This window comes from Arachis hypogaea, chromosome 17, assembly GCF_003086295.3.
Source record: "Arachis hypogaea cultivar Tifrunner chromosome 17, arahy.Tifrunner.gnm2.J5K5, whole genome shotgun sequence".
NCBI classification, from domain to species: Eukaryota; Viridiplantae; Streptophyta; class Magnoliopsida; order Fabales; family Fabaceae; genus Arachis; species Arachis hypogaea.
Genome location: NC_092052.1, coordinates 46,093,841 through 46,150,281, shown reverse-complemented (window position 1 = coordinate 46,150,281; position 56,441 = coordinate 46,093,841). Strand labels below are relative to the sequence as shown.

The 56,441-nt window shown below is 38.7% G+C and overlaps 2 non-coding genes across 2 annotated transcripts; both read right to left on the bottom strand.

Moving 5' to 3' along the window:
• Positions 1 to 24,002: 24,002 nt before the first annotated feature.
• Positions 24,003 to 24,110, bottom strand: LOC112768669 (small nucleolar RNA R71). Its single transcript, XR_003186071.1, has one exon. It is a non-coding gene; the product is annotated as a small nucleolar RNA R71 (small nucleolar RNA).
• A 12,931-nt stretch (positions 24,111 to 37,041) lies between these two features.
• On the bottom strand, positions 37,042 to 37,148 carry LOC112767767 (small nucleolar RNA R71). Its single transcript, XR_003185207.1, has one exon. It is a non-coding gene; the product is annotated as a small nucleolar RNA R71 (small nucleolar RNA).
• Positions 37,149 to 56,441: the final 19,293 nt, after the last annotated feature.

Here is a 56,441-nt window from a genome sequence, read left to right as displayed (position 1 = left end):
GCCCACTTGGTGTGTGCTGGGGCTGAGATTTAAGTAAGTCACGTGCAGAGGCCATTTGTGGAGTTGAACGCCAGTTTTTGTGCCAGTTTGGGCATTCAACTCCAGCTTTTGATCCTTTTCTGGCGCTGGACACCAGAATTGGGCAGAGAACTGGCGTTGAACACCAGTTTACATCATCTATCCTTGTGCAAAGTATGGACTATTATATATTGCTGGAAAGCCCTGGATGTCTACCTTCCAACGCAATTGGAAGCATGCCATTTCGAGTTCTGTAGCTCCAGAAAATCCACTTTGAGTGCAGGGAGGTCAGAATCCAACAGCATCAGCAGTCCTTTTTCAGCCTGAATCAGATTTTTGCTCAGCTCCTTCAATTTCAGCCAGAAAAATACCTGAAATTACAGAAAAACACAAAACTCATAGTAAAGTCCAGAAATATAAATTTTTCCTAAAAACTAATGAAAATAGACTAAAAACTAACTAGAACATACCCAAAACTATATGAAATTAACCCCAAAAAGCGTATAAAATATCCGCTCATCACAACACCAAACTTAAACTGTTGCTTGTCCTCAAGCAACTAGACAAATAAAATAGAAGACTAATAGGTTGAGAAGCAATAATATCTCAGAGTTTTTGAGTGAATCTCAGATTCTAATTAGATGAGCGGGACTAGTAGCTTTTTGCTTCTGAACAGTTTTGGCATCTCACTTTATCCATTAAAGCTCAGAGTGATTGGCATCTATAGGAACTCAGAATTCAGATAGTGTTATTGATTCTCTTAGTTCAGTGTGATGATTCTTGAACACAGCTTTTTTTATGAGTCTTGGCTGTGGCCCTAAGCACTTTGTTTTCCAGTATTACCACCGGATACATAAATGCCACAGACACATAACTGGGTGAACCTTTTCAGATTGTGACTCAGCTTTGCTAAAGTCCCCAATTAGAGGTGTCCAGAGTTCTTAAGCACACTCTTCTTTTTGCCTTGGACCTTGACTTTAACCGCTCAGTCTTAAGTTTTCACTTGACACCTACACGCCACAAGCACATGGTTAGGGACAGCTTGGTTTAGCCGCTTAGACCAGGATTTTATTCCTTTAGGCCCTCCTATCCACTAATGCTCAAAGCCTTGGGATCCTTTTTATTTGCCCTTGCCTTTTGGTTTTAAGGGTTATTGGCTTTTTGCTCTTGCCTCTTGGTTTTAAGAGCTTTTGGCTTTTTCTGCTTGCTTTTTCTTGTTCTTTCTATTTATTATTTTTTTTTCGTCTATATATTTTTTCTGCAAGCTTTGTCCTTTGCTGCTTTTTCTTGCTTCAAGAATCATTTTTATGATTTTTCAGATTATCAATAACATGTCTCATGTTCATCATTCTTTCAAGAGCCAACATATTTAACAGTCTTAAACAACAAATTCAAAAGACATATGCACTGTTCAAGCATTCATTCAGAAGACAGAAAGCATTGCCACCACATTTAACTAATTAGAATTTTTCTTATTAAAACTCGAAATTTTATTGCCTCTTATTCAAAAGATCTACTACTTTATTCATGTTTGCTGATGATGAGAAAAATAAACTATATCTTAATTGGAGATAAAATCAAAATAGATACTAATTACTACTATATGACTCCTAAGGTAAACTTCTATAAGGACACTGTCACAGAGTTAAGGCAGAAATTGGAAATTAACAACCTTTATTCTGGGGGAACGGGGGTTCCTCTGATCCTTGGGGTGCTTGGTCCTACAAGAGAAGACTTTTGGCGCTTCAATTCCCTTAAGTCACGCCCCTGCTCCTCTTGTTCTTTAAACATATAGGTCAGCATTTGACTGTGTTCCTTCTGTTCTTTTATTATTTGCTCCATAGCTTCCCGTATCTTGGTAACGGACGTCTCAAGATACTCCCAGTATTCAGATTGAGGGATCTCTGGGAGGAATTCCTGTGCTCTCTTCTTGATGGGATCCTCCTGTGCTTGTTGTTTTTCTTTTAGGAGCCATGATCTTAGTGATCTCGGATAAACACACCAAACTTAGAGGTTTGCTTGTCCTCAAGCAAAAGAAAAGAAAGGAGAGGGATAGAAGGAGAGCTAGGTGCAATTGTTGATGGAGGAGGAGGGAGGCCGAACCCAAATTTAAAGGGATGGGGGGTGGGTTTTCAAAAAATTGGAAAAGATAAGATAAAAAGATTGAGTTGAAAAAGATAAGATAGAAGATATAGTTTAATTTTGAAAAGATATGATAGATTTTTGAAAAAGATAAATCTGAATTTTGAAAAAGATAATATGGAGATTTGAAAAAGATATGGATTAGTTGAAAAGATTTTTGAGTGAAAAAGATATATTTGTTTTCAGAAAAGTTTTGAAAAGAGTTTGGATTGAATTTGGAAAGAGGGATTTTTAGAAATTAAGGATTTTAGAAATCAGGGTTCTTAACATGTTCATGTAAAAAATCATGCATTGAAACATAAAATTTGAAATTAAAATGGAAGTACGTGTGGAAAAATGAATTTGGCTCCTCCCTGCTGTCCTAGCGTTTGAACGCCCAAACACTGCCTGTTTTGGGCGTTCAGCGCCCAAATGCTGCTCTCCTGGGTGTTCAACGCCCAGCTGCTGCCATTACTGGTGTTCAACGCCCAGTGGGTGCCCCTTTCTGGCGTTGAACGCCCAGATTGCTACCATCACTGACGTTCAACGCCCAGTGGATGCCCATTTTGGGCGTTGAACGCCCAAAATATACTTTTACTGGCGTTTTCTTGCCAGTGAGCTCTTTTTCTCTGTTTTGTGTGCCGAGGTCTTCTGTAAATGATTATTTACCTTGTTGCCAATGAACTCTATATAAACAAATAAGAATAAAAATAGAAATATGGCAAAATGCTTAGAGGATTGTTGCCCCATGGCTGGGTTGCCTCCCAGCAAGTGCTTCTTTATTGTCTTTAGCTGGACCTTGCTGAGCTTTTAATCTAGCTTCAGCCTTGAGCATTCTTGCTCAATGTTGCCTTCAAGATAATGCTTGATTCTCTGTCCATTGACAATGAACTTCTTATCAGAATCAATATCTTGAAGCTCCACATAAATATATGGTGACACACTTGTAATCACGTATGGTCCCCTCCACCGGGATTTCAGTTTCCCGGGGAATAGCCTGAGTCTAGAGTTAAACAATAGGACCTTCTGTCCTGGTTCAAAGATTCTAGATGACAGCTTTCTGTCATGCCATTTTTTTTATTTTTCTTTATAAAGCTTGGCATTTTCGAAAGCTGTGAATCTGAATTCCTCTAGCTCATTTAGCTGGAGCAATCGTTTTTCTCCTGCTAATTTGGCATCAAAGTTTAGGAATCTGGTTGCCCAGTAGGCCTTATGTTCCAGTTCCACGGGCAGGTGACATGCCTTACCATACACGAGTTGGTATGGAGAGGTCCCTATAGGGGTCTTGAATGCTGTCCTGTAAGCCCACAGAGCATCATCCAGGCTCCGTGCCCAATCCTTTCTACGGGTATTTACTGTCCGTTCTAGGATTCTCTTTAATTCTCTGTTAGAGACTTCAGCTTGCCCATTGGTTTGTGGGTGATATGGAGTGGCCACCTTGTGGCGAATTCCATACCGAACCATGGCAGAGTAAAGCTGTTTATTGCAGAAGTGAGTGCCCCCATCACTGATTAGTACTCTAGGGACACCAAACCTGCTAAAGATATGTTTCTGGAGGAACTTCAGCACTGTTTTAGTATCATTGGTGGGTGTGGCAATAGCCTCAACCCATTTTGATACATAGTCAACTGCCACCAGAATATAAGTGTTTGAGTATGATGGTGGGAAAGGTCCCATGAAGTCAATTCCCCATACGTCAAACAACTCAATTTCCAAGATTCCTTGTTGAGGCATGGCGTAACCATGAGGCAGGTTACCAGCTCTTTGGCAACTGTCACAATTACGTACAAACTATCGGGAATCTTTATAGAGTGTGGGCCAATAGAAGCCACATTCGAGGACCTTGGTGGCTGTTCGCTCACCTCCGAAATGGCCTCCATATTGAGATCCGTGGCAATGCCATAGGATCCTCTGTGCTTCTTCTCTAGGCACACACCTACGGATAATTCCGTCTGCACATCTCTTAAAGAGATAAGGTTCATCCCACAAGTAGTACTTTGCATCAGTAATTAATTTCTTCTTTTGTATCCTGTTGTACTCCTTGGGTATGAACCTTGCAGCTTTATAGTTTGCAATATCGACAAACCATGGTGCTTCCTAAATGGAGAATAAATGCTCATCAGGAAACGTCTCAGAGATCTCAAGAGAAGGGAGGGATGTCCCTTCCACTGGCTCTATCCGGGACAGATGATCAGCCACTTGGTTCTCTGTCCCTTTTCTGTCTCTTATTTCTATATCAAACTCTTGCAGAAGCAATACCCATCTGATGAGCGTGGGTTTTGAATCCTGCTTTGTGAGTAGATATTTAAGAGCAGCATGATCAGTATACACAATCACTTTTGATCCTACTAAGTATGATCTGAACTTGTCAATGGTGTAAACCACTGCAAGTAGTTCTTTTTCTGTGGTTGTGTAATTTTTCTGAGCATCATTTAGAGCGCGACTGGCATAATAAATGACATGCAGAAGCTTGTCATGCCTCTGTCCCAATACTGCACCAATGGCATGATCACTGGCATCACACATTAGCTCAAATGGTAATGTCCAGTCTGGTGCAGAAATGACTGGTGCTGTGACCAGCTTAGCTTTCAGCATTTCAAACGCCTGCAGGCACTTTGTGTCAAACACAAATGGCGTGTCAGCAGCTAGCAGATTGCTTAGAGGTTTTGCGATTTTTGAAAAATCCTTTATAAACCTCCTATAGAATCCTGCATGCCCCAGAAAGCTTCTGATTGCCTTAACATTGGCAGGTGGTGGTAATTTTTCAATTACCTCTATTTTTGCTTGATCCACCTCTATTCCCTTGTTTGAGATTTTATGCCTAAGAACAATTCCTTCAGTCACCATGAAGTGACACTTTTCCCAGTTTAAAACTAGGTTGGTTTCTTGGCATCTTTTAAGAACAAGTTTTAGGTGATCAAGACAGGAGCTGAATGAGTCTCCATATACTGAGAAGTCATCTATGAAGACTTCCGGAAATTTTTCCACCATGTCAGAGAAAATAGAGAGCATGCATCTCTGGAAGGTTGCAGGCGCATTACACAGCCCAAATGGCATCCTTCTATAAGCAAACACTCCGGATGGACATGTGAATGCTGTTTTCTCTTGATCCTGGGGATCTACTACAATCTGGTTATAACCTGAGTAGCCATCCAAAAAGCAGTAATAATCATGACCTGCTAGTCTTTCTAGCATCTGGTCTATGAATGGTAAAGGAAAATGATCCTTTCTGGTGGCTGTATTGAGCCTTCTGTAGTCAATACACATGCGCCACCCTGTAACTGTTCTTGTAGGAACCAGTTCATTTTTTTCATTATGAATCACTGTCATGCCTCCCTTTTTTGGGACGACTTGAACAGGGCTCACCCAGGGGCTATCAGAAATAGGATAAACAATCCCAGCCTCTAGTAACTTGGTGACCTCTTTCTGCACCACTTCCTTCATGGCTGGATTTAGCCGCCTCTGTGGTTAAACCACTGGTTTGGCATTATCCTCCAATAGGATTTTGTGCATGCATCTAGCTGGGCTTATGCCCTTAAGGTCACCTATGGACCACCCAAGAGCTGTCTTGTGTGTCCTTAGCACTTGAATAAGTGCTTCCTCTTCCTGTGAATTTAAAGCAGAGCTTATGATCACTGGAAAATTGTCACCTTCTCCCAGAAATGCATATTTCAAGGATGGTGGTAGTGGCTTGAGCTCGGGTTTAGGAGGTTTTTCCTCTTTCAGAAGAATGTTCAGAGGCTCTTTCATGTCCCCTGAATCCTCCAAATCAGGCTGAACATCTTTAAAGATGTCTTCCAACTCTGATTCGAGACTCTCAGCCATGTTGATCTCTTCTACCAAAGAGTCAATAAGATCAACTTTCATGCAGTCTGTTGATGTGTCTGGATGCTGCATGGCTTTGACAGCGTTCAACTTGAACTCATCATTGTTGACTCTCAGGGTTATTTCCCCCTGTTGGACGTCAATGAGGGATCGTCCAGTTGCTAGGAAGGGTCTTCCTAGAATGAGAGTAGCACTCTTATGCTCCTCCATTTCCAGCACAACAAAGTCAGTGGGAAAGGCGAATGGCCCAACTCTGACAATCATGTCCTCAATCACGCCTGATGGGTATTTAGTGGAACCATCAGCAAGTTGGAGACATATCCGGGTTGGTTTAACTTCTTCAGTTAAGCCAAGCTTCCTGATAGTGGATGCAGGTATTAGGTTGATGCTTGCCCCAAGATCGCATAAAGCTGTCTTGGGGCAATTATCTTCTAATATGCATGGTATCAGAAAGCTCCCAGGGTCTTTAAGCTTTTCAGGAAAGCTCTTCAGAATGACTGCATTGCATTCTTCAATGAGGAGAACTCTTTCTGTTTCTCTCCAATCCTTCTTATGACTCAAGATCTCTTTCATGAACTTGGCATAAGAAGGTATTTGCTCAAGTGCTTCTGCAAATGGAATCTTTATTTCAAGAGTCCTGAGGTAATCTGCAAAGCGAGCAAATTGCTTATCCTGCTCCTCTTTCCGGAGTTTTTGAGGATAAGGTATCATGGCTTTATATTCTTCAACCTTAGTTGCTGCAGGTTTATTGCCTACAGAAGTGGTTGAAGAAGCCTTTTTAGAGGGGTTGTTATCAGCATTTGTGTGTGTCTGATCCCTCACTGGCACTTGAGTGCCAGAGTTAGAAGCTGGAGTGAAACTGAACGCCAGCTCCTTGTCTGCTCCTGGCGTCTGAACGCCAGAACTGTGCCCTTTTTGGGCGTTCAGCGCCAGATCCTGCCCATTTTGGGCGTTCAACGCCAGATCCTTCCCCATTTCTAGCGTTGAACGCCAGTCCTGCTGTATCTCTGGCGTTGAACGCCAGTTTTGGCCATGGTCTGGGCGTTCAGCGCCAGCCTTCCACCAATTTTCTGGCGTTTTAGCGCCAGAATTATTTTCCCTGGGCTCTTACTGTCCTCAGGTGAATTTTGGGTGGTTTGCTCATTTCTTAGCTTTTTGCTGCCTTGAGGTGGGTATTTAATGTTTTCCCACTTCTTAGTTGAACTGCTTGGCATTCCTCTGCTATTTGCTTTGACAGCTGCTGCTTTGTTTGCTTAAACTGTTCGTCCATATGTATATTAGCCATCCTTGTCTCTTGTAACCTGTCTTTAAATTCGGCTAGCTGCTTTGTTAGAAAGTCCAATTGCTGATTGAATTCAGCAGCTTGTTTTACAGGACTGAGTTCAACAGTTACTGTTTTAACCTCTTCATTCATGGAAGGGTTGCTGCTTAGGTACAGATGCTGATTCCTGGCAACTGTATCAATGAGCTCTTGAGCCTCTTCAATTGTCTTTCTCATGTGGATAGATCCACCAGCTGAGTAATCTAGAGACATCTGAGCTCCTTCTGCAAGCCCATAGTAGAAGATGTCTAACTGAACCCACTCTGAAAACATTTCAGAGGGGCATTTTCGTAGCATCTCTCTGTATCTCTCCCAGGCATCATAAAGAGATTCATTATCTCCTTGTTTAAAGCCTTGGATGTCCAGCCTTAGCTGTGTCATCCTTTTTGGAGGGAAATATTGATTCAGGAATTTTTCTGTCAGCTGTTTCCATGTCCTTATGCTGGCCTTAGGTTGGTTATTTAACCACCTCTTAGCTTGATCTTTTACAGCAAATGGAAACAGTAATAGTCTGTAGACATCCTGATCTATTTCCTTATCATGTACTGTGTCAGCAATTTGTAAAAACTGTGCCAGAAACTCTGTAGGTTCTTCCTGTGGAAGATCGGAATACTGGCAACTTTGCTGCACCATGATAATGAGCTGAGGATTCAACTCAAAGCTATTGACTCCAATGGAGGGTATGCAGATACTACTCCCATATGAAGCAGTAGAGGGGTTAGAATATGACCCTAGAGTCCTCCTGGACTGTTCATTTCCACTTAGATCCATGATGGAGAAAGGGAGATGATGTAAAATAGGAAAAATATTTTTATTTATTTATTTATATATTTATTTTGAAAATGAAATAAATTAAAATAGAATAAATAAAAATTGAGTGAAGATTTTCGAAAAACTGAGGAGAGAGAAAGTGGTTAGGAAGTTTTGAAAAGGATATGATGATTTTGAAAAAAAGTTTTAAATTTTGAAATAAAAAATCTGAATTTTAGAAATATATTTCGAAAATTTGTTTTTTAAAAAAGAGAGAAAATATATTTTTTATTTTTAAGAGGAAAGAGAAAAACAATAAGATAGCACAAGATTTTAAAATTTTTAGATCTAATGCTCCCTATTTTTGAAACTTTTGGAGGGAAAACACCAAGGAACACCAAACTTAAAAATTTTAAGATCAAGTCACAAGGAAAACTCAAGAACACGAAGAAAGAACACCAAACTTAAAATTTTTAGAAAACCAAACCAAAATTTTCGAAAATTTTAAGGAAAATCAACAAGAAAACACCAAACTTAAAGTTTGGCACAGGATCTAATAGAGAAATTATTTTTGAAAACTATATTTTTTTAAAAAGAAAATAAGGATTCTAAAATTTTAACACGACAATAATAAGAGACTCTAAAAAAAAAAAAATTTTCCTAATCTAAGCAACAAAATAATCCGTCAGACAACGGCGCCAAAAACTTGGTGCACGAATTGTGAATCACACTTTTCACAACGCGTACCACTAACCAGCAAGTGCACTGAGTCGTCCAAGTAATACCTTACGTGAGTAAGGGTCGAATCCCACGGAGATTGTTGGTTTGAAGCAATCTATGGTTATCTTGTAAATCTTAGTCAGGAAGTCAATTATGTTTATCAGTTGAATTGCGAATAACCAAGAGAGCATAAATTAAAGGTTACTTGTTGTGCAGTAATGGAGAATATGTTGGAGTTTTGGAGATGCTTTGTCTTCTGAATCTCTGCTTTCCTCTGTCTTCTGATTCACGCACGCACGTCCTCCTATGGCAAGCTGTGTGTTGGTGGATCACCGTTGTCAATGGCTACCTTCCATCCTTCCAGTGAAAACTACGCTCACGCGCTCTGTCACAGCACGGCTAATCACCGGTCGGTTCTCGATCCGGTTGGAATAGGATTTACTATCCTTTTGCGTCTGTCACTAACGCCCAGCCTTCAGAAGTTTGAAGCTCGTCACAATCATTCAATCCTTGAATCCTACTCGGAATACCACAGACAAGGTTTAGACTTTCCGGATTCTCATGAATGCCGCCATCAGTTCTAGCTTATACCACGGAGATTCTGATTAAGAGATCTTAGAGATACTCATTCAATCGGATATAGAATGGAGGTGGTTGTCAGGCACACGTTCATGGTTTGAGGAAGGTGATGAATGTCACAGATCATCACCTTCATCACAGTTAAGCGCGAATGAACATCTTAGATAGGAACAAGCGTGTTTGAATGGAAAACAGAAATACTTGCATTAATTCATCGAGACACAGCAGAGCTCCTCACCCCCAACAATGGGGTTTAGAGACTCATGCCATCAGAGAATACAAGGGTTTGATCTAAAATGTCATGAGATACAAAATAAGTCTCTAAAAGTTGTTTAAATACTAAACTAGTAGCCTAGGTTTACAAAAAATAAGTGGACTATGATGGATGATGCAGAGATCCACTTCTGGGGCCCACTTGGTGTGTGCTGGGGCTGAGATTTAAGTAAGTCACGTGCAGAGGCCATTTGTGGAGTTGAACGCCAGTTTTTGTGCCAGTTTGGGCGTTCAACTCCAGCTTTTGATCCTTTTCTGGCGCTGGACGCCAGAATTGGGCAGAGAACTGGAGTTTAACGCCAGTTTACGTCGTCTATCCTTATGCAAAGTATGGACTATTATATATTTCGGGAAAGCCCTGGATGTCTACTTTCCAACGCAATTGGAAGCATGCCATTTTGAGTTCTGTAGCTCCAGAAAATCCACTTTGAGTGCAGGGAGGTCAGAATCCAACAGCATCAGCAGTCCTTTTTCAGCCTGAATCAGATGTTTGCTCAGCTCCTTCAATTTCAGCCAGAAAAATACCTGAAATTACAGAAAAACACACAACTCATAGTAAAGTCCAGAAATATAAATTTTTCCTAAAAACTAATGAAAATAGACTAAAAACTAACTAGAACATACCCAAAACTATATGAAATTAACCCCAAAAAGCGTATAAAATATCCGCTCATCACCTAACCATTGATACTCAAAGCCTCGGATCCATGCTCTTTCTCTATTGCTTTTTTTTTCTCTTTTTTTTTCGCATGCATATATATATATATATATATATTTTCTTTTATTATAACATGCTTTTTCTTTTTCTTTTTGCTGCTTTTTCTTGCTTCAAGAATCAAATTTTTTTTAGATTATCAATAATACTTCTCCTTTTTCATCATTCTTTCAAGAGCTAACATTCTTAACTCTTATTTCAAATATGCACTGTTCATTCATATATTCTGAAAACAAAAGCAATGCCACCACATTAAGGTAATTAAACTATTCTTATTATATAACTCGAAATTCATGTATCTCTCGTTCTTCTAAAAAAGCTCACTATTTTATTCAAGTTTACTGATGATAAGAGGAATATTTTATAACTAATTGACGGAAATAAAAACTTAAATTCTAATAATGCTCATGCAATTCTGAAATTAAAAGACAGAAATATAAAATAAAAACTTAAATACTACTAGTGATCATGTAAACCTAAATATAAGAAATAGAAATTAGAATAACCACAGAAATAGGGAGGTGGAACTCAACCACCTTAATTATGGTTAGCTTTAGGCTCTTCAGGGGATAATTTCTGATGCTTCAGTTCTTCTAGCTCATACCCCTGCTTCTCTTGTTCTTTGACCAGTTTGCAAATCATGCTATTCTGATCTTTCTGCTCCTCTCTTAGTTGATCCAAGGTGGTTTGCATTTGAATCACAGATGCTTCCAACTGAGTCCAATATTCAATTGGAGGGATCTCTTGTGGAGGCTCAGATGCCTTCTTTTTGGGATAATTTTCTGGTACCTTGGAGCTTTCCATCATATGTTGGTGATTGGGCTTTCCACTGGAATAAATGTGTCTCTGTTAATCAAGACTTTAGCCTCTTGACATAGGTGAAAGATATGGTTTGGATAGGCCAGCCTGGCTTGAGTGGACATCTTGTTCGCGAACTTGTACATCTCATATGGAATTATTTGGTGAACTTGTACCTCATTCTCCATCATGATGCAGTGAATCATCACAACTCTTGCAATAGTGACTTCAGAGTGGTTACTAGTGGAAAGTATAGAACGCCCAATGAAGTCTAGCCATCATCTAGCAATTGGCTTGAGGTGCATTCTTTTCAGTTGGTTTGGCTTGCCTTTTGCATCGTTAACCCATTGAGTTCTAGGCAGACATATCTCCTCTAGGATCTGATCCAGCTTTGGATTGGCTAACACCCTTCTATTGAAGGATTCAAGGTCGTCCCTTTATAAGGGTAATTTAAAGATCTCTCTCACCCTTTCAAGATGAAAATAGAGGATCTTTCCCCTAACTATAGTACGAAAAGTATGGAATGCTTGTCCATCTTTCTTTTACTTATCTGTCATCCACAGATTTGCATAGAATTCATGGATCATGTTTATTCCAACATTGATCTTAGGGTTGGCTAGAATCTCCCAACCTCTCTTTCAAATTTGCTCTTGGATCTCCGAGTATTCATCTTCTCTAAATTTGAATCTTGCCTCTTGGATTACTGGCCTCTTACACATTATTTTGTAATAATGTTCTTCATGTTGCTTGGTGTAGAATCTGACAGGTTTGAGGACAACTGTTGGGTCGTCTTCTTTCTTATTTCTTGAAGTAAACTTTCCATTTTTTAGAGCCATGGGATTTGAAAGGAGTGAGAAAGCAAGGCTCCTTCCACACCAACTTAAAAGGTTTGCTCGTCCTCGAGCAAAAGGAAGAAAGGAAGATGAAGAAATCGAAGGAGAGGAGAATAGGAGGAGAGTTATTTCAAATGGAAGAAGGGGTGAATGAGGGAGTTGGGAACACGGATATATATAAGGAGGGGAGGGAGGATTTTTGAAATTAATTAGATAAAAGATAAGGAAGATATGATTCACATTTTAGTAAAAGATAAAAAAAGATAGGTTTTAAAATAAAAAAGATATGAAAAAGATAAAAAGATAGGATAGAATATATGAAAAAGATTTTGAGGTTAAATAAAAGGTTTGAAAAAGAACTATGAAGAATATGAAATTTTGAAAAAGGTTTGAAAAAGAATTGAAAAATATTTGAGAAGATGGTTTTAAAATTTTGAAAAGATACGTATTGAATTTGAATTTGAAAGATAATAATTGAAAAATATTTGAATTGAAAGTCATGGAATTTCAAAATCAAAATTTAAAATGATAGGTTGAATGAAAAAAAGAAGATAAGATGAAGAAAATATAAGGTTTTCAAAAGTTACCTTCTTTGCACTCTTTCTGGCGTTAAATGCCCAGAATGGCTTGATTCTTGTGTTTAGTGCCAATAGTTCCTCCTTTCTGGGTGTTGAATGCCCAGCCAGTGCCCCCTAGCTGGCGTTCAACACCAGGTATGCTCTCCTCCTTGGGCGTTGAACGCCCAGTCCAGGCTCCCTGGCTGGCGTTCAACGCCAGGTTTGCTTCCCCTTATGGGCGTTGAACGCCCAGTCTAGGCTCCCTGGCTGACATTTAGCACCAGGTTGTCACCCCTTCATGGGTATTAAATGCCCATTCTTCACCCTTTTCTGGCATTCAACGCCAGAAAGGTGCTTCGTCCAGGGTGTTTTGCTTCCTGTTCTACATCATTCTGTCTCTGTTTAAACACTGTTCATGATCACTAACATTAAAAAGCAAAGTAATAAAAACTAATTATGAAGAAAACTAACTAAAAAATGAGAATTATTAGAGAAATAGAAAATAATATGCTATTGATCATTGGGTTGCCTGCCAACAAGCGCTTCTTTAATGTCTTTAGCTAGACTTTACTGTACTTAGCCTAGTAGTAGTGTTGAGCCTCTTGGCTTAATATCTCCTTCAAGGTAATGCTTGAGTCTCTATCCATTAATAGTGAACCTGTTGTCTGGGTCTTTACCTTGAAGTTCTTTGTGCCCATAGGGTGATACACTAGTAATCACATATGATCCCTTCCAACGGGATTTGAGTTTCCCAGGGAATAGTCTGAGTCTTGAGTTGAGGTGCAAAACCTTTTGGCCTGGTTCAAAGACTCTGGAAGATATCTTCCTGTCATGCCACCTTTTTGATTTCTCTTTATAGATCTTTTCATTTTCAAATGCAGCTAAGTGGAATTCATCATACTCATTCAGTTGGAGTAGCCATTTTTCTCTTGCTGCTTTAGCATCAATGTTGAGGAATCTGGTTGCCCAATAGACCTTATGTTTTAGTTCCACTGATAGATGACAGGATTTTCCATATACTAATTGATATGGTGATGTTCCTATAGGGGTCTTGAAAGTTATTCTATATGCCCATAGAGCATCATCAAGCTTTCTAGCCCAATCCTTTCTATAGGCACTTACTATCCTCTCTAGAATTTGCTTTAGTTCTCTATTTGAGACTTCAGCTTGCCCATTTGTTTGAGGATGATATAGCATTGCCACTTTATGGTGAACTCCGTAACGGCTCAGAACAGAGTCAAGCTGTCTGTTGCAGAAATGAGTACATCCATCACTAATCAATGTCCAAGGGACACCAAACCTGCTGAAGATGTTTTTCTGGAGGAACTTCATCATGACTCTAGTGTCATTAGTGGGTGATGCTATTGCTTCAACCCATTTAGACACATAATCTACTGCTATAAGGATGTAAGTGTTTGAGTATGAAGGTAGGAAGGGTCCCATGAAGTCTATACCCCAAACATCAAACAACTCAATCTCTAGGATTCCTTGCTGAGGCATGTCGTGACCATGAGGGAGATTGCCAATCCTTTGGCAACTGTCACAGTTACGGACAAACTCTCTAGAGTCCTTAAAGAGTTTGGGCCAGTAGAAGCCACTTTGGAGAACCTTTGTGGCTGTTCACTCACCTCCAAAGTGTCCTCCATAGTCTGAGCCATGGCAATGCCATAGGATTTTCTATACCTCTTCTTCAGATACACAGCATCGGATTATTCCGTCTAAACATCTTTTAAAGAGATATGGTTTATCCCACAAGTAGTACATTGCATCATACATGAGTTTTCGAGCTTGCTGCCTATTGTACTCTTTGGGAATGAATCTTATAGCCTTGTAATTTGCAATGTCTGCAAACCATGGTACTGTTCGAATGGCAAAAGGTTGCTCATCCGGAAAGGTTTCGGATATGTTAGTGGAGGGAAGAGAAGTCCCTGCTACTGGTTCAATCCGAGACAAGTGGTCAGCCACTTGATTTTTTGTCCCCTTTCTGTCTCTAATTTCGATATCAAACACTTGTAGGAGTAACACCTATCTTATAAGCGTAGGCTTAGAATCCTGCTTGATGAAGAGATATTTTAGAGCAGCATGGTCGGTATAGATAATTACCTTAGATCCTACTAAATAGGATCTAAACTTGTCAATGGCATAAACCACTGCAAGTAATTCTTTTTCTGTGGTGGTATAGTTCTTTTGTGCGTCATTTAGAATACGACTGGCATAATAAATGACATGCAGAAGCTTATCATGCCTCTGTCCCAGAACTGCGCCAATGGCATGGTCACTGGCATCACACATCAGTTTGAATGGCAAGTCCCAATTGGGTGCAGATATGATAGGTGCAGTGACAAGCTTGGCTTTCAAGGTCTCAAAGGCATGCAAACATTCTTGGTCAAAGACAAATGGAACATCAATGGCCAAGAGATTACACAGGGGTTTTGCAATTTTCAAAAAATCCTTTATAAACCTCCTGTAAAATTCTGCATGTCCCAGGAAACTTCTGATTGCTTTGACATTGGTAGGTGGTGGCAATTGTTCAATCACCTCCACCTTAGCTTGATCCACTTCTATTCCCTTGTTTGAAATCCAGTGCCTAAGAATAATGCCTTCAGTCACCATGAAGTGGCATTTTCCCAGTTTAAAACCAGGTTTGTCTCTTGGCAACGTTTGAGAACTAGGGCCAGATGGTCAAGGCAGGAGTCAAATGTATCTCCAAAGACAGAGAAGTCATCCATGAATATTTCAAGAAACTTATCCACCATATCAGAGAATATGGAGAGCATACACCTCTGAAAGATGGCAGGTGTAGTGCATAGGCCAAATAGCATCCGCCTAAAGCAAACACGCCATATGGGCATGTAAATGCTGTCTTTTCTTGGTCCTACAGATCTAATGCAATTTGCTTATAGCCTGAATAGCCATCCAAAAAGCAGTAGTATGCATGCCCTGTTCGTCTCTCCAGCATTTGGTCTATAAATGGTTAGGGGAAATGATCATTTCTGGTGGCGTTATTGACCCTTCTATAGTCAATATACATACGCCACCCTGTAACTGTTCTTGTGGGAATCAATTCATTCTCTTCATTATGAACCACTGTCATGCCTCCTTTTTTGGGGACAACTTGTACAGGGCTTATCCAGGGGCTGTCAGAAATGAGATAAATAATCCCAGCCTCCCATAGTTTAGTGACTTCCTTCTGCACCACTTCCTTCATGGCTGGATTCAGTCGCCTTTGTGGTTGTACCACTGGGTGGCATCATTTTCTAGCAGGATTCTGTGCATGCATTAGGTTGGGCTAATGCCCTTAAGGTCACTTATAGTCTACCCAAGAGCTGTCTTGTATGTTCTTAACACTTGAATTAGTGCTTCCTCTTCATGTGGCTCTAGGGTAGAACTTGTAATCATAGGATAGGTGTCCTTATCCCCTAGAAATGCATATTTTAGGGATGAAGATAATGGTTTGAGCTCGAGTTTAGGAGGCTTCTCCTCTTCCTTAGGAGCAGTCAAAGTTTCCTGTATTTTATCTGCTACCTCCAACTCGAGCTGGGCATCATAAAAGATGCCATTGATAAACCCCCTTTGTAGGGTTTATCTTATGCTTAATTTAGGTGATTTTATGACCTTTTACCTACATTTATTCAATGAAATAGCATGGTTTCATGATTGACTCCTTATTTGTGCTTAAGTGTGAAAACATGCTTTCAAGGTCCCTAATTAGCTAAATTTAATTCACCTTTGATTCCACTAGATGCCTTGATTTATTTGTTAAGTGATTTCATGTTGAAAAGTTTAGGAATGGATCAAAGGAATGGAAAGGAAAGCATACAAAGTGGAAAAATCATGAAAAGCCAAAGATTTGGAAAAAGCCCATGGACGCGTGCGCGCACTATGCGCCTACGCGCAGATTGCGAAATACTCCAGGGACGCGTACGCACGCTGTGCACATACGCGCCGAAAGTCACACGTGATTTTTAAAGAAGAACTCGTGCCTGGCAATTTTAGAGGGTTTCTGGCCCCACTTGGAGCTGAGTTTTTGGCGGGAAAAGCTTTAAAAGACCAAGGATTGAAGGGGAATACATCATTCACAAAACTTAGCATCATTTTAGACACATTAGGATAAGTTTAGATTAGTTTCTAGAGAGAGAAGCTCTCACTTCTCTCTAGAATTAGGTTAGAATTCCTTAGATCTAGGTTAATTTCATGCTTTGATTTACTTTTCCTTTACAATTTCTTGTTCCTCTACTCTTCCTCTCTCTAATTTTGTATTTCATTCTTATAATTGCCTACTTTGTTGTTGATGCACTCTTTCTTCTTCTATTTTTTCTTTAATGCAATTTATGATTCATGTTCCTTTATTGTTGAATTACTTTGTTGTTGTTTAATTCCTTGCAATTGAGTAGTATATATTTACATTCCTTGCAATCTTACTATGCTTTCTTTTTATGCCTTCCAAGTGTTTGATAAAATGCTTGGTTGGATTTTAGAGTAGAATTTTATGCTCTTGGCTTGGAAAGGTAACTTAGGAACTCTTGAGTCACTAATGTCCAGGTGATTGACGGTTGGGAGCCATTAACGCTAGATCTCACTAATCGATTTGGTGGAGAACTAGGACTTATGGACTTGGATTGATATAGCTCACTTGACTTTCCTCTACTATTAGTTAGGGGTTGACTTAGTGGGATTGATCCTTGCCAATTCTCATGTTGTGGTTAGTGATTAGGATAGAGATCCTTGACCACCAAACATTGCCAAGACCTTCTTAGCTATTAGTTTATTTTCATTGCCATTTACATTTCTTGCCTATTATCCCAAAAATCCCAAAACATACCTCATAACTAATAACAAGACACTTTGTTGCAATTTCTAGGGAGAACGACCCTTGGTTCAATACTTCGGTTTATAGATTTTAGGGGTTTGTTATGTGTGACAAAAAAAATTTTTTATGAAAGAATTAGTGTTGGTTAGAAACTATACTTGCAACGAGGATTCATTTGTGAATTCTAGACCACACCAAAGTCCAATCATCAAAATGGCGCGGTTGCCGGAGAATTACAATGGTGTTATGTTATTGGTTATTGTATATATGTGAATATTGTGAATAGCTTGATTTTTGGAATTGCTTGTTAGTTTTTGCTAGTTTTAGGACTTTGTTTCATTATTTCTTGTTAGCTTTTATTTCTTATTTTCACTTTTTACCATGAATTATCACTTTGGCTATGAGTGTGATTACAACTATATTGTAGGAAATGAGGGCTACAATGAAAATGTGTATCAAGGATGGGATAATCAAAGGTGGGAGGAGCCATATGCATATGATCAATCCTCTTGGCAACAACCTCCACCAATGCACTATGAAGAAGAGCCATTCTATGATGCATACCAATCCAATGGCTATGGTGAATCTCCTTGTGACTTTCAAGAACCACCACCATATGCCTATGAGCCATATCCTCAACATGAACCTCAACCATACTCACAAGCCCTCTACCACCAAGCACCTCCATATGACCATAATCCATATCCATCCTACCAACCACCTTTTGAACCATATGAGCCATACATGGAACCACCATTCCAATATCAATACTCCCAAGAACCACCTCAATATACACCACCACATCCTTATCAAGAAGAACCACCTTCCTATCATGAACCCTTTCTCCAAGACAATGAACCTTCTTATCCATCCCAATTCTCAATGGATGAAACCCTTAGCCTTATACTTCAAGGGCAAGGAGAAATGCAAAGGGAGACACTAGAATTTGTAGCTACCTTGACCGAGGTAGTATGCCAATTAGGCTCCTAATATTTGATCACTCAAAGCACTCCCATGGTCACATGTGGAGAATTAATTGAAGAGCAAAGCAAGAAGGAGAGGTTGGAAACTTTGGTGGAAAATGAGGAATGTTATTTTGTATTAGAATAATTAGAGGAGCCTATGATCATTGAAGAAGAGGAAGAAGTGGTTGAAGACTTAGGAGATGCGGAACCTCCTTGGGAACCTAGAGTTGAAGAGAACCTCTCCAAGAAAATTGAATTTGATGTTGAGGAGGAGAGTGCACAACCTCCAAAATAATTTTTGAATGAAGACTTGGAAGGAATGAAGCAAGAATTAAATTCCTGTGGTGATGAAGATCATGCATCCAACCTTCTTGGTGGTGAAACCTTTGAATTTGAAGAACCTTCTTCCGAAGAGATAGAAAGCAATGTGGAGGTAGATTTCTCTCAACCTTCCATTTATAATTTGAGTGATGGAGAAGATTTGGATGAAAATAATGAACAAAGGATTGGAAGTGAAGAAGTTTGTGAAGAGGTGGAGGTAGTCAAAGAAGAACACAAGGGAGTAGAGCTTACAAGCACATTGGAAATACATCTCCCCAAGCCACCACCATCCATTCTTTCATTCAAGTGGGTAAATTCCTTATACTTAAGCTTTATTATTCCCCTTGAATATGATTTTCTTGAGACAGATGGTCAACTTAGATATATTTGTGGCTTTAAGAGCAAAAAGGAGATGGCTAGTGGTTGGAAATATCATTCTAAGCTCATTATGGTTGCATGTTCAAAGTTTAATTGTAAGGGTTGGTATAGAGGTAAATCACTTGGGTCTAGGAGCATGTTTGGCCACTTAAATGAGAATTCTAATGTCACACCACCCGGATGGACTAATAATAATGATCAACTTCAAGATGGGTATGAAAATAAAGTGTGGGATCCCAGATCGCACAAGGAGAACCAACTTTGGGAGCCCCAAGCTTGTGAAGAACTCCATCAACACTTGGCACAATCCATAAGAAATCTTGGGGCACAATGGAGAACCAAGCATTGGTGGATGTTCAAAGATAACTTCAAGCACAAGCCTCCTTGATAAGAAGCTCCCTATAAGTCCAACTTAAGGACAATAAACAAAAGTGCTAGGTGGGAGACACCCCACCATGGTAACTTCTTTCCTTTTTTCTGATTTTGTACATATTAGTAGAATTAGTTTAAATTCATGTTTTGATTAGTTTGTTGAGTTTATTTGGTAGTTTAGTATGTTAAATAAGGTTTTAAGGTGTTTTGGTAGCTGTTTAGAGGTTTGGAATGCTTGGATTGGTGCAAAACATAGAATTTTTTTTTGAAAAACAGAGCACCATCCACGCGTACGCGCACTGCACGTGTACGCGTGCATCAAGCATTTTCGCCAAACCGCGCGCATGCATCATGTGCGCATACGCGTGGATCCCAGAATTTCATTCCTTCATACATTGACCCGAGAGTTGTGCGAGTGTTGAGCGCGCACTGTGCCCGAGGCACAAACCGACTCGCGCGTACACGCACAAGACGGGTACGCGTCACTCTCGAAATAAGCCATCGACGCGGACACACCATGTACACGTACGCGTCGCGTCCATTGCACCACCATCCGCGCGTGCGCGTGATGAGCGGATAATTTATACGCTTTTTGGCATTGTTTTCAGTATGTTTTTAGTAGGATCTAGTTACTTTTAGGGATGTTTTTATTAGTTTTTATGTTAAATTCACATTTCTGGACTTTACTATGAGTTTGTGTGTTTTTCTGTGATTTCAGGTATTTTCTGGCTGAAATTGAGGGACTTGAGCAAAAATCAGATTCAGAGGTTGAAGAAGGACTGCTGATGCTGTTGGATTCTGACCTCCCTGCACTCAAAGTGAATTTTCTGGAGCTACAAAACTCAAAATGGCGCGCTTCCAATTTCGTTGGAAAGTAGACATCCAGGGCTTTCTAGCAATATATAATAGTCCATACTTTGGCCGAGTTTAGATGATGCAAAAGGGCGTTGAACACCAGTTCTGCGCTGCAGTCTGGAGTTAAACGCCAGAAACACGTCACGAACCAGAGTTGAACGCCAAAAACACGTTACAAACTGGCGTTCAACTCCAAGAATGACCTCTACACGTGTAAACTTCAAGCTCAGCCCATGCACACACCAAGTGGTCCCCGGAAGTGGATTTATGCATCAATTACTTACTTCTGTAAACCCAGTAGCTAGTTTAAGTATAAATAGGACTTTTTACTATTGTATTTACATCTTTTGATCATTTTTAGATCTCTAGACCTCCATGGGAGGCTGGCCACTCGGCCATGCTTACCCTATATTCACTTATGTATTTTTCAACGGTAGAGTTTCTGCACTCCATAGATTAAAGTGTGGAGCTCTGCTGTTCCTCATGATTTAATGCAAAGTACTCCTGTTTTATATTCAATTCAACTTATTCCGCTTCTAAGATATTCATTCGCACTTCAACATGAATGTGATGAACGTGACAATCATCATCATTCCCTATGAACGCGTGCCTGACAACCACTTCCGTTCTACCTTCGATTGAATGGATATCTCTTGGATATCTAATACAGGGGACCGAGTCCGAGTTATTAAGTGTCTTCGTGGTATAAGTTAGAACTCATGGATGGCCATTCCTGAGATCCGGAAAGTCTAAACCTTGTCTGTGGTTTTCCGAGTAGGATCTGGGAAGGGATGGCTGTGACGAACTTCAAACTCGCGAATGCTGGGCGTAGTGACAGACGCAAAAGGATAGTAAATCTTATTCCAGTATGATCGAGAACCTCCAGATGATTAGCCATGCAGTGACAGCGCATTGGACCATTTTCACAAGAGAGGATGGGATGTAGCCATTGACAACGGTGATGCCCTTACATAAAGCTTGCCATGGAAAGGAGTAAGACTGATTGGATGAAGACAGCGGGAAAGCAGAGATTAAGAGGAACGAAAGCATCTCTACAAGCTTATCTGAAATTCTTACCAATGATTTACATAAGTATTTCTATCTTTATTTTCTATTTATTTATTATTTATTTTCGAAAACTCCATAACCATTTGATATCCGCCTGACTGAGATTAACAAGATGACCATAGCTTGCTTCATACCAACAATCTCCGTGGGATCGACCCTTACTCACGTAAGGTTTTATTACTTGGACGACCCAGTGCACTTGCTGGTTAGTTGTGCGAAGTTGTGAAGTTATGTTTGGACCATGGTATTGCGCACCAGTTATTGGCGCCATGCTAGGGAGAGAACGAGCAACAAATTTTACAACCTCAGAGTAACAATTTCGCATACCAAGTTTTTAGCGCCGTTGCCGGGGATTGTTCGAGTTTGGACAACTGACTGTTCATCCTTTTCGTTTTCTTTTCAAAAATCAAATAAATAAAAAAAATTATTTTCAAAAAAAAATTTATATTTTTCTTCAGAATTTTTAAGAATGAATTCTAGTGTTTCATGAAGCATGTTGAAGCCTGGCTTGCTGTAAAGCCATGTCTAATTCTTGGACTGAGGCTTCCACTTATAAGTATATGAAGTTGGATGAAGTATCAGCTATTGTATGCTTGATTTGTCACTTAAAGCTTGGCTGGCCATTGGCCATGTCTAGTGTTTTGGACCGAAGTTTTTATTGAAAGCTTGGCTGGCTAGTGAGCCATGTCTAATTCCTGGACTGAAGCTTTAGACTCAGAGCGCAAGATTCCTGGAATTCATATTAAAAATTTTGGAATCCTTATTTTTCTTTTTCAAATAATTTTCGAAAAATACCAAAAAAATTTAGAAAATCATAAAAATCAAAAATAATTTCATGTTTCTTGTTTGAGTCTTGAGTCAATATTAAGTTTGATGTCAATTGCATGTTTTAAAGTTTGCATAAATTTTTTGAAAAATTCATGCATTCATAGTGTTCTTCATGATCTTCAAGTTGTTCTTGGTAAGTCTTCTTGTTTGATCTTTAAATTTTCTTGTTTTGTGTCTTTTCTTGTTTTTCATATGCATTTTTCGTTTGTTAGAGTCCAAGCATTAAAGATTTCTAAGTTTGGTGTCTTGCATGTTTTCTTTGCATAGAAAATTTTCAAAAATAAGTTCTTGATGTTTATCTTGACATTCAAAGTGTTTTTGGTGTTTATCTTGACATTCATAGCATTCTTGCATGCATTCATTGTTTTGATCTGAAATTTTCATGCATTGAGCATTTTCATTGTTTTTCTCTTTCATCATTAAAAATTCAAAAATAAAAAAAATATCTTTCCCTTTTCACTCATAAATTTTCGAAAATTTGAGTTGACTTTTTCAAAACTTTTTAAAATTTAGTTGTTTCTTATAAGTCAAATCAAATTTTCAATTCAAAAATCTTATCTTTTTAAAATCTTTTTCAAAAATCAAATCTTTTTCATTCTTTTTTATTTATTTCTGAAAATTTTAAAAATATTTTTCAAAAATCTTTTTCTTAATTTTATTACATAAATTTCGAAAATATCATCATCAATTAATGTTTTGATTCAAAAATTTCAAGTTTGTTACTTGCTTGTTAAGAAAGATTCAAACTTTAAGTTCTAGAATCATATCTTGTGATTACTTGTGAGTCAAGTCATTAATTTTGATTTTAAAATTCAAATCTTTATCAAAACTAATTTTAATCATATCTTTTTAAATCATATCTATTTCAAAAATTTGATTTTAAAATATCTTTTCTAACTTCTTATCTTCTCATTTTTTTTTAAAATTGATTTTCAAATCTTATCTTTTTGTTTCAATCATATCTTTTTAAATTTTAATCATATCTTTTTCAAAACCACCTAACTATTTTTCCCTCTCTAATTTTCGAAAATTTCTCCCTCTTTTTCAAAAATTCTCTTTAATTAATTAATTGTTTTAAATTTTGATTTTAATTGTATTCTTCCTTTAATTTTCGAAAATCATTAACTCATTTTCAAAAATTAATTTTCGAAAACTTCTTCCTCTCATCTCCTTCTATTTATTTATTCATCTACTAACACTTCATCTCACCCAAATTCGAACCCCCTCTTCCATCTGTGTTCGAATTTTCTCTTCTTCCCTTCTTTACATTACATTCCTTTCTTCTTCTACTCACACAGGGGAACCTCTATACCTGGGTAAAAAGGATCCCTATTATTATTTTTCTGTTCCCTCTTTTTCATATGAGCAGCAGCATGGACAAGAACATTCTTGTTGAAGCAGACCCTGAACCTGAAAGGACTCTGAAGAGGAAACTAAGAGAAGCTAAAATACAACAATACAGAGATAACCTTACAGAAATTTTCGAACAGAAAAAGGAGATGGCAGTCGAAAATAATAATAATGCAAGGAGGATGCTTGGTGACTTTACTGCACCTAGTTCCAATTTACATGGAAGAAGCATCTCCATCCCCACCATTGGAGCAAACAATTTTGAGCTTAAACCTCAATTAGTTTCTCTAATGCAACAAAACTGCAAGTTTCATGGACTTCCATCTGAAGATCCCTTTCAGTTCTTAACTGAATTCTTGCAGATATGTGACACTGTTAAGACTAATGGAGTAGATCCTGAAGTCTACAGGCTCATGCTTTTCCCTTTTGCTGTGAGAGACAGAGCTAGAATATGGTTGGACTCTCAACCTAAGGATAGCCTGAACTCTTGGGATAAGCTGGTCAAGGCTTTCTTAGCCAAGTTCTTCCCTCCTCAAAAGCTGAGTAAGCTTAGGGTGGATGTCCAAACCTTCAGACAGAAAGAAGGTGAATCCCTCTATGAAGCTTGGGAGAGATACAAGGAACTGACCAAAAAGTGTCCTTCTGACATGCTTTCAGAATGGACCATCCTGGATATATTCTATGATGGTCTGTCTGAATTAGCTAAGATGTCATTGGATACTTTTGCAGGTGGATCCATTCACCTAAAGAAAACGCCTGCAGAAGCTCAAGAACTCATTGACATGGTTGCTAACAACCAGTTTATGTACACTTCTGAGAGGAATCCTGTAAGTAATGGGACACCTCAGAAGAAGGGAGTTCTTGAAATTGATACTCTGAATGCTATATTGGCTCAGAATAAAATATTGACTCAGCAAATCAATATGATTTCTCAGAGTCTGAATGGAATGCAAGGTGCATCCAACAGTACTCAAGAGGCATCTTCTGAAGAAGAAGCTTATGATCATGAGAACCCTGCAATAGCAGAGGTAAATTATATGGGTGAACCTTATGGAAACACCTATAACCCCTCATGGAGAAATCACCCAAATTTCTCATGGAAGGATCAACAAAAGCCTCAACAAGGCTTTAATAATGGTGGAAGAAACAGGTTTAGCAATAGCAAGCCTTTTCCATCATCCACTCAGCAACAGACAGAGAACTCTGAACAAAATACCTCTAATTTAGCAAATTTAGTCTCTGATCTATCTAAGGCCACTGTGAGTTTCATGAATGAAACAAGGTCCTCCATTAGAAATTTGGAAGCACAAGTGGGCCAGTTGAGTAAAAGAATCACTGAAAACCCCCCTAGTACTCTCCCAAGTAATACAGAAAAGAATCCAAAAGGAGAGTGCAAGGCCATTTAATTAATTAGCATGGCCGAACCTGTAAGGGAGGTTAAGGACGTGAATCCCAGCGAGGAAGACCTCCTGGGACGTCCAGTGATCAATAAGGAGTTCCCCTCTGAGGAACCAAAGGAATCTGAGACTCATCTAGAGACCATAGAGATTCCATTGAACCTCCTTATGCCATTCATGAGCTCTGATGAGTATTCTTCTTCTGAAGAGAATGAGGATGTTACTGAAGAGCAAGTTGCCAAGTACCTTGGTGCAATCATGAAGCTAAATGCCAAATTATTTGGTAATGAGACTTGGGGAGATGAACCTCCCTTGCTCATCAATGAACTGAGTGATTTGGATCAACTGACATTGCCTCAGAAGAAATAGGATCCTGGAAAGTTCTTAAAACCTTGTACCATAGGCACCATGACCTTTGAAAAGGCTCTATGTGACCTTGGGTCAGGAATAAACCTCATGCCACTCTCTGTAATGGAGAAACTAAGAACCCTTGAGGTACAGGAAGCCAATTTCTCATTAGAAATGGCAGACAAATCCATAAAAATAGCTTATGGACAAGTAGAGGACATGTTAGTAAGGGTTAAAGACCTTTACATCCCTGCTGATTTCATAATCCTGGATACTGGGAAGGATGAGGATGAATCCATCATTCTTGGAAGACCCTTCCTAGCCACAGCAAGAGCTGTGATTGATGTGGACAGAGGAGAATTGATCCTTCAATTAAATGAGGACAACCTTGTGTTTAAAACTCAAGGATCTCTCTCTGTACCCATGGAGAAGAAGCATAAAAAGCTTCTCTCACTGTAGAGTCAACCAAAGCCCCCACAGTCAAACTCTAAGTTTGGTGTTGGGAAGTCTCAACAATGCTCTGAACATCTGTGAGGCTCCATGAGAGCCCACTGTCAAGCTATTGACATTAAAGAAGCGCTTGTTAGGAGGCAACCCAATTATTATTTATCTAATTTTATTTTTATTTTTATTGTTCTTTCATGTTTTATTAGGTTCATGATCATGTGGAGTCACAAAATAAATAGAAAAATCAAAAACAGAATCAAAAACAGCAGAAGAAAAATCACACCCTGGAGGAAGGGCTTACTGGCGTTTAAACGCCAGTAAGGAGCATCTGGTTGGCGTTCAACGCCAGAACAGAGCATGGATTTGGTGTTGAACGCCAGAAACATGCTGCATCTGGGCATTGAACGCCCAGAACAAGCATCAATTCAGCGTTTAAACGCCAGAATTGCATGCAAAGGCATTTTGCATGCCTAATTGGTGCAGGGAGGTAAATCCTTGACACCAAAGGATCTGTGGACCCCACAGGATCCCCACATACCTCCACTCACCTTCCCTCCTCATAATCCTATATCACCTCAATCTCTCTTCCCCATCACCTCTTCACCACTTACATCCATATCTTCTTCTTCTTCTTCTATTCTTTCTTCTTTAGCTCGAGGGCGAGCAACATTCTAAGTTTGGTGTGGAAAAAGCATTACTTTTTTGTTTTTCCATAACCATTGATGGCACCTAAGGCCAGAGAAACCTCAGGAAAGAGGAAAGGGAAGACAAAAGCTTCCATCATGGGTCTATAGCTCAGTGATAGAACATTTGACTGCAAATCAAGAGATCCCTGAGATACCTCAGGGGATACATTTTCCTCCACACAATTATTGGGAGCAACTAAGGGTGGAACATCAGGAGCACTCAATCATCCTTCATGAAATTAGAGAAGATCAAAGAGCTATGAGGGAGGAGCAACAAAGACAAGAAAGAGACATAGAAGAGCTCAAGGACATCATTGGTTCCTCAAGAAGGAAACGCCACCATCACTAAGGTGGACTCATTCCTTGTTCTTAAACTTTCTGTTTTTCATTTTCTTATGTTAAATGTTTATCTATGTTTGTGTCTTTATTACATGATCATTAGTGTCTAAGTGTCTATGCCTTAAAGTAGTGAATATGAATCCATCACCTCTCTTAAATGAAAACTGTTTTAATTCAAAAGAACAAGAAGTACACGAGTTTCGAATTTATCCTTGAACTTAGTTTAATTATATTGATGTAGAGACAATACTTTTTATTTTCTGAATGAATACTTGAACAATGCATATGTCTTTTGAAGTTGGTGTTTTAGAATGTTAAATATGTTGGCTCTTGAAAGAAGGATGAACAGGAGATATGTTATTTGATAATCTGAAAAATCATAAAAATGATTCTTGAAGCAAGAAAAAGCAGTGAATACAAAGCTTGCAGAAAAAAAATGGCGAAAAAAAAAGAAAAAGAAAAAACAAGTAGAAAAAGCCAAAAGCTCTTAAAACCAAAAGGCAAGAGCAAAAAGCCAATAGCCCTTAAAACCAAAAGTCAAGGGTAATAAAAAGGATCCAAGGCTTTGAGCATCAGTGGATAGGAGGGCCTAAAGGAATAAAATCCTAGCCTAAGCGGCTAAACCAAGCTGTCCCTAACCATGTGCTTGTGGCGTGAAGGTGTCAAGTGAAAACTTGAGACTGAGCGGTTAAAGTCAAGGTCCAAAGTAAAAAAAGAGTGTGCTTAAGAACCCTGGACACCTCTAATTGGGGACTTTAGCAAAGCTGAGTCACAATCTGAAAAGGTTCACCCAGTTATGTGTCTGTGGCATTTATGTATCCGGTGGTAATACTGGAAAACAAAGTGCTTAGGGCCACGGCCAAGACTCATAAAGTAGCTGTGTTCAAGAATCAACATACTGAACTAGGAGAATCAATAACACTATCTGAACTCTGAGTTCCTATAGATGCCAATCATTCTGAACCTCAATGGATAAAGTGAGATGCCAAAACTATTCAAGAGGCAAAAAGCTACAAGTCCCGCTCATCTGATTGGAGCTATGTTTCATTGATAGTTTGGAATTTATAGTATAATCTCTTTTTTTTATCCTATTTGATTTTCAGTTGCTTGGGGACAAGCAACAATTTAAGTTTGGTGTTGTGATGAGCGGATAATTTATACGCTTTTTGGCATTATTTTTAGTATGTTTTTAGTAGGATCTAGTTACTTTTAGGGATGTTTTTATTAGTTTTTATGTTAAATTCACATTTTTGGACTTTGCTATGAGTTTGTGTATTTTTCTGTGATTTCAGGTATTTTCTGGCTGAAGTTGAGGAACTTGAGCAAAAATCAGATTCAGAGGTTGAAGAAGGACTGCTGATGCTGTTGGATTCTGACCTCCCTGCACTCAAAGTGAATTTTCTGGAGCTACAGAACTCAAAATGGCGCGCTTCCAATTGCGTTGGAAAGTAGACATCCAGGGCTTTCCAGCAATATATAATAGTTCATACTTTGGCCGAGTTTAGAGGACGCAAAAGGGCGTTGAACACCAGTTCTACGCTGCAGTCTGGAGTTAAACGCTAGAAACACGTCACGAACCAGAGTTGAACGCCAAAAACACGTTACAAACTGGCGTTCAACTCCAAGAATGACCTCTACACGTGTAAACTTCAAGCTCAGCCCAAGCACACACCAAGTGGGCCCCGAAAGTGGATTTATGCATCAATTACTTACTTCTGTAAACCCCAGTAGCTAGTTTAAGTATAAATAGGACTTTTTACTATTGTATTTACATCTTTTGATCATTTTTAGATCTCTAGACCTCCATGGGAGGCTGGCCACTCGGCCATGCTTACCCTATATTCACTTATGTATTTTTCAACGGTAGAGTTTCTGCACTTCATAGATTAAGGTGTGGAGCTCTGCTGTTCCTCATGATTTAATGCAAAGTACTCCTGTTTTATATTCAATTCAACTTATTCCGCTTCTAAGATATTCATTCGCACTTCAACATGAATATGATGAATGTGACAATCATCATCATTCCCTATGAACGCATGCCTGACAACCACTTTCGTTCTACCTTCGATTGAATGGATATCTCTTGGATATCTAATACAGGGGACCGAGTCTGAGTTATTAAGTGTCTTCGTGGTATAAGTTAGAACCCATGGATGGCCATTCCTGAGATCCAGAAAGTCTAAACCTTGTCTGTGATATTCCGAGTAGGATCTGGGAAGGGATGGCTGTGACGAACTTCAAACTCGCAAATGTTGGGCGTAGTGACAGACGCAAAAGGATAGTAAATCCTATTCCAGTATGATCGAGAACCTCTAGATGATTAGCCATGCAGTGACAGCGCATTGGACCATTTTCACAAGAGAGGATGGGATGTAGCCATTGACAACGGTGATGCCCTTACATAAAGCTTGCCATGGAAAGGAGTAAGACTGATTGGATGAAGACAGCGGGAAAGCAGAGATTAAGAGGAACGAAAGCATCTCTACAAGCTTATCTGAAATTCTCACCAATGATTTACATAAGTATTTCTATCTTTATTTTCTATTTATTTATTATTTATTTTCGAAAACTCCATAACCATTTGATATCCGCTTGACTGAGATTAACAAGATGACCATAGCTTGCTTCATACCAACAATCTCCGTGGGATCGACCCTTACTCACGTAAGGTTTTATTACTTGGACGACCTAGTGCACTTGCTGGTTAGTTGTGCGAAGTTGTGAAGTTATGTTTGGACCATGGTATTGCGCACCAGTTATTGGCGCCATGCCAAGGAGAGAACGAGCAACAAATTTTACAACCTCAGAGTTACAATTTCGCATACCAGCGCGCCATGCGCGCGTACGCGCGGATGTCCTTCCTTCAACACATCTCTTTTCTTCTCCTCTTTCCATTTCTTTCCTTCTCCTTTCTTCTTCCCTTCTTATACCCCTCATCCAACACTCCTAAACACCATTGATAACCATTTGTCTTAGTTAGTTAATTAGTTAGTTAGGTTAGTTAGTTAGTTACTTAGTTTAGTTCTCATTCTATTTTTTTTTTCTTTTTATTATAAGTGTTGGATTATAGATTTTGTTTACTATACATTGCTGCCTCTTATTGCCTAAATGCTATGTTAGCATGAATGTTTTTAGGTGTTCATTGTTGGATTCTATTGTTGAGGTTATATTTTGCTACTTGGTTATGAGTTTTTCATGCTTACCTTTTAAGAATACCAAGTGATGAGAATTGCCTTCAAGCTTGTAACTCTTCTTGGATTGCATGATTTGGCCACCATGTGATTTGAACCTTATTCTTTGATTAGGCAATCTCTTGAAATTGGATAGTGTGCATTTACCTTAATGCATTGCATTCCACGATCATATGCATCCATATGCTTTTAGCTTGAATGCTCTCATGCTTCTTTAATGCTTGTTTTACTTTACAAGTTTACCTAAAGCATCTCAAGCACACTAGAATAAGTGAAGTGCATGCTTCTTTTGTGACATTGCTTTTTATGGTAATGTGTGTTCTAAAAGGCGCCTAATTTAGAATTCACACACCTCTTTGTCATTAATGTCACATTAATTCACTCACTCAATTCTAGTGATTTGCCTCATTCCAACAATGTATGCTCCCTTGCTTTTGTATTTCCTTCTATTATGGTGTTATTTTCTATTTTTCATGATTGATGCACCACAAGCAACCACGGAAGCAAGACAAAGAACACGCAGCAACCGGTTGACCTACCAGTGGAAGGTAGCAATCCGGGAAGTCGCCGTACCCCCTTGCTCATCTTTGAGTGCACCGAGGACGGTGCAAACTTTTAAGTGTGGGGAGGTCATCCGACCGTTCGGCAATTTTGGGTGACAAGTTTCTAATCTCAACACTTTTTCATTTCATTTTAGGTCTTTTAGGATTTTTATTTTCATTTTCTTATTTTTTCATATATATACATAATAAGCTTAGTCAAAATAATGAGATTTTTCAAGAATTCCATCTATAGGGCACCAATTGATTTGAGTGAAAACTTTTCATTAAAACTTTCTTGAATTACATATATTGTGGAACATGTTTTCAGCTAAGAACACAAGCAAGTGAGATTTGAGCCTAATGGCGTGGTTACATCTTATAACCACTTATTTTCCTTCTTGTGTGCATTATTCTCTTTCTATGATTGTAATCTTTGATTTGTTTGATTCTTTATGTCCTTTATTTTGTGTATTCATGTATTTATATGATTGAGGCCATTGTTTCATTAGCTCACTTACCCAAATAGCCTTACCTTTTATCTTCCATTGTTAGCCAAAAATTGAGCCTACGCTTAACTAACCCACTTGTTCTTTAATTTAGCATATTACAAGCCCTAAAGCGAAAAATAATAAATGTCCTTAATTTGGATCTTTGATTGGCTTAGGCTAGTGTGTGTGTTTATCATTCAAGTGTGGGAAACTTGGGACATTGGGTGAATAAAAGGGTAGTTTTGTATTTTTGTTGTAAATATTGGGAATTGGGTACATGCTCATGTGTAATGAATGTAAAACCTTATGCATTGATATTCTTGTATGAAGCTTGAAGGAAAGAAAGAAAAATGAGAAAAACAAAAGAGAAAAAGAAAAAAAAAGAAAAGAAAAAAATAATATATAGAAAAAGAAAGAAATAAAAAGGGGACAAAATGCCCCAAAGTGAAGCAATAATAAAGATCAATGCATAAGTGTTGTGAAATGAAAAGGAATACATGAGTATGTGAAAAGTGAAAAAAATGGGTAGTTAGGTTAGTTTTGAACTGTATAGAATGTCATAGGTTAGGTGGGAAGTCTAAACTTATCAAAGATTCAAATTTCAAGCTCACTTGACCATATATGCATCCTACTTTGACCCTAGCACCATTACAACCTATGAAAAGACCTCATGATACTTGTATGCATGCAAATAAATGTTGATTGTTAGAAGAAAAACAAATCTTGGAAAGCATGATTAGGGGAGAATTGAGTGAATTAACCCTAAACACATGAGCGAATAGAGTGCAAACACATCCGGTGAGGGTTTGATACTCAATTACATGTTTTCACCTATGATCATCATTCTTCATGCAAGTTGTAAAAATATTCAATAGCTCAACTCAATTGTGGATTAGACTTACTAGTCCTTAGCCCTTGTACTTGTATATGTATTCTTGGGAATTGATTTATTTTGACCAAGCAATTGCATTCATTTAAATAGTTGCATGTAGGTAGATTGCATTTAGTTAGTTTTCATTGAATAAATGCCATACCCTTACTTCATTCTCGGTTTAAGCATGAGGACATGCTTGGTTTAAGTGTGGGGAGGTTGATAAATCCCCTTCGTAGGGTTTATCTTATGCTTAATTTAGGTGATTTTATGACCTTTTACCTACATTTATTCAATGAAATAGCATGATTTCATGATTGACTCCTTATTTGTGCTTAAGTGTGAAAACATGCTTTCAAGGTCCCTAATTAGCTAAATTTAATTCACCTTTGATTCCACTAGATGCCTTGATTTTTTTGTTAAGTGATTTCAGGTTGAAAAGGTTAGGAATGGATCAAAGGAATGGAAAAGAAAGCATACAAAGTGGAGAAATCATGAAAAGCCAAAGATTTGGAAAAAGCCCATGGACGCGTGCGCGCACTATGCGCCTACGCGCGGATTGCGAAATACTCCAGGGATGCGTACGCGCGCTGTGCGCGTACGCGCCGAAAGTCACACGTGATTTTTAAAGAAGAACTCGTGCCTGGCAATTTTGGAGGGTTTCTGGCCCCACTTGAAGCTAAGTTTTTGGCGGGAAAAGCTTTAAAAGACCAAGGATTGAAGGGAAATACATCATTCATAAACCTTAGTATCATTTTAGACACATTAAGATAAGTTTAGATTAGTTCTAGAGAGAGAAGCTCTCACTTCTCTCTAGAATTAGGAGTAGGTTATATCTAGGTTAGAATTTCTTAGATCTAGGTTAATTTCATGCTTTGATTTACTTTTCCTTTACAATTTCTTGTTCCTCTACTCTTCCTCTCTCTAATTTTGTATTTCATTCTTGTAATTGCCTACTTTGTTGTTGATGCACTCTTTCTTCTTCTATTTTTTCTTTAATGCAATTTATGATTCATGTTCCTTTATTGTTGAATTGCTTTGTTGTTGTTTAATTCCTTGCAATTGAGTAGTATAGATTTACATTCCTTGCAATCTTACTATGCTTTCCTTTTATGCCTTCCAAGTGTTTGATAAAATGCTTGGTTGGATTTTAGAGTAGAATTTATGCTCTTGGCTTGGGAAGGTAACTTAGGAACTCTTGAGTCACTAATGTCCAAGTGATTGACGGTTGGGAGCCATTAACGCTAGATCTCAGTAATCGATTTGGTGGAGAACTAGGACTTATGGACTTGGATTGATATAACTCACTTGACTTTCCTTTACTATTAGTTAGGGGTTGACTTAATGGGATTGATCCTTGCCAATTCTCATGTTGTGGTTAGTGATTAGGATAGAGATCCTTGACCACCAAACCTTGCCAAGACCTTCTTAGCTATTAGTTTATTTTCATTGCCATTTACATTTCTTGCCTATTATCCCAAAAACCCCAAAACATACCTCATAACTAATAACAAGACACTTTGTTGCAATTCCTAGGGAGAACGACCCGAGGTTCAATACTTCAGTTTATAGATTTTGAGGTTTGTTAGGTGTGACAAAAAAAATTTTTGTATGAAAGGATTAGTGTTGGTTTAGAAACTATACTTGCAACGAGGATTCATTTGTGAATTCTAGACCACACCAAAGTCCAATCATCAGCCATCCAGCTCTTCTTCGAGTCTTTCAACCATGTTCACTTCTTCCACCAGGGAGTCGATGATATCAATGCTTATACACTCTTCTGGGGTGTCTGGATGCTGCATGACTTTGACAGCCTTTAGCACGAACTCATCCTCATTGACTCTCAGGGTTACTTCTCCTTTTTGAACGTCAATGAGAGTCCGTCTTGTTGCTAGGAAGGGTCTTCCTAGAATGAGGGCTGCACTTTTGTGCTCATCCATCTCCAACACCACAAAATCTGTGGGAAAAGTAAAGGTCCAACCCTAACAATAATGTCTTCAACCACGCCTGATGGAAGCTTAATAGAACCATCAGCAAGTTGGAGACATATGCGAGTTGGTTTAACTTCATGAGTGATGCCAGGGCATTTTGGCCAGTTTCACTGACCTTTTCTTTACTGTTTTAGGGTAGTTTCATGCTTTTTCTTAGGAAATAAGCAAGTTTTGGGTAGAATTTCACTTACATCTTGATTCAAGCAAACATTGTGCACTTTACATGATTTCATGAGAATTATGCAAGAATTGAATGACAAATTGGATGATGCATGTCTCATGATTTGGATTAGAACTTTGATGCACTCTATTGCTTGATTTCAGGACAAAGGAAGTAAGGAAGAACCACGTTAGCAGCCACGATAGTCTAACTAACGTAACCACTAACGTGGAATGGGAGCTAGCTTGCAACGTTAATGAGAAAAGTAATCGCCAATAACGTCCTCGAAGCCATCATAGCACACGTTAAGAGTCACGTTAACTAAGTTAACGTGAACTCTAACGTGAAAGAAGAAAATGAAGCCAACGTTAGTGACACTCACCTTTGTCACTAACGTTGGACCAAGCTCATATTGGCCACGTTAAGAGCCACGTTAACTCAGTTAACGTGGATTCTAACGTGGGGAAGCAAAAGAATGGCCAACGTTAGTGACACTCACCTTTGTCACTAACATTGGACTAAGCCACTTTGAGCCATGTTAGTTCCCACGTTAACTTAGTTAACGTGGAGGGAGCAAGAATCGCCAACGTTAGTGACACTCACCTTTGTCACTAACGTTGGAATGAGCCACTATGAGTAACGTTAACTCCCACGTTAACTTAGTTAACGTGGAAGCTAACGTGGATTGAAGAATGATGAGCCAACATAAGTGACACTCACCTTTGTCACTAACGTTGGATATGGCTATCACCACCACGTTAGAAGCCACGTTAACCTAGTTAATGTGAACTCTAACGTGGGAAGTAGGGGCGTTTTGAAACGTTAGTGACAAAGGTAAGTGTCACTAACATTTTCGAAGATTTGGCAAGCGTACGTTAAAGGTCACGTTAGCCACACTAACGTGAACTCTAACGTAAGGGAAAGGGAGGATTCTCAACGTTATTGGAAAAGGTAAGTCCCAATAACGTGTGCGAAGGACCAAGAGGCAACGTTAGTGGTCACGTTGGTGCCACTAACGTTAAAGTTAACATGGATCATCCTTGGGTTAGGAACGTTAGTGAAAAAGGCATCTGCCACTAACGTTCTCGAACCCACACTTTCACTTAACGTTAACGCCACTAACGTCCTAAGCTAAAAGTCCTTGCCCACTTCATACTTTCTCTCTTTCTCTCTGCAAGTAAAGCTAAGCCCACTGAAGAAGATAACTGCTTCAAACTCAAGATCCAAGGCCCATATCCAAGATTTGAAGAACCAACTAGAAGACCAGAAGAGTAGTATATATAGGGGTAGTTTTGAATTAGAAAAGGGGTTGGAAATTGGAGAACTACTCTCTGTATTTTACTTTCTCTGCAGCTTTTAGTTTAATTCTCAGAATGTACTCTCCATCTATGCTTTTCATTCCCAGAGCTATGAACAACTAAACCCCTTTCATTGGGTTAGGGAGATCTGTTGTAATTTGATGGATCAATATTAGTTTTCATTATTCTTCTTCTATCTTTTCTCTTGATTTTACTAGAAAGCTTTCAATCTTCATTCAATTGGGTAGTTATCTTGGAAAAGAAGCTATTCATACTTGGATCTTATCGGAACTTTGGAAGAGGAATGAAGAGATCATGTTAGAAATGCTTTCTCATGTTGGACTAAATTGGGGTTTGGATGGATACAGTGACATATAATCCTACCAACACTTTGATTTGGAAATACATGTGGTATAATCAGTGACCATACTTCATCTCTTCTCATGAGCAATTGACCAAGGAATTGGCTATTGATCAAGATTTGAGAGATTGAATTACCAAAAAATTGGAATTCGATCACTTAAGATTGCCAAGGAGATCAATGAATACATTGATTGAGGAAGAGATGAAAATGAACTTGATCCAGAGAATGCAACATCTCCTAAGCCTAATGAATTCCCCATTTCTGATCTTACCTATTCTCTTTACTTTCTGCTATTTACTTTCATGCTAAACTCCCCTTCCCCATTTAAGATTCTACAATTTACTTTCCGCTATTTACATTCAGTTCTTTATTTCCAGCATTTATGTTTCTGCTATTTACTTTCCCGCCATTTAATTTTCTGTAAATCACAAATCCAATTCTGCTTAGTTCAACTAGAACATTCCTCTAATTAAAGTTGCTTGACCAATCAATCCCTGTGGGATTCGACCTCACTCTATTGTGAGTTTTTACTTGACGACAATTCGGTATACTTGCCGAAGGAAAATTGTTGAGAGACAAGTTTCCGTGCATCAAGTTTATGGCGCCGTTGCCGGGGATTGATTTTGTATCAACAATGATTAAATTGGAGGATAACTAGATTGAGCATTTTTCTTTTGTTTGATTTAAGTTCATTTGAGTAATTTACTTTCTGTTCAGTTATTTTCTTCCCTTTCCCCTACCCTTTTTTCTTAGTTGTTTACAATTCAGTCCACTAACCCACTAACTGTTTGATATATTGCATCACTCACACTAACAGCAATTCTAATAGAAATACTTTCTGCATCTATTTCCTTGCTTGTGCCTTGTTGGTTGTATGACTGGGAGAAGAAGCGGAGCTTCAACTTCCTTTGATTCTGAACCTGAGAGGACCTTCCTTAGATTAAGGAGGGAAGCAAGAGGAAAGAGAGTAGTTGGTGCTGAGGAAGAGGAGGAGTATTTTGAACCAAACATGGATGAAAATATGGAGAACCATCATGAAGAAGAGGCTCACAACCATGGCAGAGAAGGTCTAGCAAATCATGCTGGGCAGGAGAGAAGATTTTTAGGCTCTTATATCAACCCAAACCCAGGAAATTGTGGGAGTAGCATTCAAAAGCCAACGATACATGCCAACAACTTTGAACTAAAGCCACAGCTCATCACCCTTGTTCAGAACAACTGTTCGTTCAGAGGAGGTGTCCAAGAAGACCCCAACCAACATTTAACCACCTTCCTGAGGATATGTGATACTGTGAAGTCTAACGGTGTTTATCCTGACACCTATAGACTACTTTTATTTCCCTTCTCACTCAAGGACAAGGCATCCAAATGGTTAGAGTCCTTCCCGAAGGAGAGCTTAACAACCTGGGAAAATGTGGTGAACAAATTCTTGGCAAGATTCTATCCTCCTCAAAGAATCAACAGGTTGAGAGCTGAGGTTCAAACTTTCAGGCAACAAGATGGTGAGACTCTCTATGAAGCATGGGAGAGGTTTAAGGACCTGACAAGAAGATGCCCGCCAGATATGTTCAATGAATGGATGTAGTTGCACATTTTCTATGAAGGTCTTTCATATGAATCAAAGAAGGCAGTAGACCACTCATCCGGGGGATCTTTGAACAAGAAGAAGACCGTTGAAGAAGCCTTAGATGTCATTGAGACTGTAGCAGAGAATGACTATTTCTATGCTTCTGAAAGAGGCAACACTAGAGGAGTGATGGAGCCAAACAATGTGGATGCACTGCTGGCCCAAAACAAGCTTATTACCAAGCAGCTGGCTGACCTCACCAAGAAGATGGAGAGGAACCAAGTAGCAGCAATTACCACCTCATCAACAACCCAAGAGGGGGTGCATACAGAGGCAGAAGGTGAGCATGAACAAGCCAACTACATTGGAAACTCACCCAGGCAGACCCATGATCTATACTCCAAGACCTACAACCCTGGTTGGAGGAATCACCCAAACTTTGGATGGGAAAATCAACAAGATCAAGGCCAAGATCAGAGACGTCACAACCCCAACAACCATGCAGCTCACCAATATTCTACACAGAGATAATATCAATATCACCCTAACAACACCTCTCCACATCCATACCAAAACCAAAATAACCCAACTCACCCCTCCACTCTCAACTCACCATCATCTGAAGATAGACTCTCCAGAATTGAGACTCTACTTGAAGGCATATGCAAGGAGATTTAAGATAATAAGGTGTTCAAGGAGGATGTGCGAGTCAATATCAAGAATCAGGGAGACACCATCAAGAGGCTGGAATTTCAAGTGGGATACCTCTCCGAGCAGATTCCCAAACCTACAGACAGCTTCCCAAGTGACACAGAGAAAAACCCGAGAGGTGAAGCAAAGAAAGTAAGATGGGAAGATTGCAAGATGGTCACTATAAGTGATAAGAAGACCAAGGATGAACCGAACAAACCATTAGAACAACCTGGAGATACATCAGCAGAGAAATAGGAAGAGGAGCACCAAGCACCCAAAATTTCACAGAAAGGAGCTGATAAAACTCTATGCACCTTTTCCCCAATTACTCAATGGTGGTGTAGAGAAGAGAATATACTCAAGGTTTCTTGACATATTTGCATCTCTCCATGTAAACATACCATTCATCAAGGCCCTCCAACAAATGCCCTCATACATTAAGTATATGAAGGAGCTGCTGACCAGGAAAAGCTCACTCAAAGGAGGACAAACAATAGTGATGAATAAGGAGTGCAGTGCTCTCATTCAACCAGAGTTGCCGACAAAGAGGAAGGACCCCGGGAGTTTTCACATCCCCTGTGCCATAGGAGAAACAATGTTTGATAAAGGACTTTGCGATCTGGGAGCAAGCATCAACTTAATGCCTTTATCCCTTATGAAGAAGCTACAGATAAATGAGATAATACCTACAGATGTAGTTATCAGGCTGGCTGACAAAACTCAAAAACAAGCAGTAGGAGTGGTTGAAAATGTGCTGATGAAGGTTGGAAAATACTTCCTGCCCACAGACTTTGTCATATTGGACATGGAAGAGAGTCACCTCCACCCAATCATATTGGGAAGACCATTCCTAGCTACAGCCAGAGCACTTATAGATGTGGAGCGAGGGGAGCTAATTTTGAGGATCCATGATGAACAACTCACTTTCAATGTTTTCAAGCCCTCACAAGAAACAGATCAAGAGAACAAAGAACCAAGGAAAGATCACAGTAAGATACTGAAGGAAGAAATAAGCACTGAAGCACAACCAGCACATCTGGGAATCCCCTTGGTTGATGAACAAGGCAATCAGCAGCTGTCACAGCTCAAGAAAAATCAGGAGGAACCTAAACTACCAGAGTTATATGAGACTAGCAACAAAATCTCCTTGGAAGAGGAGGTCACAAAGAGCAAGGCAACATCAAAAGGAACAAAGAAGAAGGTACCAAGGAGGTGGAGGAACAAGAAGATCCCTACAGAGGACTTCTCTCCAGGGGATAAAGTAATCTCAGCTTACTTCCTAGCTATTCCCCCCGATCTCCCCACCATCCCATCTCAGCTACCTAAAGTTTTTACCATCAACAGAGTTCTCTCCTTAGAACATGTGGAGATCCTTGATGAAGCCAATGGAGATAAATTTACTGCACAGGGGGAGGACTTGAAGCACTACCAACCACCCTGACAAAGGAAAAACGCCAAGCTAGTGACGCTAAAGAAGCGCTTCATGGGAGGCAACCCATGCTTTATATGCTTTTAGACTAGTTAATAATGCAAAATTCATGAATTCAAAACCAACCTTGACATACACTTGAAGGAATCCTTTTATGCAGCATATAGTGAGGAATAAGTTTGGTGTTCAAGGCATACTAAGAAAGCATGAATGCAATTCATATCATGTTACTCTTAGAGCCTTGAACAAAATTTTTTCATCACATGGCCACAAACTAAGTTTGGTGTCACCCATGGTGTCACCAATGTTGCATACATGGACATTCAGTTAGTCAGTTGGTTTGTTCTCATGAGTAAGCAAAATTGTTTATCTTTGCCGCCACTATCCACATATTTAATAATCACATTTTTGTTATTTTGTAGGAAAATTGATGGGACAATTGAAAGGAGAAGTTTCGGCCACTTCATGAAGGGAGAGTACACACTTGTCTTAAAAGGGAATACATTGGAAAATGTGGCCATGCAACATTGGAAAAAGGATACCCTTGGAGACCGAACCAACTCCTTCATAAAGTTGATGATCCTTGTCCTCTTTCCATGCTAAACCCCAACCGTCCATCAAACAACCACTCCATCAATCCACACCTTTCATTCACTCACCTCTTCCCTATATAAGTGATTCTAGTTATGTGTTATAGGAGCTGACTGGGAAAGTTATACGGATAGGAGACTTCGGTTCATCAAGAGAGGAGACCTCAGCCCGGAAGCCAAGGGATGGTTTGAACTTGTGAGGAGGTCTATCCTCCCAGCCGCAAACAATTTTGAGGTCAACGTTACTCGAGCTACCATGGTACATTGCTTAGTACAGGGTGGAGAAATCAATGTGCATGAACTTATAGCTGAGGGGATTCAAGAGTCAGCTGAGAAGATTGATTCGGGTGCCAGACTTTGGTACCCCAGCACCATCCTCAGACTGTGTACGAAGGCCAAGGTAGTCTTCAAGGATAGCAATCCAGATTGGGTGAACCCTAGGAGGCTAATTATGCTCCAGCGTCTGACTTATACGACACCTGCTCAACAACAAAGAAGACCTCAAATAGGGAAGCGAAAGCCAAAAGAAGGACCTCACCAAGAAGAGTCTCATCAGGAAGAACACCAACAAAGAGAATATTATGACCCAACCAACATAAACCTGAATCACCTTCACGGAGCCATTGAGGAGCTAGCAAGGAGTTATATGGAGGGACAAGAACAACAACTGCACATTCAAGCTCAAAGGATGGATTGTCAAGAAGAGCTCCTTTCTAATTGGATGAATCAACAAGGAGAATGGCAAAAACAGCAAATAGAACACTATTCCCAGCTTACTCAAGCCATAAATCAAGTGATTGAAAGACAAGAGCGACAAGACAAGCGCCTTCAAGAACTCAATCAACGACAGCTAGCTCAGGCGAAGGCATTCAATGAGTTTAGCGTACTGAATGAAGGACGGCAACTACATAGGGAGGAGTTCTACACAAACACTCAAGCCAAGTTGAACTATATGTCTAGTCATATGCATAATCTGAACTCTGCAATCCCCAGGTATGATGAAGTCCAAAAAGAGCTAACAGAACAAGAGGAAAGGAAGGTGAAACAGCAGAAGGAAACATTGAAGAAGAAGATGGAAGACGCTGGCTTCTGGAAGAAGTTGATTGGAAAAAGCAAAGGAAGTGGGAGTGCAAGCACTCAAGAAAAACACAAAGAGGACAAACAAAAAGGAGAGCAAGAGAAACCCCATGAGTAAAAGGTGGTGGAGTTTCCTCATTGTCCCATCTTTTTCAAGTTTTAAATAAGGAAAATCATGTATGAAATAGAACATGCTTCCGTGGTAGTTTAGAATTTTTAATTCTGTTTTTAGTATTCTCCTTGCTTAGGTCTATGATTGCTAGTCAAATTGCCTGTTTTCAATTCCATCTTGCTTATTGTATGCTTGTCTTTTTTTTAAGCCAAATAAAAAGAGAGTGTTTGTTATACAAGACCAGAGTGGAATCTATATTGTGGAGTAAGTTCCTAATTTTGTGGTGTGGTAATAGATTAGCTAAGTTGGTTCACCAATAAGGTGGGAAGGCAACTATCTGTCTTGAATTATATGCTTGAAACACACCCCATGAGACTAGCTAAATAACAAGATCCTAATAAGAAAAAGGGAAAAGAAAATGATAGTTGAAAAATAAAAGAAAAAGAGTAAGAAATAAGGCTAGGCACCAAGGGTTTGAATCTTGAGGCAAGTGTCTGTGGTGTTCCTGTGTAAGGGATTTACTTGGATGAATAAGCTCTTAGGGGTGCCTTATCACTTGGTAACTTGGGTTAACTAACCCGGGATTATCAGCTGAAAGTCCACTATCAAGAGTAACCTTTGCTACAGAACACTTAGTAACCCAAAGAGGTGCTGGACACTAAGGTCTCAAGAAAGAAAATAAACAAATCATGTGTCTGTGGTGTGTATGTATGGGGAAAAGAGACTTTGAGGGAGTAAGTCCTTAGGGGTGTCTCAACACCTAGCACCTTGAACCAACTGGTTCGGGAGTGCTGGCTGAAAGCTTATCTTAAAGAGTCGCCCCCTCACAGAGCACTTAGCCTAAGAGCACAATCAAATCCTGAAAACAACAAAAGGATGAATGAATAAAAGTTTCATAGGGTGCAATCAAGTGAGTATTTCAGGACATGATAAAGGTCTGAAAGCCAGTGAAGGAATGAACCTAAGTTGCTATGCATGAAACCACCATAAAACCAAGGACATGACTTCCACAATAATGACTCATTTCTCTTGGCATTTTCATTCATCATTCTGTTGTTCCAGTACTTGTTTAGGGACAAGCAAGCTTTAAGTTTGGTGTTGTGATGCCAGGGCATTTTGGCCAGTTTCACTGACCTTTTCTTTACTGTTTTAGGGTAGTTTCATGCATTTTCTTAGGAAATAAGCAAGTTTTGGGTAGAATTTCACTTACATCTTGATTCAAGCAAACATTGTGCACTTTACATGATTTCATGAGAATTATGCAAGAATTGAATGACAAATTGGATGATGCATGTCTCATGATTTGGATTAGAACTTTGATGCACTCTATTGCTTGATTTCAGGACAAAGGAAGCAAGGAAGAACCACGTTAGCAGCCACGATAGTCTAATTAACGTAACCACTAACGTGGAATGGGAGCTAGCTTACAACATTAATGAGAAAAGTAATCGCCAATAACGTCCTCGAAGCCATCAAAGCACACGTTAAGAGTCACGTTAACTAAGTTAACGTGAACTCTAACGTGGAAGAAGAAAATGAAGCCAACGTTAGTGACACTCACCTTTGTCACTAACGTTGGACCAATCTCATATTGGCCACGTTAAGAGCTACATTAACTCAGTTAACGTGGACTCTAACGTGGGAAATCAAAAGAATGGCCAACGTTAGTGACACTCACCTTTGTCACTAACGTTGGACTAAGCCACTTTGAGCCACGTTAGTTCCCACGTTAACTTAGTTAACGTGAAAGCTAACGTGGAGGGAGCAAGAATCGCCAATGTTAGTGACACTCACCTTTGTCACTAACGTTGGAGATGGCTATCACCACCACGTTAGAAGCCACGTTAACCTAGTTAACGTGAACTCTAACGTGGGAAGTAGGGGAGTTTTGAAACGTTAGTGACAAAGGTAAGTGTCACTAACGTTTTCGAAGATTTTGCAAGCCTACGTTAAAGGTCATGTTAGCCACACTAACGTGAACTCTAACGTAAGGGGAAGGGAGGATTCTCAACGTTATTGGAAAAGGTAAGTCCTAATAACGTGTGCGAAGGACCAAGAGGCAACGTTAGTGGTCACGTTGGTGCCACTAACGTTGAAGTTAACGTGGATCATCCTTGGGTTAGGAACGTTAGTGAAAAAGGCGACTGCCACTAACGTTCTCGAACCCACACTTTCACTTAACGTTAACGCCACTAACGTCCTAAGCTAAAAGTCCCTGCCCACTTCATGCTTTCTCTCTTTCTCTCTGGAAGTAAAGCTAAGTCCACTGAAGAAGATAACTGCTTCAAACTCAAGATCCAAGGCCCATATCCAAGATTTGAAGAACCAACTAGAAGACTAGAAGAGTAGTATATTTAGGGGTAGTTTTGAATTAGAAAAGGGGTTAGAAATTGGAGAACTACTCTCTGTATTTTACTTTCTCTGCAGCTTTTAGTTTAATTCTCAGAATGTACTCTCCATCTATGCTTTTCATTCCCAGAGCTATGAACAACTAAACCCCTTTCATTGGGTTAGGGAGCTCTGTTGTAATTTGTTGGATCAATATTAGTTTTCATTATTCTTCTTCTATCTTTTCTCTTGATTTTACTAGAAAGCTTTCAATCTTCATTCAATTGGGTAGTTATCTTGGAAAAGAAGCTATTCATACTTGGATCTCTTCGGAACTTTGGAAGAGGAATGAAGAGATCATGCTAGAAATGCTTTCTCATGTTGGACTAAATTGGGGTTTGGATGGATATAGTGACATATAATCCTACCAACACTTTGATTTGGAAATACATGTGGTATAATCAGTGACCATACTTCATCTCTTCTCATGAGCAATTGACCAAGGAATTGGCTATTGATCAAGATTTGAGAGATTGAATTACCAAGAAATTGGAATTCGATCACTTAAGATTGCCAAGGAGATCAATGAATGCATTGATTGAGGAAGAGATAAAAATGAACTTGATCCGGAGAATGCAACATCTCCTAAGCCCAATGAATTCCCCATTTCTGATCTTACCTATTCTCTTTACTTTCTGCTATTTACTTTCATGCTAAACTCCCCTTCCCCATTTAAGATTCTGCAATTTACTTTCTACTATTTACATTCAGTTCTTTATTTCCAGCATTTACGTTTCTGCTATTTACTTTCCCGCCATTTAATTTTCTGCAAATCACAAATCCAAGTCTTAGTTCAAATAGAACATTCCTCTAATTAAAGTTGCTTGACCAATCAATCCCTGTGGGATTCGACCTCACTCTATTGTGAGTTTTTACTTGACGATAATTCGGTATACTTGCCGAAGGAAAATTGTTGAGAGACAAGTTTCTGTGCATCAGTGAGTTAAACAGAGCTTCTTTATGAGTGATGCAGGTATCGGGTTAATGCTTGCTCCAAGATCACATAAGGCTCTCTTTGTGCAGGCATCCCCTAAGGTGCATGGTATTATAAAGCTACCAGGATCCTTAAGTTTCTCTGGTAAGCTCTTTTGAATGACTGTACTGCCTTCTTTAGTGAGGAGGAATGTTTCTGCCTCTCTCTAATCCTTCTTATGACTTACGATGTCCTTTATGAACTTAGCATAAGAAGGTATCTGTTCAAGAGCATCTGCAAAAGGGATCTTGATATCTAGTGTTCTGAGATAATTCGCAAAGTGGGCAAACTGTTTATCTTTTTCCACTTGACGGAGTTTATGAGGAAATGGCATCTTGGCCCTGTACTCATCAATCTTAGTTGATGTAGGCTGAGTACCTAATGTACTGGAAGAGAGGTTACTAACTTGCTTATGAGGGGGTATTATCAGCACTTGTATGTGTGTCTGATTACCCTTGTTTGGGCGTTCAACGCCTTTGTTGTTACCACCTTCCTGGCGTTCAACGCCAAGGGTGGGTGTCCTTTCTTGGCGTTGAACACCAAGATTGCTACCCCTATTTGGGCATTCAACGCTAGGGGTGGATACTCCTTCTTGGCGTTGAACGCCAATGACATTCCTCTTTGGGCGTTCAACACCCTCAGAGATGTCTTGGACAGCAATCTGGTACTTCTCAGTTAGATTTTCTTCCCTTGATCTCCTGTTGCATTGAGGTTGGGTGTTTAATGATTTTCCACTCTTCAGTTGGATAGCCTGACACTCTTCTGTTATCTGCTTAGATAACTGCTACCTTGTTTAACTTAGCTGGGCTTCTATATTCCTGTTGGAAGCTTGAGTTTCTCTCAAAGCCTCTTGCAATTCCAGCAGTTACTGGGCAAGGGCGTGTAGTTGTTGAGTCAATGGGCCATCCTGTTCTGGAGGGTTAGGTTCAGGAGATATTGCCTTAACCTCTCCTTTCATAGAAGTCTCAGCAGCTGAGTACAGATGCTGGTTAGTAGTAACTGTCTCAATAAGCTCGTGAGCCTCTTCAATTGTCTTTCTCATATGTATGGAACCACCAGTAGAGTGGTCCAGAGACATTTTAGTTATGTCTGAAAGTCCATAATAAAAGATGTCTAGCTTTACCCATTCTGAAAACATTTCAGTGGGACATCTTCTTAGCATCCTTCTATACCTCCTCCAGGTATCATGAAGAGATTCATTGTTCTCTTGTTTGAAGCCCTGGATATCCATACTTAGCTGGGTTAACATCTTTGGAGGGTAGTATTGATTCAAAAACTTGTCTACTAGCTGTTTCCATGTTTTCAAGCTAGATTTGGGCTGGTTTTCTAACCACCTCTTTGCTTGGTCATTTACAGCAAAAAGGAAAGAGCAATAGTCTATAGACATCTTGGTCTACTTCCTCATTGTGCATTGTGTCAGCAATCTGCCAGAAACTCAGTAGGTTCTTCCTGTGGAAGTCCAGAATACTAGTAATTTTGCTGAACCAAAGTAATCAGTTGAGGGTTTAGCTCAAAGTTACTTATTCTGATTGGGGGTATACTGATACTTCTTCCATAGAAGTCAGCAGTGGGGGTCGTATAGGACTCCAAAGTTCTTCTGAACTATTCATTCCCATTTGGGTCCATTGTGATGAAAGGCAGGAGAAATAGAATTATTAGAGATAAAAATGAAAATTATAATTAAAATATTTTTATTTTTATTTTATTTCTTAATTAAATTTCAAAAGAAAAGCTAATTAACAAGAAATATTTGAAAATTAAATGATGTAATTCGAAAAAGAAGAGAGAGAAAGAAATGAGAAGTTTTTGAAAATAGAAGAGAAAGGAATTAGTTAGGAGATTTTGAAAAAGAAGAAAGAGAAATCAAGTAACTAATTAAGAAAGATTTGAAAATAAGATAAGATGGAAGATTAGAAAAAGAATTGATTTTGAATTTTGAAATTGAAGCAAGATAAGATGAAGAATTAAAAATCAAAGTTGAAAAGATTAAAATTAGAAAGAAGATAAGATAGAAAATGTTTTAAACTAAAAAGAAGATAAGTTAGGTAAGTTTTAAATTTTGAAAAGAGACAGATAAGATAAGGAAATTAAGAAAGATAAAGATTTAAATTAAAAAGATTTGAAATCAAAATAAAAAAGATAGTTTTTAATTTAAAAAAATTTGAAATTTAAATTTTAAAAGAAAGATAAGATAAGAAAGAATCAAATTAAAAGAAAAGATTTGAAAAGTCTTTTGAAAAAGATATAATTTTAAGATTTAAATCTTGACTTGACTAATAAGAAAACACCTAATTTAAAATTTTTGAAATCAAATAGGCAAGATATTCGAAAATTAAGTAAAGATAAGAAAAGATATTTAATTTTTTTTATTTTTTTTGAAATTAATGAGGAAAGATAAAAACAACAAAAGACACCAAACTTAAAATTTTTAGATCAAAGGACATTAAGTTTCGAAAATTTTAAAGAAAAACACCTAAAGACACCAAACTTAAAATTTTAAAGATCAAAATAAGAAGAAAAACAACAACTTGAAGATCAAGAAGAACACCAAGAACAAAACTCGAAAAATTCAAAGCAATTAAAAAACACACAATGGACAACAAACTTAAGAATTGACACTAGACTCAAACAAAAGACACTATTTTTGAAAATTTTTTTGAAAAAGACTCAAGAAAGTTCAAAACTTTAACAAGAACAAGAACAAAAGACTCAAACCAAAGATAAAGATTAATAAAGAAAAAGTGAAGAATTTTGAAAAAATTTTGATTTTTTTTGAAAAGGAAAATAAAAGACTCAAACAAAATTAAAAACAATACCTAATCTACACAACAAGATAATCCGTTAGTTTGTTCAAACTTGAACAATCCCCAGTAACGGCGCCAAAAACTTTGTGTGCGGAATTTAACTTCGCACAACTTGACTAGCAAGTGCACTGGGTCGTCCAAGTAATACTTGAGGTGAGTCAGGGTTGATCCCACGGAGATTGTTGGCTTGGATCAAATAGTGGTTACCTTGTAAATCTTAGTCAGGTGGATAGAAAAGTTGTTTAATTGTTTAAGCGCATAAAAGTAAAATAAAGATGACGTTACTGAGTGGTTGTAAATTCAATGATAAGAAGATGGTTAAGGCTTCAGAGATGCTTTATTCTTCTGGATCAATACCTTCTTACTGTCTACTCCAACTGTGAATGATTTCTTCTATGCCAGGCTATATATGATCAACGCCGGTTAGGAGGCTGGTGCACGGAAATCGTTATTCACACTTTTCACATCTCCATACAACTAACCAGCAAGTGCACTGGGTCGTCCAAGTAATAAACCTTACGTGAGTAAGGGTCGATCCCACGGAGATTGTCGGCTTGAAGCAAGCTATGGACATCTTGTAAATCTCAGTCAGGCGGATTCAAATGGTTATGAGGTTTTGATAGTTAAAATAAAACAGAAAATAAGATAGAGTTACTTATGTAATTCACTGGTGGGAATTTCAGATAAGCATCTGGAGATGCTTGGTTGCCTCTGAACCTCTGCTTTCCTATTGCCTTCTTCCAACCATGCGTTACTTCCATCAATGGCAAGCTGTAAGATCCTCTCAGTGAAAATGGTCCTCTACGGTTTCTGAACTGCTAATCAACTGTCGAATTTCTCGTCTCGGATGAAAAATACCAGGTACAGCTACCGCATGGCTAATCATATATCGGTTCCCGCTAGCGTCGGAATAGAATCCATTGATCCTTTTGCACACTGTCACTTGCGCCCAACATTCGCAGGTTTGAAGCTCGTCACAGTCATTCCTTCCCGGATCCTACTCGGAATATCACAGACAAGGTTTAGACTTTCCGGATCCCAGGAATGGCTGCCAATTGATTCTAGCCTATACCACAAAGATACTAATCTCACAGACTCGGTCCGTGTATTATATATCCAAGAAAATATACTCCAGCTGTCGTCCAATAACTATGTTGAACATCATGTAGACCGCTTTGTGGTTGTCAGGCACGCGGATCTTGGCTAAGCGAGTAACGAAGATTGGGTGATTGTCACGGGTCACCCCTTCATTCTGACTTAACTGAATTAAGTACGAAAGTATATCTTGGAAAAGAAGTAGGCATGAATTGAATAGAAAACAGTAGTAATTGCATTAATTTATGAAGAACAGCAGAGCTCCACACCTTCATCTATGGGGTGTAGAAACTCCACTGTAGAAAATACATAAGTGTAAAAAGTCTAGGCATGGTTGTGAGGCTAGCCCCAAAACGTGAACAATGGTCTCAGTTTCAAAGTATGAAAACTGGATAGCTTCGAATACAATAGTAAAAATTGCTATTTATACTAAACTAGTAACTTAGGTTTACAGAAAATGAGTAACTAAGTGCAGATACTGCAGAAATCCACTTCTGGGGCCTATTTGGTGTGTGCTTGGGTTGAGCATTGAAGCTTTCATGTGCATAGGCTGTTCCTGGAGTTAAACGCCAGCTTGGGTGCTAGTTTAGGCGTTTAACTCCAATTCTGGTGCCAGTTTGGGCGTTTTACGCCAGAAAGTTTTAGGCTGGCCTTGGATGCCAGTTTGGGCCATCAAATCTCAAGCAAAGTATGGACTATTATATATTGCTGGAAAGCGCAGGATGTTTACCTTCCAACGCAATTGAGAGCGCGCCAATTGGGCTTCTATAGCTCCAGAAAATCCACTTCGAGTACAGGAGGGTCAGAATCCAACAGCATCTGCAGTCCTTTTTCAGCCTCTGAATCAGATTTTTGCTCAGGTCCCTCAATTTCAGCCAGAAAATACCTGAAATCTCAAAAAAAACACACAAACTCATAGTAAAGTCTATAAATGTGATTTTTGAATAAAAACTAATAAAAATATAATAAAAAGTAACTAAAACATACTAAAAACTATGTAAAAACAATGCCAAAAAGGGTATAAATTATCCGCTCATCACAACACCAAACTTAAATTGTTGCTTGTCCCCAAGCAACTAAAAACAAAATAGGATAAAAAGAAGAGAAAATACAATAAATTCCAAACTTATCAATGAACTTAGTTCCAATCAGATGAGCAGGACTTGTAGCCTTTTTGCTTCTGAACAGTTTTGGCATCTCACTTTATCCTTTGAAGTTCAGAATGATTGGCATCCATAGGAACTTATAATCTAGATAGTGTTATTGATTCTCTTAGTTCAGTATGTTGATTCTTGAACACAGCTACTTTATGAGTCTTGGCCGTGACCCTAAGCATTTTGTTTTCCAGTATTACCACCGGATTCATAAATGCCACAGACACATAACTGGATGAACCTTTTTAGATTGTGTCTCAGCTTTGCTAGAGTCCCCAGTTAGAGGTGCCTAGAGCTCTTAAGCACACTCTTTTTGCTTTGGACCACGACTTTAACCGCTCAGTCTCAAGCTTTTCACTTGACACCTTCACGCTACAAGCACATGGTTAGGGACAGCTTGATTTAGCCACTTAGGCTAGGATTTTATTCCTTGGGCCCTCCTATCCCTTAATGCTCAAAGCCTTAGATCCTCTTTACCCTTGCCTTTTGGTTTAAAGGGTTACTGGCTTTTTCTGCTTGCTTTTTCTTTTTCTTTCTTTTTTTTCCTTTATTTATTTATTTTTTTCATATTTTTTTCGCAAGCTTTTTCTATTCACTGCTTTTTCTTGCATAAAGAATCAATTTTATGATTTTTTAGATTATCAATAACATTTCTCTTTTTTCTTTATTCTTTCAAGAGCCAACAATTTTAACATTCATAAACAACAAATTCAAAAATATGCACTGTTCAGGCATTCATTCAGAAAACAAAAAGTATTGCCACCACATCAAAATAATTAAGCTAATTTCAAGATAAAATTCAAAATCCATGTACCTCTTGTTCTTTTGCAATTAAAAACATTTTTCATTTAAGAAAGGTGAAGGATTCATAGGACATTCATAGCTTTAAGACATAGACACTTAAACACTAATGATCATGTAATAAAGACACAAACATAAACAAAACATAAAGCATTTAATTCGAAAAACAGAAAAATAAAAACAAGAAAATTAAAGAACGGGTCCACCTTAGTGATGGCGGCTAGTTCTTCCTCTTGAAGATCTTATGGAGTGCTTGAGCTCCTCTATGTCTCTTCCTTGCCTTTGTTGTTCCTCCCTCATGGCTCTTTGGTCCTCTCTGATTTCATTGAGGATAATGGAGTGCTCTTGGTGCTCCATCCTTACTTCCTTAGTTGCCTCATGTTGGAACTTAATTCTCCTAAGGAGGTGTTGATTTGCTCCCAATAGTTTTGTAGAGGAAAGTGCATACCTTGAGGTATCTCAGGGATTTCTTGATGAGGAATTTCCTCATACTCTTGTTGAGGTCCATGAGTGGGCTCTCTTGTTTGCTCCATCCTCTTTTTAGTGATGGGCTTGTCCTCATCAATGAGGATGTCTTCCTCTATGACAACTCCAGCTGAATTGCATAGGTGACAGATGAGATGAGGGAAGGCTAACCTTGCCAAAGTAGAGGGCTTGTCTGCCACCTTGTAGAGTTCTAGAGGTATGATCTCATGAACTTCTACTTCCTCTCCAATCATGATACTATGGATTATGATAGCCCGGTCTATTGTAAGTTCAGACAGGTTGCTAGTAGGAATGATAGAGCATTGGATAAACTCTAACCATCCCCTAGCCACGAGTTTAAGGTCAAGCCTTCTTAGTTGAACCGGCTTGCCTCTTGAGTCTCTCTTCCATTGAGCTCCATCCACACAAATGTCCCTAAGGACTTGGTCTAACCTCTGGTCAAAGTTGACCCTTCTAGTGAAAGGATGAGGATCTCCTCTCATTATTGGCAAGTTAAATGCCAACCTTACATTTTTTGGACTGAAATCTAAGTAATTCCCCCGAACTATTGTGAGCCAATTCTTTGGGTTTGGGTTCATACTTTGGTCATGGTTCCTAGTGATCCATGCATTAGCATAGAACTCTTGAACCAGTAAGATTCCGACTTGTTGAATGGGGTTGGTGAGAGCTTTCCAACCTCTTCTTCGAATCTCACGTCGGATCTCCAGATATTCACCTTTTTTGAGCTTGAAGGGGACCTCAGAGATCACCTTTTTCTTGGCCACAACTTCATAGAAGTGGTCTTGATGGACCTTTGAGATAAATCTCTCCATCTCCCATGACTCGAAGGTGGAAGCAATTGCCTTCCCTTTCCTCTTTCTAGAGGTTTCTCTGGTCTTAGGTGCCATTAGTGGATATCGAAAAATAAAAAGCAGAGCTTTTTTCACACCAAACTTAAAAGGTTTGCTCGTCCTCGAGCAAAAGAAGAAAAAAAGGGGGTAGAAGAAGAAGAAATAGAGGAGATAGAGTATGGTGTTGGTTTCGACCAAGGGGGGAAGAATTGTTTGTGTTGTGTGAAAGTGAAGGTAGTAAGCAGGGGTATTTATAGAGTAGGGGAGAGAGGGAATCCGTGTGAGAATGGGTGGGTTTGGGAGGGAAATGGTTTGAATTTGAATGGTGAGGTAGGTGGGGTTTATAATGGATGGATGTGAGTGGTGAAGAGAATATGGGAAGAGGGTAGAATTTGATAGGTGAAGGGTATATGGGGAAGAGTTATTGATGGGATTGGTCAAGGGTATTTGGGGAAGTGTAGTATGGAAATGTGTGAAGAGGAGAGAAGAAGAGGTGGGGTAGGTGGAGATCCTGTGGGGTTCACAGATCCTGAGGTGTCAAGGAATTCTGCTCCCTGCACCATTCTGGCGTTCAAACGCCCATTGTGTGCCAATCCTGGTATTAAACGCCAGCTCTGCTACCTTTCCTGGCGTTAAATGCCAGTTTGCTGTCCCTTTCTGGCGTTTAACGCCAGCCAGACACCCTTTTCTGACGTTAAATGCCAGTCTGTCTGCCATTTCTGGCGTTTAACGCCAGCCAGACGCCAGACACCCCTTTCTGGTGTTAAACGCCCAGAGTGCTGCCCATTCTGGCGTTTAACGCCCAGAATGCTGCCAAGCTGGGCATTAAATGCCCATTCTGCTATCCTTACTGGCGTTTAAATGCTAGTAAGTCTGTCCTCCAGGGTGTGCTATTTTTGATGCTGTTTTTCATTTTGCTTTAATTTTGCAGTTGTTTTTATGACTTCACATGATCATCAACCTAAAGAAAACATAAAATAACAATGGAGAATAAATAAATATAATTAAATAACATTGGGTTGCTTCCCAACAAGCACTTCTTTAATGTCAATAGCTTGATAGTGAGCTCTTAAAGAGTTTCACAGATACTCAGAGTTTGATGATGGCCTCCCAACACCAAACTTAGAAGTTAAGTGTGGGGGCTCTGTTTGACTCTGTATTGAGAGAAGCTTTTCATGCTTCCTCTCCATGGTTATAGAAGAAGATCCTTGAGCCTTAAACACAAGGTAGTCCTCATTCAATTAAAGGACTAACTCTTCTCTGTCTACATCAATCACAGCTCTTGCTGTGGCTAGGAAGGGTCTCCCAAGGATGATGGATTCATCTTCATCCTTCCCAGTGTCTAGGATTATAAAATCAGCAGGGATGTAAAAGCATTCAACCTTCACTAAGACATCTTCTACAAGTCCATAAGCCTGTTTTCTTGAATTGTCTGCCATCTCTAATGAGATTCTTGCAGCTTGTACCTCAAAGATTCCCAGTTTCTCCATTACAGAGAGTGGCATGAGGTTTATACTTGAACCAAGGTCACACAGATCCTTCTTAAAGGTCATGGTGCCTATGATGCAAGGTATTAAGAACTTTTTGGGATCCAGTTTCTTCTGAGGCAATTTCTATTGAACCAAGGTATTCAGTTCATTGATGAGCAATGGAGGTTCATCCTCCCAAGTCTCATTACCAAATAACTTGGCATTCAGCTTCATGATTGCTCCTAGATACCGAGCAACTTAGTCTTCAGTAATATCTCCATCCTCTTCTGAGGAAGAATACTCATCAGAGCTCATGAATGGCAACAGTAAGTTCAGTGGAATCTCTATGGTCTCTATATGAGCCTCAGATTCCTTTGGTTCCTTATTAGGGAACTCCTTAGTGGCCAGTGGACGTCCATTGAGGTCTTCCTCACTGAAAATCACTGCCTCTTCCTCCTCTCCAGGTTCGGCCATGTTGGACGTGTTGATGGCCTTGCACTCTCTCTTTGGATTCTCTTCTGTATTGCTTGGGAGACTACTAGGAGGGATTTCAGTAACTCTTTTACTCAGTTGACCCACTTGTGCCTCCAAATTTCTGATGGAGGACCTTGTTTCAGTCATGAAACTATGAGTGGTCTTGGATAGATCAGAGACTATGGTTGCTACGTCATAGAGGCTCTGCTTAGAATTCTCTGTCTGTTGCTCAGAAGATGATGGAAAAGGTTTGCTATTGCCAAATCGTGGTCTCCCACCATTATTATTGAAGCCTTGATTAGGCTTCTGTTGATCATTCCATGAGAGATTAGGATGATTCCTCCATGAAGGATTGTAAATGTTTCCATAGGATTCTCCCATGTAATTCACCTCTTCCATTGCAGGATTCTTAGGGTCATAAGCTTCTTCTTTAGAGGAAGCTTCTTTAGCACTGCCAGATGCAGCTTGCATTCCAGTCAGGCTCTGAGAAATCATATTGACTTGCTGAGTTAATATTTTATTCTGAGCCAATATTGCATTCAGAGTATCAATCTCAAGAACTCCTTTATTCTGAGTCATCCCATTATTCACAGGACTTCTTTCAGAAGTATACATGAACTGGTTATTTGCAACCATTTCAATGAGTTCCTGGGCTTCTGCAGGCGTTTTCTTCAGATGAAGGGATCCACCAGCAGAGTGATCCAATGACATCTTGGACAATTCAGACAAACCATCATAGAATATACATAGGATGCTCCATTCTGAAAGCATGTCAGAAGGACACCTTCTGATCAATTGCTTATATCTTTTCCAAGCTTCATAGAGGGATTCACCTTCCTTCTGTCTGAAGGTTTGGTCTTCCACTCTAAGCTTGCTCAACTTTTGAGGTGGAAAGAATTTGGCCAAGAAGGCATTGACCAACTTTTTTCAAGAGTTCAGGCTTTCTTTAGGTTGTGAGTCTAACCATGTCCTAGCCCTGTCTCTTACAGCAAAGGGGAAAAGCATAAGTATGTAGACCTCAAGATTAACCCCATTGGTCTTGACAGTGTCACAGATTTGGAAGAATTTAGCCAGGAACTGATGAGGATCTTCCAATAGAAATCCATGAAACTTGCAATTCTGCTGCATTAGAGAAACTAATTGAGGCTTAAACTCAAAGTTGTTTGCTCCAATTGCAGGAATTGAGATGCTTCTTCCATAGAAGTCAGAAGTGGGTGCAGTAAAGTCACCAAGTATCTTCCTTGCATCTCCACCATTGTTGTTATTTTCGGCTGCCATGTCTTCTTCTTTTTCAAAAATTTTTGTTAGGTCCTCTCCAGAGTTTTTTGCTTTAGCTTCTCTTAGCTTCCTCTTCAGAGTCCTTTCAGGTTCAGGATCAGCTTCAACAAGAATGTTCTTATCTTTGCTCTTGCTCATATGAAAAAAAAGAGAACAAAAAAGAAGAGGAATCCTCTATGTCACAGTATAGAGATTCCTTTATGTGAGTAGAAGAATAGAAGAATAGAAGAATGAGGTAGAGGGAGAATAGGAAGAATTCGAACACAGAGAGAGGGAGTGGGTTCAATTTTTTAAGAAGAAGAGTGTTAGTAAATAAATAAAATAAATAGAAAGAGATGAGAGAGAGAGAGAAGAAATTTGAATTTTAATTTAAAAGAAGAGAAAAATATTTTTGTTTTTATTTTAGTTATTAGTTAGAATTCGAATTTAAGAAGGAAAATAAAATAAAATTAGAATTTAAAACAATTAGTTAATTAAAAAGAATTTTGAAAAAGTGGTTAGTGGTTTTCGAAAATAAGAGAGAGAGAGAGAAAAGTAGTTAGGTGGTTTTGAAAAAGATAAGAATAGTAAAACAAACAAAAAGTCAAGTGGTTAATTGAAAAATATTTGAAAATCAATTTTGAAAAGATATGAGTGAAAATCATTTTAAAAAAGATTTGAATTAGAAATTAAAAAGATTTGATTTTTGAAATTAAAGTTGATTACTTGACTAACAAGAAACTACAAGATATGATTCTAGAATTTAAAGATTGAACCTTTCTTAATAGGCAAGTAACAACTTGAAATTTTTTGAATCAAAATATTAAATGTTAGTATTAAATTCGAAAATATGAAATAAAAATAAGAAAAGAATTTTGAAAATCAATTTTAAAATTTTCGAAAAACAGGAAAGAAAAATGAAAAAGATTTGATTTTTGAAAAAGATTTGAAAAGATAGAATTTTTAAATTGAAATTTTGACTTGACTAAGAAGAAACAACCAAATTTTAAAATTTTTTTTACTAAGTCAACCCAAAATTTCGAAATTTATGAGTGAAATAAGGAAAAGATATTTTTTTTATTTTTGAATTTTTAATGAGGAGAGAGAAAAATAACAAAATGACACAAGACATAAAAATTTAATATCAAAACGAAAAATGCATGCAAGAACACTTTGAATGTCAAGATGAACACCAAGAACACTTTGAAGATCATGATGAACATCAAGAACACATTTTTAAAAATTTTTTAAGAAAAGATACACATGCAAGACACCAAACTTAGAAATTTTTAATATTTAGACACTATGAATTCGAAAATGCATATGAAAAACAAGAAAAGACACAAAATAAGAAAATTCAAAGATCAAAGAAGGAAAATCATCAAGAACAACTTGAAGATCAATGAAGAACACAATGCATATATTTTTCGAATAATTAAAGAAAGATTAAAACATGCAATTGACACCAAACTTAAAATTTGACACAAGACTCAAACAAGAAACACAAAATTTTTGGTTTTTATGATTTTATTAAATTTTTTTTGTATTTTTCGAAAATTATTTTAAAAAAAAAATAAAGGGATACAAAATTTTTAATAAGAATCCTGATGCCAAGGCATCTTAGCCTAGTTTCACTGGCTTTTTTCTTTATTTTTGATAGGTT